Raw genomic sequence first — 72,089 nt, 5'->3', positions numbered from 1 at the left:
GGATGTTATGCCACAGACTTGGGGAATATTTATGAGTTGTAAATGTTACCACTGATCATAGCTTTGGCTTATTGCTCATTGCAGCAAGGGAGTTGTGGGTGTTTCAGTAAGAGAATGTTAGGACTTACTACAGGATTTGGGCTTGGGTTGAGTAATGTTGGGGAGGAAGTTGGGGTCTTCTCTGGATTGGATGTTGTGAGGAAGTGGATGTAAGACTGGGTATCTCAATGAGTATAATCTAGATGGAGGGAAGAGACAAATCTATAATAGGTAAAGAAGTAGCAGTCACAAAATAGCCAGCACGTGGGCTATTTCGTCATTTGTGTGGTTTGGACAATGCTTGTGTTTTTCACCATGTTCAGACAAGATGACCAAGTAGCCTTGATTTTGTCTTGATCCATTATGGTCCAGAGTAGCCTTGCCTGATGTTCTATGAAGCTGTGTATGCTCAACAGTGCTAGGCCAGCTTCCAGCAACGCCAAGACCTCAGGAATAGTGTTTGGCCAGCTCCCAGTTGTATGGGGCTGTTTTTCCCTTCTTGGTGATAAGGTCAAAGATTGTGCTTTAGGAGATATACACAAAACTGATGAACAGAAGACAAACCAGAACTGGATCTTTTTATGCCAGATGGATGAAAATGAGAACATGCACTAGAGAATGCATGGGAGGGTAGCTATCAGGAAGAGTTTACACTGGATTCCTAGGATGTGTGGTTACTTGCACAGGAGTCCTAAGTCCTCTTTAATGCTTACGTTTCCTACCTCTATGCTTTTATTTGACATATTCTATCAAAGAATGGCTTTCTATTGTGATGGTAGTTTTGACTACCTGGAATCATCCAAACTGATGTCAATCTAGTACAAAACTTATCAAGCCTCTTTCACCACAGCACTAGAGTCACACCAAACCTCCTGAGATGCCACCTCCGGCTGGCAGGGAAAGAACAAATGACTGGGCTTTTGCCTCCTACCTGATACGAACCATGAACAATCTCCTTCTATTTCTACCATATACTAAGTGATTGTTCTATTATTATTATTATTATTAGTAGTAGTAGTAGTAGTAGTAGTAGTAGTAGAAGTTTTTGGTAAGGCTTTAATTTAAAAAAAAAAAAAAAAAAAAAGGAGGCACCACTTCCTGACATTTCGTTGCATGTATTATCTAAAAATCGCCATCCTGGGCAGAGATAATTGTAGGCAGTTCTGGATGTGTCTTCCTAGCAGGCTGTTTGAAATGTAAATGTTTGTCCTGACTCAGTCTTTGCCTATGGTTATAGCAAGACCTTGCTGAAAAGTGAACAATTTTTCAATCTCAGCATTCATGGCAACAATCACTTTGATAGCTTTTTGCCTCATTATGCTCTCAGTACGCTCCATTATTAAGCAGAATGGCTTAAATGAAGAAATGATTACAGCAAGGGAAATGGCTTTTCAGTGGTATTTGCTTTATAAGTTTGTTGGTCTAGCTTGACACTAATATTTTATCTATTAAAGACATATTGAGGCAAGCCGACCTCTTGAGCAGTTTTAAAATGGAACTATTATGTTGTTTTTCATGCTTGCACATTACTAACACTGAAAAACACTTAGATACATTTTGTGCAAGAGGAAGACATTCTCGCTACTGCTATTCCAAAGTGTCACTTGTACATAGCTTCATTGCACATTCTAGGCTATTCACCAACATAATCTTATATGTAATTATAAATATTCTGTCGATTTGGGTTATTTACTCCTGATGTTTAGCACCAAGTCCCTATGTTATTATAAAATGCCCACAGAACTTGACAACTTGATTATATTCTCCTTTCATCTAAAATCAGTTTCCTGTGGATAGTATATGCTGGCCCATAGCCATAACATAAATTCGGTGCCTTTTCTGACAGCATATTGTATATATATATATAAAAAAGGGTAGTGTCTTCACATTAAAGTCTTTCAAAGATTTGTCATAGACTCTAGATTAAAAACTGAACTTACTAAAGATACATGTGATATTACCTGTGATCTGGACCCACGATGTGTTGGATCAGCCTCACATCCCTGACAGTCTTGATCACCATCTGAAAGGCAAGCACGGTGTTGGGTCACCAGTGTTCTCCTCTTCTCTTGTTACCATAGTGACCTAGCCCAGGCCTCCCTTGACTTTATGCTTCATTGCATCCTTCTTTATAGTGCTTTTCCTCTAGAATGTGCATTTCTGCACAAATGAGTACCACTGAATTATTAATCTATTCAAAATTTGTATCTCACATCTCCTAGCTTTAATTGACACATGACTGTAGTAAGCGATTTCTCTCATTTACACCCATAAACACCTCGTGACAAAGGTTGGTTCATGTCCACCTGAATCCTAGGATCCCATTCAGATCTTCACTTTTTTTAACTAGAGCACCAGTCAGTATCTGCCAGCCCCCACACTCTGTTTCAGAAAGTCATGATTGCCACATTTTTGCAAAGAAGGAGCAACTTTATTGGAATCTCTGGGTTTCCTTTCCGCATCTCATTAAATTAGGGGATGCAGCCAGCTCCAAGAGCAGAAAATATATTAGTTGACCAAAGACTAAAGATACAGATGAGAACAGCAACAAAAAAAGTGAGATAGGTCAAGAAATTCCCTCTCTGAATAATCTGAATGACTCAGAGAAATTATGGGAAAGCTAAAGGATAAGAAGGTAATTTAATATGCCTGTCTTTGGAAATCCCTGCCTCTAATGATAAGGAAATCGAAGAGAAATTGGTGATGTTTGAAAAGCATGCTTTTGTTTTACTATCAGCACAGGAGCAGTGGGAGAATGAAAGCAAAATAAAGTTAGACAGACTGATTAAGGTGGAGAAAGTACTATGCCTTTGGGGAAAAAAAAGTTTGAGATTTGCAAAACAGACAGGTAGAGAAAAAAAAGAGACCCTGCAAATCTGGACAGAAATAAAAGCAGAACACAGATGCATGCAGATCGAATTACTCTTGAAGAGAGCAGGAAGGGGTGTGTTGATTTAGTGGACATTAAATCAGGAATTGAGACTGGCCCCCAAATAAATGTATCAAGAGAAAGAGACATAAAAATCTCAATTAATAACCTAGAATTATTCCTCAGAGATAATCCAAATACAGGAAACAACTGAGAATCATTCTCTTAAGGCAACTCAAAATAAGAGCTATTAGGAAACCACCCCTTGAAGACTAGACATATTCCAAGTGGTTATACAACATTTGGGATGATTTGAGAGATAATGATGAAATACCAGCATGAGATTATTAATTTGCAAAATTTAAATATTATATACAGAGATATAGTATTTGCTTAGAAGAATATACCTTTAAAATGTATGGAATCAGGGTTATAAAGGCATAGAGAAGATTAGACATATTTTTGAAGGTGATAAATATGGTCAATGTTAGATTGAGTCTCGCCACTTTCGGATGTTAGTCTAATGGCCATTGTACTTGTAGGATGTTGGTTCTACATGTTGGTCCTTGGGTATTGGTAGACATAAAATGTTGATCAAAATTAATGCTATATATGTAGGAACGGAGTCTATATTCCAGAAAGAAAATCAGTGAAAGAGTAGTGGGCAAAGGACAAATAGAGCAGCCTTGTTATGTCTGTTTTCTTTTAAAACCTCTTTAAACACTTACACTATAATACCCACATACATCTCTTTAGCCAGAACTGGGTCTTATGGCCAGTCTTTCTGTGAGAGAGTCTGAGAGGTAAGTAGTTTAGCAAAATTGAGGTTCTGTTAATAAGTAATATGGGAATAAAGGATATTGTGCTAGAGAAAAAAACTGTACAAATTAATGCTTGCTGTAAAATTAGGACACACTTATTTCAAATCTTTCACTGTGTCACACAAGACAAGGTTTAGAACAGTATGTTAGCAAAAGAAATGTCAGGTCCAGAAGACAAAGAAAAAGATAAAGAGATACTCAGATATAGCAAAAAAAATACCAGTTCTACATGAGGTCAAAAAATACGTTTGTCTAAAATCTAGCTAAGCTTTCCTCAAAGTAGTAAGCACTCCATAGGTGAAATAGACCAATGGAAACATCTCACTATAGCATAAAAAGTATGTACAAAAAAAAAAAAAAAAAAAAAAAACAACCCACCAAAAACAAAAAATCCTTCTCAATATCCAAAAACATTAAAGTAAATTAAGTAAAAATTGTGTCTTAAAGGGCAGATACCTCACAAAGTTACAGGTAGTTTATCAGAGTTATAGGGGCACATATTTCATATCCAATTATATCAGCTTCCTTTAATTTAATAAGGATGATTCTCCAGCTGCAAGACTTGTGGAACTCTGCCTTGGAGGTCCAAAGCAATTAAGTTGTAAGAATAAGTGGCTGCAAGAAGCTATGATGGATCTGGAGTAAGAATTTCTTCTAATCAAGAAAGTATGTGTAGGGAGGTAGTGGGGATTTGTTACCACATAGATTCCTCACCCACTATAGCACCAGAACACTGGCTAGTCAATGTTCAAAAAGAAACTGAAAAGAAATTAAGATACTCATATTTTGAATGGCCTAGATGAAAATAAACCCTGGCGAATGGGCCTACTGCCACTGCAAGTTCTGAACTCCCCAAGATAGAATGATTATTCTAAGGCTATACAATAAGAGAGAAGACATTTTATCTAAGACAGAACATTAAAATAGTGCTATAATTAATTCCATGGGGAGATTTTTCCCTTACTGGATGTTAGTTCACAAGTCTTGAAGGCTAGACCACTGGGATAGAATGATTGGCAACATGATGAGCTTAAAGCAAAGATTTTTTTCTGGATTTTCTTTATCCCCCTTTGCTCAGATATCATTAAGTCTTAGGCAAGAGTAATGTGATTTAGTTTCATTGTGTTTTGGAGATCTTTCTTTTGCTTGGGATAAATGCAATCAGGCCTAAGGATTGGCTTATTGTCTTCATTTTGTGAGTGTTTGGATTAATGCTAAGATATTCCTTGTCTCCAATGTGTACTTTAGACTTTTTACAAATGGGGGCATCTGAGAGACTTGGCAGCAGTCACCCAATCTCAGAGGTATCATAGACCTACATTCTTTCCAGGGAGAGACACAGAGGTGGAAGCTGCTGTTGAAATTCTTCCACTCTACTCAGGCAACTGATTTAGAGTTCTGCTTTCCTGCTGAGATTTAGTAAGAACAACAACAATAAAAAATTGGGAATGACAATTTCTGGACTTCAACATGAAGATTTTGGATTTTCTTTGAAATTAATACGTAAAGGCAAGATAATTTTGTTTTGAAATTTAGATATTAACGTATTTTGATCTTTGATTTTTATAGATTTAGACTTGTATGATTGTATCTTGATGGTTTATTTTCTCTTCAGGTATATGATAAGGAGGGATGTTTATATTTAAATTTAGAATATCTCTCTACTGCTGACATCTTGTTATTAGAATGTTTTTATGATGTCATTTGATTTAATACATAACTTGTGTTATCTTATACAATGTGGATGGGTGTATTTTGAGACTAAGTAAAAAGAGAGTAAGAAATACTTTCCTGCCCTAGGTAACTTCAGGGTATTCACTTAATATATGGTACTGACCCATTTCAGATCTCTGTGGGGACAAAAGCTGAACTCCTCCTAGATGTAGAAGGAAGCCCAAATAGCAGTAGTGGGTATCTGGAAGATGGACTCAGGAAAGGTGAGTGAAACAGTCTTCCGAGAATGGTACTTCCCTCCTCTGGGAGGGATAGCCACATAGCCAGGGGAATGCAGACACAAGAGCTAAATACAATCAATTAAGAAAACAACAACCTGAGGTTTAATTGGGAGAGTTTCTAGATTTCTAACCTCCTTTTTCTTCCTTTTTTTCTTTTTTTTTTTTTTTTTGGAGGCGGGTAGGTGAAAGTTTTTTCTTTTTTTATTACTATTAAATTTATTGGGGTGACAATGGTTAGGGAAATTACATAGGTTTCAAGTGTGCATTCTATAATATATCATCTATACATCATATTGTATGCTCACTACCCAGAGTCAGTTCTCCTTCCATCACCATATATTTGATCCCCTTTACCCTCTTCTACCATCCCCCACTTACCCTTTGGTAACCGCTAAACTGCTGCCCATATCTATGAGTTCTTGCCAACAGATATATGAAAAAATAGTCAACTTTACTAGCTATTAGGGAAATGCAAATCGAAATCACAATGAGATACCGCCTCATACCTGTTAGAATGGCTATTATCAACAAGACAACAAGTGTTAGAAAGGCTGTGGCGAAAAGGGAACCCGCACACAATGCTGATGGGAATGTAAATTGGTGCAGCCACTATGGAAAACAGTATGGCGTTTCCTCAAAAAAATTAAGAATAGAATTACCATGACCCAGCAATCCCTCTCTTGGGTATCTGACCTCCTTTTTCTACATAGGAGGGTTTCCACTAGAGGAACACACCTGGTCTCTCTCCCCACCTCTTACTCATTCTTTTTCATTAGGAGAATGAATTACATATTTAACGGGATTAAAATAAATATTTGGGCACGGCTAGCCAGCTTCTACTAAATTAATAGTACCCTCCCTCCCAAATTCATGTCCACTTAGAATCTAAGAATGTGACCATTTGGGGATATAGGGTTGTTGCAGATGGAATCAAGTTAAGATGAGGTCAGGCTGGATTGGGGTGTGGGGCAAATCCAAGGAACAGAATCTTTATAAGAAGAGAGGACACACAGAGACATCAGAAAAGGAGGCCATATGAAGATGGAGGCACAGCTGAGAGCGATGTAGCTCTAAGCCAAGGAACACCAAAGACTGCTGGGGACCACCGGAAGGTGGGAAGAGACAAGAAAGGATGATTTCTTAGGGTCTGCAGAGGGAGCATGGCCCTTCCAACAAACTGATTGATTTCAGACTGTAGCCTCCAGACCTGTAAGGGAAAAAAATAAGTGTTTTAAGCCACGAAGTTTGTGGTAATTTGTTAAAGGAACCCTAGGAAACAGCTCTGTCATCTTTCTGGAGCAAGGTCTGTCTGCAAGAGGCATGCATTCTGGTCTGCTCTCTGCCGTGCGATCAGCCAGCTGTGTCTATGGTTAGTGCTGAATCTAATTCAGGAATATAAGATTAATGAACCCTTTAAATTGGAAATCAAAAGCATGATCTCCAATTATCTTAACAGTGACAAAGTTAGTACTTTCATTTTCATCTATATGATCTGTATTTATCTCAGTTGACTCAATTCAGGAAGGAATTAAACATATAATAAATAAAATCCATTTATTATATACTGTATTATTACAGTATAGATATATAACTCCAAACCTTTTCTAATGTCTTCTTTTCTCATAAATTAATTAAAGCACATGGTTACACCTGAAACTAATATAAAATCATATTGAACCTCAACTGTAATTGAAATAAAATAGTCACAGGGATGTAAAGTACAGCAGAGAAAATATAGTCAGTAATATCGTGATAACTGTACAGTGTCAGATGAGTAATAAATTATTGGGGTGATCACTTTGTGAAGTACATAAACGTCTAATCACTATGTTCTTTTATACACCTGAAACTAATATAATATCGTATGTCAATGGTAATGGAAAGCAAAATTTTTAAAAATTAAAAAAAAAATAATAATAAGCACATGGCTCCTGTCAGATAGTCAGATTGGGCTACTGTAATAAGATACAACAGACTGAGTGGCTTAGACAGCAGACATTTATTTTCTCACCGTACTGGGGTCTAGCAGTCCAAGATCAAGGTGCCCTCAGGGGTGGTTTCTGTTGAAACATCTCTTCCTGGTTTTTAGGTGGCCCCTTTTTCCCTGTGTCCTCACAAGGCTTCTCATCTCCAGAGAGAGGAAGACGTCTCTGGTGTCTCTCCCTCTTCTTATAAGGACATGCGTCCTGTGGCATCACCCCCTCCATGACCTCATTTAACCTTAATCACCTCCTCAAGGGCCCTGTCTCCAAATACAGTCACATTGGCGTTAAGTTTTCAAAACATAAATTTTAGTGAACTCAGTTCAGTCTTTAATATCCCGCTTGATGTTGATTTTCAAAACTCTGTCTCCAAACTCACAGGATTTTCAGGGACAAAAAAATATCTTCCTTATCATTGACATTCTCCCAAACTTCTTAGTGACTTTCTCCTTTTGCCTCCCATGAGGTCTCCCAACTCACGCTTGGTAGACAACCCTCTTTTGTTTTCTTTCCTTTTCCTTATAAATGTTATGAAGTCATTATTTGTGCCTCAACCACCTACCGCATGTTTATAACTTGCCCTTGACCATCTCTGCAGCCGAAACTCTGGACTTTACCTGCCTTACAGTATGTATTAGAAAATATCAAATCTCTTCTCATTTTAAGAATATATTTCATTGTATGTGGGCATTTTCATTGCTGTCTCCTTTTCTATAATATCCTCCTCCTCTTCACTTTTCTACGGACGTGCATTACTCTATTCAGCACAATTTTTGTTAAAGTTCTGTAATTTACTACCCTTATAAGACTTCATTGGTATTCACCGTAATTAATTTAATTTAATTTAATAGAGGTTCAATAATTAATTGATAAAAATACAAATAATTATCATTTCATTTATGAAAACATTTAATAAAAATAACAAGGTTCCTAACACAAATAAACTATTTTCATAACAGAACAGGTATATTTTCCAATAAAATGGAGCAGAAAAGTATTGCCTAAATGAAAGCCTATACTTTGACTACTGTCTCATCAGAATTTGTGTTTCTGTTCTCCCTTTATAACTGTGGGATTAAAGAGCATGCCCTCACCATATATGGTGATGGAAGGACAACTGACTCTGGGTGAACACACAATGTGATATATAGATGATGTATTACAGAATTGTATACTTGAAACCTATGTAACTTTATTAACCATTCTCACCCCAATAAACTTTAATTAAAAAAAATAGGGGGAATAAAAAAGAGTATGCCTCTCTAGTATTGGTGAATTTGTAAGGGAAAATAAGTTAAAAAAAAAAAAAAAAAGAAGTAGCAACAGTTCTTAGGTCTCAGTTCTACCAGCCGAAATGATTTATTTTGCCTCCCTCCACAGGGGGAGTGGCAAAAACAGTGCAAAGGAGCTATCATTATATGATAAACCATGCACCATTAGTATTGTAAACTGACATGTAAAAGTCCTTACTTTGCTGTCACATTTTCCTCTCTCCTCCTCTTTAATTTTGTTAAATAGGAAAGTGCCTATCCTGACACCAAAGAAATTGGAGAGACTGTCTTAAAAAGCATGATTAAATTATATGTGTATCACATGAGAATACTCAAAAAATATAAATTGATGATAATATATTTTATTCGCATATATATTTGTAAATATATTATAAATATATAGATATTGGATGTATATTATATTTGTAAGTAAATACATTATATTATTTGAGTCAAAAGTTGAATTTATCTTGCATTTTGTTTCACAACATCTGTTCAAATTAAAGCTGAAGCATGCCATTATAGTTAATAAAATTCTGAATAAAAAGCTTGTCATTGGTAAATAACTAACCAGAAATAGTTCTGCCTCTTATTATAGCACCATCACACTGTATTAGAATCATTTATTCACTCGATTTCCCCTTCTTTAGAGAAAGAAGGGATAGTGTCTTGTCTCTATAGTTTAGTATTATGCCTTACGGCCTCCCACAAACTAGGTGTTGAATAAATATTTTGTAAATTTCAGCAAACAAAGGAATGAATTAATGATCTCAGAAAGTCTTTTTCCAAATCATGAATGCTACCAGGCATGTCGACATTAAACAGCTTTCAAATTTTGAAATGGAACCCAGTATGTCTGTCCCTCCACTCTCCACTAACTCCAAAATGTAAATACTAGCTACTGATGTAGAAGAAGACAGCCACCATTTCAATGATGTGTAGAAGCAATGTCCATTTACATACCTCAAAACTTCTACCTCCGATTTACTCAGAGTATACTGCAAGGTGAATCAATCCTGACTGAATCTCAGGGAGAAGAATGACAAAAGTTGTTGTCCCAGTGATGCTATTGTTATCCATTTTCTTTGACCTAAAATATTCTCGTTTATGAGGGACAAATGGGGAAGTTTAAAACTAAAATAATACTAAATAGATGTTCCGATTTAAAGCAAAGTCACTGCTTATAAACTTCATAGGACACAATTGAGGAAAATCCCCATAAAGAAAATCCATTTCCAAAACAGATGTACATTTAAATATGTATTGATATTATCTGCTCAAGGGAGGCCCCATCACCAGCCTGTGCCAGGTTTATTCTTACTAATGCTTGTAACAAACCAGGATGGACCGCCAGGTGACCTAACAGGGACTGACTGGTCCATGTATTCTAAGTGAAGGCCCAGAAATGCGCACTAAGAGAATGACAGGAATAATGAGATAAGTAAATTGTTTAGAGATCTGAAAGCAGGATAATTATATTAGAGCTAGAATAGTTACATAGGATATCAAAATGAAGAATATTAGCTGACCAGGGGCAAATCAGCTGGGAAAAACCATAGGAAATGAGAACATCAGAATTGCTAATCCAAAACCACACACAAAATATTTAAGGGGACTTCTGTAAAGACAGGTGAAAATAGTACAAAATGGTGGCTAAGCTATAGGAACTCAGCAGTCAGGCTTTAAAGTCCTGATAGTTAAATTACATGATTTGAGATTTTAAACACGTTAATTATAACTTGGTTTCTTCATCTGTATAATGGATAAAGTTATATATGTATATAATCATAGTTATAGTTATAAAGATTTGATGAGATAATGTACATAAAACACTAAATATTAATGGTCAGTGAACCGCATAGAATCATATATCTATTACTATTATATTAGCATACAGGGAACCACTAGGACACCAGTTTGATATATATATATGTATATATATATATATATATATATATATATATATATACACACATATATATGAACTACAGTTTCTTCATTATAATCTGATATATATGTACATATATATATAATCTGATATGTGTGTGTGTATATATATATATATACATATATATATATATATATATATATATATATCAAAGAAAAGAATTTTGGTTTTTCTGTGACTAGTAAGAGAGGTACACAGTAAGAGTCTATATGGAATTGAGAGAGAAGCCACGTGGCAGAACGAGAATTTTAAAATGGCATTAAATCCTGGCCCAAATGTAAAAATCTGTCAGATTATAATGAAGAGACTGTAGTTCACCAATTGGAATATAACCTGTGCTCCTGTGACCTCTACATGAGTTAAATTGTTTGTGTGCTATAAATCATGAATCATGAGTCATGTAAAACAGTTCAGAAAACTTAAGTGGAATAGACAAAATTCTAATACCATATGCTTTGGTAGTAAAATCCCTAAACTCCTGTAGCTATATAAGTGCAAGATAACCTTATCTCTTAGCCACATATCAATTATATTCCTTTCTATCATACCTATGGTATTTCAAGAATAAATATTACCTAATTCTTTGCAAACGATGCTTGCTCATCCTAGACAATTTTTTATGATAAATATTTATCTACAAAAATATAAATAGGGGCTATTAGGATCAGGTTAAAATAATGCTGAGATTCTTATAGGTTTTCTCCACCACTTCCAGGTTCTCACACACTAGTTTTGTCTCAAGCAGAAGACTAGCCTTCATGTCAACACCATATAAAAAGTGGCCATTGGTTCTTTCCCTTTGTTCCTGCCTTGAGTCCTTACTCTGACCCAATTCCCCTTAGACTTTGTCATCTGTTGCTGGATTCTGAACTTGTGACCCCCTTTGCAGTTATTAATTTGTTCCCAGATTTAACCTCAGCATCACTGCCCATGTCGTCCTTTCTTTAGTTTTGTCCTTCATCAGGAGATGGATTTCTTCTTTGTCTCAGTTGCCATGAGTTACTGTTTGCAAGTAACCCAAATAATCCAGCCAGGATTTGAGACTTTATACCTTACCATCTTTCCTTGAAGGTACATGAGAACATTTCCAGAGGAACCAGATCATAGACAAATCGTCAAATTGTAGATAATTTCTGAGTATAACTTTTAACTTCAAACCCGAGCCCCACATTTGTTATTGTGATAAGGTTATCGTAAAGACTCCTGTTAACACTTTTCCTTTAGTTTGGTAAAAGCCCCAAGTTTCTGCTCTCAAAAAAGGTCCAAAGCCCATTTAAGTCTTTAAATTCATGCATAATTTATAATCATTTTACTCCTTTTATTGAAGTTATAACCTCACATCCCCTTCCCTGGAATATCTGGATGGGAAAGATATTTGGTGGAAAATAAGTGTGTCTCTGGTTGTCTGTCTCTTTCTAGACCGTTGGAAAAGGTGTTCTACTACATCTCAATCTTTGCCTGGTGTTGTTATCAATCATTTTGGGATCCCTCGAATTTATATCCTTGAAACTTCCCAGACAATTTGGGTGAGAAGCAAAAGTTAAGTGTGGGGAAATCAAGTCATATCTCAGACCAAAAGGTAGAGTCAATATTATCATGATGACATTTCTGGATCATCTGATTTTATACCTTCCAATGAAGACACTGTTTCCTTCCAGATTCCTGCCAGCCATTCAATCAGCCTCTGCTCGTACTTAGAACTATCATTTTATTAATTTATAATTAGTCCTCCAATTCACTATGAAGAAAGGGAAGGGAATGACCAAAATACTTCAATTCTAAAACATGATCAATTGTAAGAAAGTGAGAAGCATCATTGATTTACTATGACTATCGTATAATGGACAAAATGTAATCACTGTAGATTATTATGTTTTACTGTTCTAGGCACATAATACATGCATTAACTCACTTAGTCTTTTGCAATTAAGGAAACCGAGTTTCTTATACATAATGAACTTGCTCCAGGATACTGAGCTAGTAAGAAAGGCCTATGTTCTTTAAATTCAGCTACAAAGCTGATGTCTTCTCTCTTGGAGCTATGGTAGATGAAATATCCCACTTACCAGCCTCAAAGAGCACTGGACAGGACAGGAGTCCAGATGGCTTTCTACAATCCAACCACCTTCTCCAAAGGCCTCTGAGCAACTCACGCCTATCACACATTATCATTGCCTGAAATCATTTAATCCCCAAATTTTTAATCTAAAGTCCATTCAAAACACAGTGTTTTGTGCATTTACTTCTCATATTGTCTTAATATTACTACATACTTTACTGATCTCCCAGTCCCGTGAAACCCCTTGTTTTCTTTCTATCTTTGTGCCCCGTGTGTGTCTTCCCTTTCTTTTCTTACTGAAGTTGAATCTTCTGTCACATCTCCACATGTGCTCTTTCACCAGCAAACTTTGTTCACTCATCCCTCTGTCCCTTGCCAATTTAATTCCCAATTTAGAATCTGTCTAATCATTTCTTATTCTGTCAAGCACTGTGTTCAAAAAACCATGTAACCATTCCGAGTGTATCCATTACAAATTCAGTGTCCGCCAACCTAATTTGGGCCTCCAGTACTGCTAAGAATTTGTTTTGTATTTTCCTTGCTTACCTTCCTCTCTCATGTCTCATAGTGGATCTTCCAAACTCTAATTATTCTCATCAGTTCCTTACTCTAAACCTGTCTTGTTCTTAGTAGATGATCTTGCTTCCTACTTTCCAGAGAAGGTAGAAGACAAGTCCCTCCTTTTTAAAACTCATCCTGCCTCATGTACTTATGTTGGTTTCTCCTGATATACATAGGACTTATTCCTTCAACTCTTTCAAGACTTGGCTTACATGTCATTTTTTTTTTTTTTCAATTCAAATCACCCTATTTCATTAAATGCTTTTCTTTTCTCTGGTGACTTGATCCTCCTGATTCTTCTTAAGGCAATCATTTTCTAACATAGTCTCTGATTTAGTCATAATGTTTATTACTATGCTTATCTCCCCCAGGTAGAATGTAAGTTCTACTAGGAACTCTGTTTACATTGTACACTGATGTATCCCAAGCACCCAAAACAGTACTTGGCTCGTGGTAGGTACCAATAAATATTTGTTGAATGAATGGAAAAATACACACAAGTATTTTAATTGCTTGCTTTCTTCCCTATCCTCCCAGAGAAAAAGGTTACTTAATGCATCTCTAAAGGCGATAGATAATAACTGCTACTTCAGCAGAGACAGAAAGATGATATAATTTGCTTGTTTACATCTGAATTATGACTGCAAGATAGTGTTAGGTTTGCATACTTGACGCACAGTATGCGCAAACTTTCCCTGTCACTCTTCTTCTACCTAACTGGTTCAAGGGTAGAGAATGCATTTGCTGAGTCCCTCACCTGTGATTATCTTTCAATATATCTGGACAGAACACATATCACTGCTATACTTGATCTCTGTCATTAAACACACTCCCCAAACAACTTGCTCCCAGGTTGACCCAAAGGGACAGACTTCTACTGTATTTCATTTTCTTTGATAGCTTTGGCCAAGGATTTTTGTCACAGCAACTGACTTTTGTGCAGATTATAGTCTATCAGAGACTTCGTGACAACAAGAAGTATATTTCTCTTTGGAACACAAGTCAAATTTGAGTCATAATTCCTATTGAACAACAATAGTCGTGTAGAGCACTAATATAATCGGCCAAAAACTGTTTGCGTGGAATTCACAACCTACTGGAAAATGCAATTCAGGCACCTGCTCTTTGCCAATTTCCTGGGATAAAATATGATTGCAAGAAACACTTTATCAGATATATAATACTTCCAAATGTTGAATTTCCAGGCTTTATCAAAGAACCCCTTTTTCATAGAAGATCCACTGCATTTACCAAGAGCCGAAATCCCACAGAATGAATACATTTTTTCTTAATGTTTGAAAATGCTATTATTGCCTGTCTTCTCTTTTGCCTTTTGAGGAAGAATAGAAATTCCTTGGAAAAAATCACAATCATTTTGTTACATGTACTCTTCTGGTTGTTTTTAATTCTTGCTGTGATTTTTATCTTTACCTGGGGTCGGCTTCATCACGTCTATGCCAAAACATGTGTTTGGTTTTTAAGTAAAATATTGCATGAAATAGAAGCTTGATTGTGTTTTTTGTAGTAATAGTCTATTTTTTAAATGAGTGATGATTCAATATGTAATCTTTATTGTTTGAAAGGAATGACTGTCATCTATCTATGTGCCATGGGGGTTGGGAACAAAGCAATTTGTGCTTAAATAAATTAGATATGAGCTTGTTCTCTCCATTGTTTCCACTGAAGGAGTCTTTTCTAGCTCCTCCTTTTTCCTCTTTAAATAAACTGGATTAGAGATCCCACTTCACTTAGGCTGTGACAGGCTGAAGAAGTAGTCAGTCTCCAAATTACAAATGGACTCTGTCATTGAAATGTGTTTATCTGCTTTTGGTTTTGTGAATCCCTAATAACTTTTTACATAGAAACTATATTCTTATTCTAGTTAATGTTAGCTTTCTTTCATGATACTTTTTATGTGACTAAAAATTATTTTTAAGGAATAGCAGGGGATGTTGCAGGGTTTTACTTTTTCATATCTCTTATCCTTTCAGTTATGCTTTCCTGTTTTCATAGTATTTTTCTTTTTTTGACCTGAGTTTGTTGTTGATTTTTTGCTTGTTTATTTGTTTTTTGTTTTGTTTTGTTTTGTTTTGTTTGTCTTTTGATTTCTCCAATTTACCCTTAATCTCCTAGCTCTCTAGCATGGCTTCACTTCTTTTCCTAACAAATGTTAATCCACTTGTCTATCAACTACACAAACATCAGTGATTTCAGTTTCTTTGCCTTTTGCTGCGAACTTCTATCAAGTCACCATTCATATATCATCTATTCTGACATATTTATAATTTGGATCTTCATCTTGATATGCAACACAGTTTGATAATCCCCTTTCAAAATTTATTTTAGTTCTTTTGCTTCATTCCCACTCCCATTCTTTCACTCGCTGCATAAAATGTCAACGTGTTCCTTATGAAGAAATTAGAAAACACTAAGTATGCATTCCCTAAACTTGCCACTAACATAAACACTGGTCCTTACCTGATTTCCATCTCTTTCAAAGGGAAAGTCATTCTTCCTCTATCCAAGTTTAATTCTTCCACCTATTCTTTGTATTTCTTCCTCATCCTTCTTAAACATCTTCCTCAATCACTAATGAATAAAACTCATAATTTTCATCCACTTTTTTTCCACTGGGCCCTTTTTGAGCATGTATTTGAAAGTACTCTGTGTAAAAATAAAGAAACAAAAATAATCCCTATACTTTTCCTCATAGTTTCCTCTTTTTTGTCATCTCAATCAAGCTTCTGAAAGATCAGTCCAATGGCAGAACAGTTTCAGAAGAAGCCAAGTTCCAGGATGTGACCATGGGGATAGAAATGTAAAGTAGAGTGGAGGTGAATGGACAGGATGATAAAGGTTTAAAAAAAAAAGGCTATTATGTTAGATAGGTTGCCAAAGTGAAATTCAAAGTCAACTATAATAAAATAAAGGCCCAACTTAACCAGGAGAAAAGGCTATGTCCAGATACTATAATATCAATCAGTGAGCAAGAGTGATCAGAAAGTCTGCGGATAATTTTTAAGGTGGATGAGTAGCAGTTGGTATAAATCTCCAAGGAGCAGGATTTCTACTCCATGGAGAAGGAGAAATAATGTAAATTGCAGAATGAAGGTCAGAAGGATGACAACTCTAATTCCCAGAAGTGAGGTCCATGAGATGTCAAGAGAAGAGTGGAATCCAAATGAAAGGGCTGCAGGGGAAACATGGCTTTTCATGGCAGAGTCACCTTCTAGTTAAGGTAGAGAAGAGTGGGGATGTTCAATGAAGAACCGACAAATGAGGGAGAGATTGGTAACTGTGGATCAGGGTTTCCCAAAGGCAGAGAGCGGATAAGTACTGAGCAGTGAAGTGAGACCAAATGCAAAGGAGCCTGGGGCAGTTATGTGTATAAGAATCAAGTTTACATTTGAGTAGAAAGGCTCAGATCTTGGGCAATGAGAAAAGGTAACGGACTTGAGTAATGAAAGAATAAACTGGCCACACACTTCCATGATCTGCCATAACAGTTTCCTATTCAATTGGGAGAGATCAGCCATGGCGTGGGTAACTAATTCTGAAGGGAGGGTTACTCAGGGAGGAAATTCTGACTTGAGTTGACGGCACTGTCTCCGATGACAGGCTCTTGGTGTAAGGTTCCTACACAGAGGCCCCCTCCATTGTAGTGTGTGTGCTGAAAAGTGAGGGTGGAGATCCTACGGTCAGAGACCTTGTCACAGAAGCTGAAAGAAGCTCATCATTAATCCAAGCTTCATAAATCCACAGGAGCCCCAGACCATGAGTATCTCCAGTACTAGTTCCCAGTCTGGTACTAATTGACATGTCACACAGTGGGTTGCATTAACCAGTATTCCATTGAGAAAATCCAGGACTTATGATTGCCACACATGCAATTAACCCTCATTTTTTTGCCCAATAAATACATACTTTGGTTTAAAATACAACTGCTCCATAAACTTATTTAAATGTGTTCCTGATACATTTACTGATGGAGAACAAAATTAGGCCAGGTTTATTTCTAGACTTGATGTTCTTTCCAGACTTGTCAGGTTTAGCTGGAAGTAATTTTACTCTCCATAGTGTGAGGTGTCTAAAAGTGCTTTCCTGCATCTATGGAGCAAAGCTTTTCAATGTGGCTAATCGGAAATAAGCAAAGGAACAGATTTGAAGTTGGGAAGACAGGGAATATAAACAAAAGAACTCTACTTAGCTAACCTAAATATAGAAATAAAGTAAAACCAGGGTGCATACCAGGGGTAGCCATGTTAAAATTTCCAATTTCCATCCAGATTTTGTACATCAGGTAGATCCAGCAAATTACAACGTCTCTCATCTTCAAATTATATTCATGAAGATGTTATGTGACTTATAATGGAAAGACTTCTAAAGGGGGAAAATGGTTTTCCTCATGTCAGATATAATAAACCCAAACCAGGTAAGTCAGCTTTGCAGGCTGGAATCCTATTTGTTTGCATTAGGCTGACTTTTCTCATATATCTTTCACTAGTAATATCAGACTGTATATCCATTCTGATGATGTATAAATGGAAAATTTTCAGTGTAAAATCACATGGGAACCTCCATAAGATCACTCTGACATGCTTTTTCTCTTATTTTTTCTTGCTGTGATTTTGGAAGGCTGTACTTTTCTCCTGTTAAAATGATTAGTGCTCTAAGTGAATGAGATCACTTACTGAAATAAAAGCCCAGCCAAGCCATATTGTCATATTGTGATCTCATACAGGCTCAGCCTCAAGGGAGGCCCCCTGAGAGTTTTTGCAAAACTGTTCATCCAATAGTTGTATTCGGCCTCTGTTCAGAAAGGAAACGTGGTTGACAAAATCTAGTAAAAAGGGCCCCTGGATGCCAAAAACAATATAAACACATGTGTGCCTTAATATAGGCTGCTATCTTGCAAAAATAATCTCCCTCTGTTGTACATATAAAGCTCATGGTATATGAAACACCTGAATACTTATGTAACCTTCACTCTCTGCATAGTGAGAGACCCAAGATGCTGAGTTCTGTATGTAGCCTCGTGCCCACAAACGGTCCATGGGTCATCTGGGGATGCTGAGACTTAGCTTCCAAGCTTCACTTGGCTTCAGAGCTTTTGAATTGCTGTTCCTCTGACACATATATCTTTTCATTTTCCAATTACAGAACGTAACCAAGGGTAGTGGTCATTGGACATGTCTTAGATTCTGAGTAGTTTCAAAATGATCATGAAAACGTGACACAAAGTAATAATTGTTGAGTTACCTGCAGGATTAATCTAGAGAGCACTACCAAGTATTGTCCACTACTTCACTGAGCTCTCTCTCTCTTGCCCTCCTCTTCCTTTCTTGTCAGAGTCTTTTACTTCCCTCTCTAAAGCCTCTCTCCACCCACTTGTCCTTTCTCCTCATTTACTCCCTCTAATCCTTTCCTCAAAAACAACAACAAAAAAAAACCTTAATTTTTCCTACAAATCTATTTTTTTATTGAGGTAAATTTTACATAAAGTGAAAAGCACCAATCTTAAGTGTACAAATTGATAAGTTTTAATAAATCAAAACACCCTTGTTCCATCTTCATTAAGGCATAGAACACTTACAACAACCAAGAAAGTTTTCCAGTTTTCCAATCATCAATTCTACCCCTGTAAGCAATCATCACTTTGAATTCTATTGTCACAGATTAGTTTTGCTTGCTTTGGAACTTCTAGCAGAATGAAATCAGATAGTATATACTCAGGTTTTCTGATTTCTTTTAATTAATATAATTTTGAGATTCATCTGTGTTATGTGTACATCAGTAGTTGATTCTTTATTATGGCTGTTTAGTATCCCATGGTATGAATATCTCATGATTTATTAGTCTCCTGTTGATGAATATTTGATTGTTTTGAAATCATGAATAAAGCTGCTATAAAAAAAAAGTCTCAAACAAGTCTTTTGGGGGGCATGTTTCCATTTCTCTCAGGAAAATACTAAGGAATGAAATTGATGGATATGTTTAACTTTATATGAAACTGTCAAGTAGTTTTCCAAACTGGTTGTACCACTTTACACATCCACAAGAAAACTGTGAGATTTCCAACTGTTCCAGACCCTGATCAATAGTTGGTCTTTAAAATCTAGCTGTTCTAGTCGATGTGAAATGGTACCATATTCTGTTTTTAATCCACTGGATATTCAGTGATATTGAGAAACTTTTCATACGCTTTATTGGTTGTTCATATACCTTCCTTTGTGAAATAACTGCCTTTTCCACATATTTGTTGGGGAAGTGTGGCTGTTTGTCTTTTTTTATTGATTTCTCAGTGTTCTTGTATATTCTGGATATAAGCTCTTTAAGTTCTTTGCTAAATATGTTTGTTTCAAATATGTTGTCTCATTTTACGGCATGGGGTCTTTGATAAACAGAAGTTGTTTTTTGTGTGTTTTTCATTAAGTCCAACTTTTCAATGTTTTATTTTACGCTCAGTGATTTTTATGTCCTCTCTAAGAAATCTTTGGCTGCTGCAAGGTCATTAAGATACTCTTCAATGTTTTCTTCTAGACATTTCATAGTTTCCTAGCTTTTACATTTCTATATACAGCCTGAATCAATTTTTTGTGTGTTGTATGCCAGATTCACTTTTTTAGTGAATCATGTTAATCATCTAGCAATTTAATCATACATCAATTTTTAAAAAAACTGTATGTTTTTCTCATTAACTTAGTCCCTTTCTGAAAAAGTCAATTGGCATGTATGACAGGACTTAATATTGAACTCCCTATTCCGTTCCATTGGTCATTTTGTCTATTCCTACATCAATACCATACTCTCTTGATAACTAGCTTCAAAACAAATCTTGAAATCAGACAGCATAATTCCCTCAATAATGTTCTTCAAGATTGCTTTTGTTATTTCAAATACTTTTCTTTTCCATAGAAATGTTATAATTAATCCATCATTTCTTATGAAAAAGGCATTTGGGATTTGATTTGGATTGCATTTATAGATCAATTTGGGGAGAATTCACACATTAAAAGGGGTTGTCAGCACATGATTTTTGTAAAGGGCTAGATAGTAAATATTTTAGGCTTTGTGGGTGGGCCATACATTAGCAACATCTATTGCAACAAATCAATGCTGTCATTGTAGTATGAAGACAATCAGAGAAAATAAATGAATGGCCATGGATGTGTTCTAATGAAACTACCAAAACAGGCAATGACCTGGGGAGCCTGTAGGCTATAGTTTGCCTTGCATTAAAAAACTGAGTCTTCCATCTATGAATACAGTGTCTCTCTCCATTTATTTAGGAATTCTTTACTAATTCACTAAAATGTCTTATTGTTTTCATTTAGAGGAAGGTCTTGAAAGTCTTTTTTTATTTATTCCTCAGCTTTTTTATTCTGATATTATTGCAAATGGAATATTAACTTTTATTTTCCAATTATTGTCTGCTGAACTATAGAAATGCAATTGATTTTAGTATATTGATCTTGTATCCTGAGTACTTGCTAAATCAAATAAGTTTAGCAATTATTTGGAAGATTCCTTATGATATTCTATGCAACCATGTTGTTTGTAAACAAAAACAATTTTATGGCTTCCTTTCAATCATTGCCTTATTTATCATCCCATTCTGACCCCACTGCATTGGCTATGACTTCTAGTACAATGCTGAATAAAATGGGTGAAGGAGTACATCCTAGCATTGTCCATGATATTATGGGGGAAACACCGTATATTTTATCATTAATTTAAATTTTAGCTGTGGGTTTATATAGATGCCTCTTATCATAAAGATGTTTCCTTCTATTCTTTGCTGAGAAATTTTAGCATAAATGGATGTTGCATAACGTCCTACATCTTCTAAGAGGTTTGAATGGAATTGCTTCTATATCTTCTAAGATGTCTGAATAGTATTAAAATTTTATTCTATCAATATGGTGAACTGCAGTGATATTTTAGTAGTTTAACTGAGGTAAAATTGACATATAGTAAACCACACATATTTAAGTATGCCATTTTGGTAAGTTTTGATATATAAATATACCTGCAAAACTATCACCACAATCAAGATAATGAACATATCCAACACTCCCATTTATTTAAATTTTCTTTCTTAGCAATGCTTGTAGTTTAGTGTGCTACAGGTCTTAAACATCTGTCAGATTTATTGCTAAGTATTTCATATTTTTCTTGCTATTTTAAGTGATTTTTAATTTAAATTACCAATTGCTTATTATATCTAAGATATGAAAATACATTTGATATTTTTATATTTATCTTGTATCCTGTAAGTTTGCTAAACTCACAAATTAATTCTAGCAGCATTTTTGTAGATTCCGTAAGTTTTTATATATATTATTATGTCATCTATGTGTTAATAAGAACAGTTTCACTCTGTTCTTTCCAATCTTATTTCTTTTTCTGGCTTCAATGGACTGGCTAGAGCCTTCAGTATAATATTAAATAGAAGTGGTGAGAGAGGACATCCTTGCCTTGTTTCTGATCCAAGGGGGGGAGGTTTTTAGTCTTTCACCCTTGAGTGTAATGTCAGCTGCAGGGTTTTGGTAGACACAGAAGTAACCTGTTTTTCTTAATTTAGTAAGTTAACTTTTTAATTGGGAGTAATACTGGATTTCTCAAATGATTTTCAGCATGTGTTTAGATGATCATGTAGTTATTCTTATTCAGTTTATTAATATGATTGATTTCAAATGTAGAACCAAGTTTGCTTTCCTGTGACTGATGCCAATGTGGTCATCACATAGTAATCTTTTATATATTGTTGAATTTGATTGACTAAAATTATGTTTGTTTTCATGTTTATAAGGATTATTGCTCTATAGATTTACTTTCTTATAATGTCTTTGATTTTGGTATCAAACTAATCTTGGCTTCATAGAATGAACTGGTAAGAATTCTCTTCTCCAATACATCCCCACTTAATGACGGGAATGCATTCTGAGAAATGCATTTCTAGGCAATTTTGTCTTTGTGCAAACATCACAGAGTGTACTTACACAAATCTAGATAGTATAGCTTACTATACACCTATGCTATATGGTGTATAGACCATTGCTCCTAGGGTACAAGCCTATACAGTATGTTACTGTACAAAACAACACAAGACTAAATCAAGCACAAGAGAAAATGAGGCAATCAAGAGTTGCAGTGAACACAAAATATATGAGGCTGCTGCCAGCATAACATGGCATACTGTTTTATAGCAACCTTTTTTTTAATAAGTAGAAAGAGTACACTCTAAATTAACAATTAAGAAGTATAGTATAGTAAATACATAAACCAGTAACACAGTCATTTATTATCATTATCAAGTATTATATACTGTGTATAACTATATGTGCTACACTTTTATACGACTGGCAGTGCAGTACGTCTGTTTACACCAGCATCACCACAAACATGCGAGTAATGTAATATGTTGGTACAGCAACATTACAATGGCTACAAAGTCACTCGGTGATAGGAATTTTTCAGCTTCATTACAATCTTATGGTACCACCATCATATATGTGGTCCATCATTGACAGAAGAATTGTTATGCAGCACATGACTTTATTCTAGAAGAGTTAGGAAGAATTGTTATATTTTCCTGAAAATAGCAAAAATAATTTTTTAAAATTTTATTAATGAAACCATCTGTGCCTGTAGATTTCTTGGTGGAAAGGTTTATAACTACTAAGTTGGTTTTATTTATAAACATAAGGCTATACAGATTATTTAGCCTAGTGTGAGCTTTGGTAATTTCAAGGAATTTGACCATTTCATCTAAGTTCTCTAATTTATTGTCATAAAATTTTAATATTTCCTTATCACCCTTTTAAATCTGGGTTGTCTGTAGTGATGTCACCTTTATTGTGGATGATACTGTTAATTTTTGTCATGTTAATCAATTTTATTGATCTTCTCAACCAGCTTTAATTTTGTCATTATCTCTATTATGTATTTTTCTCTCTATTTTAGCTATTTTTGCTCTTGTAATTATTACTTCCTTACTTCTACTTACTTTTGGAATCATTTACTTCCCCTCCGCCGCCACACACACACACACACACAAGATTCTAAACTTAGGAGCTGGGGTCATTGATATGAAACTTTTCTTCTTTTCTTACATGGGCATTGAAAACTATACACCCCTCCTGGTATTGCCTCCCTCTTTCCACACAATTTTATATAGCGTGCTTTCATTTTTGGTTATAAGAAAACTTTGATTTTTTTCTTTGATCAATGGGTTATCTAGAAGTGTGTGATTTAGTTTTCAAATGTTTGGGAATGAGTTCTAATCGAATTCCTTCATGGGCAGAGAAAATATTTTTACTAACTCAATTTTGAAATGTATTAAAACTGGTTCTGTGACACATAATATGGTCTATCTTGGTGAATGTTTTGTGTGCACATGAGAACAGTATATATTCAGCTTTTGTTGTGTGCATTATTCTGTAACTGTCAATTAGGTCAAGTGGTTTAGTTGTATTTTCCAATCCTTTATATCACTTCTGGCTTCCTGTTTTTTTGTCCTAGCAATCACTGGGTGAGGGAGGGCTGAAATTTCTAACTGAATTGTGTATTTGTCTATTTCTCCTTGCATTTTTCTCAGTTGTTGCTTCATGTATCTGTAGTAATATTGTTAAATGTATACATGTTTAGGATTGTTATGTTCTCTTGATTTGTCTCCTTTGTAATTATGAAATTACTCCCATTATTACTCATAATACATTTTTCTCTGAAATGCACTTTTAATGATTTTTTAAAATACAGCTTAATCAAATTTAATATTCCAGTTTTACTTGGATCAAAATTAGCATGGTACATATTATTTTGGTATTTTATCTTTAACCAACAATATCATTATATTTGAAGTAGTTTTGTCTATGGCCATACAACCGTGAACACACCCGATCTCCTCTGAAGTAGTTTTTTGTAGAGGATTAGAGTCAGGTCTTATTTTCTGTGTCAGGTTTTATAATCTTTACCATTAATTATGGTGTTTAGACCAAATAATTGATGTGGTTGCATTTAAATCTTGCATTATGCTATTCATTTTTTACTTGGTCAATTGTTCTTTTCTTTTGTGTTTACTTTTTTCTATTTTTCTGCTTTTTGGAATAAATATTAATCATGATTTTTTTCCTTTGCAGGCTTATTAGCTATAACTACTATTTGTTTTATTTTAGTGTTTGCTGTAGGGCTTATAGTTCACTAATTTATCAGAGTCTACCTTAAGGTGATCATTTGTCATTTCTTGCATAATATAAGAAACAACAGTATACTTCAAATTATCCCCTTCCAGATTTTGTGCTATTGTTGTCATACATACTACTTCTCTACATATTGTCAACTGGATAATTTATTGTTTTTACTTTTCAGACCTGTTGGAGAAAAATTGATAAAGGAATGTTGAAGAAAATTCTCCACGTTGAAGAAAAATTACACCAGATGGAAATTTGAATATACAAAAATATGAAGAGTCACAAATGGCAAATAGAATGGCAAGTAAAAAGAAATTTTCCTCATTCTTAGGTATCTTTAAAACACAAGGGACAGTTTGAAATAAAACAATAACCACATTGAATACAATGTCACAGTGAATGGTGAGCAAATGAAAATATCCCAATTTAAGGCAATCATACCTTAAAGCAGTATTATATTATTTGAACATTGACCATAAAAAATAAAATATTTATATTGTAAAATCTAAAACAACCAGAGGAATAAAAACATGGGAGTATAAATAAAAAGAAAAATATGATGTGATGATGCAATATGTCAATGTAAAAGTGGGCTAAACAATACAAAGATAGAATAAAATAAATAATATGCAGGAAAGACAAATAGAAAACATATAGCAAGAAGAAATATGTAAAACAAGAATAGTGATAATTACCTTAAGGTAAATTATATAAACAATAAATACAGAAATCAGATTATATATAAAAAAAAAAGAGCAAGCTCCTGATATAAGCACATAGGAAATATAATCATGATATTTTCTAGAAAAATAAATATGGAGAAAACCCTGTCCATTTCTGAAACTTAATAACACCTGCATTTTGATGATTCAAAGACAAGAAAGACATAACAAGAAACAAAAAGCACAAGCCATTATCACTAATTAAAATACCAGGAGTGCCAAAAACATGTATACATATGACTTATATTCATTTTTGTTATCGGTATCTATTGAGTATTACAATTTTAATACTGTTTTTTCCTTTTTTAAAATGTGCATACATTATTTTGGCACCCTCTGTAGATGTAAACATCCTTTAAAGTATTAAACAAATTGAGTTATGCAATATAGAAACAGAAAAATATATCACAAGCAAGTATAGCTTATTCCAGAGGTGTAGAATTAGTGATGTATTACAGAAATGTACACTTGAAACCTATGTAATTTTACTAACCATCATCACCACAATAAATTAAATTTAAAAAATCAATCAATATAACTCACCAAATTAACAAACTCAAAAATAAAAAGATGCAAGTAAAAACATTTAACATAATTGACTCCTATTCCTGATAAAAAACTCTCATTAAACTAGGAATAAAACAACTCGTCAACATTAAAGCTAACATTATACTTAACGGTGAAAGAGGGAATGCTTTTCCCTTCACATCAAGGAACAAGGTATAGATAACCCTCACCACTTCATTATGCTTTAACATTATGCACTTAGCATTATGCTGTAGGTTCTAGACAATACAATAAGGGGGAAAAAGGCATATAGAATTAAAGGGAAGAAAAAATTATTCCCAAATGATATGATTGCCTATGTAAACAATCCTAAGGAATCTATTTTAAAAAATGCTACAAGAAATAACACGTGAATTTAGTGAAGTCTCAGGATACAAGATGAATGCACAAAAATATATATTTGTATATATTACAAATGAAACATTGGAAATTGAAACAAAATAAACCAAATTATTTGTAATCACATAAAAATCTGACCTACTTGGGTGTACTTTTAAAATATGTGCAACATCTGTAACTAAACCTAAATAAATGGAGGTATATGCCTTGTTTATGGATCAAAAGGCTAAATATTGATACAATACACGTTTCAAATTGATCGATTGGTTCAATTACAATCAAAATGCTAGCTCTCTTTTTTATTTCTTTTTGGTAGAAGTTGATAAGCTGATTTTAAAATGTATAGGAAAAATCACTAACCATAAAAAAAGAAACTGATAAACTGGACTTAGGAAAAATCACTAACCATAAAAGAAAGAAACTGATAAACTATCAAGAATAAAAGACAAGCCACACACTGGAAGGAAATATTGGCAAAACATATATGTGATAAAGGACTCATATCTAGAATATATAAAGAATACTTACAAATCAATAAGAAAAAATTATTATAAAATGAGCCAAAGATCTGAATAGACATTTTCCCAGTAAAGATACAGAATGGCCGATGAGCACATGAAAAGATGCAAAACATCATTAGCCATTAGGAAAATGCAAATTAAGACCACAATGAGATACTACTATATAACTAAAATTTTAAATGCAAGTAGCTATTAAATAGCTAAAATTTAAAAGTCTAACTACATCAAGAATTGTACAGCAATCAGAACCACTGTATATTGCTGGAAGGAATGCAAAACGTATTAATCACTTTGGAAAACTTTAATTGTTTCTCATAATAAAGCTATACACACATTACCATAGGACTCAACAATCCCATTCTTAGGTAGTTACTCAAGATAAATGAAATATGTTTACATAAAGACTTGCAGTCTGATTTTCATAGCAGCTTTATTCATAATAGCCAAAAAGCAGTAACAACCCAAATGGCCATCAACTAGTGAATGGCTAAACAAACTATGGTATGTACAGCTAGTGGAATACTATTCAGCCACAAAAAGACAAAAGCTACCCATGCTATGCAACCAAGCCCATGTATCTTGAGAGCATTATGCTGAGAAACAAAAGCCAGACACAAGAGATACATTGTCAATGATTCTATTGTATGAAATTCTATAAAATGTAAAACTATAGTGACAGAAAGTAGCTATGTTTGCAAGTGGCTGAAGGTGGGAGTAGCAGACTGATTCCAAAGGGACACGGGGTACCTTTGGTGTGCTGGATATATTCAATATCATTATTTTTGTGTTGGTTACTTGATTATATGCATTTGTACAAACTATTTTAATTGTACCCTTAAGATTGATGAACTTTATTATATATATATATATATGTATATATATGTTATGTTACAATAATGCTGTTAAAAATAATAGTTTCAAAACTTTAGAAGACATATGCTAAGGTATTAATTGGCAAGACAGCAATACGAAGAATAAAGAAACGAGGATTTCTGTGGAGTAGATCCAAAACCTGAATCATCTCTCCAGAGATCAAAGACTTAAAACGGCTTCAAGAACTACCTATTTTAAAGGTATGTCAATTTTAATAGACCTGTATTTGAAATTCGCGCAAGGTGTGTGAGTGTGCACGCGCACGCATGCACATGTTCGGGGCTGAACTGGTGATGGGAAGACTGCAATATCAAGGGAGCCAATAGAGAGAGGACAAACTGTGCCCCTTCCCTAGAAGAGTAGCACCAAGGAACGGCCCAGGTAGGCTGCTGTGAAGACCTGACATACCTACAGCATTGCTTTGAAAGCTCTCTGCTTACAAGTGCTTCTTGTTTAGAGGCAGTGATGCATTTTCCTTGGAAACATACCTGTGTGTAAGCACCTTTCCTCAGGAATAGAGGGGCTGCAGATTGGCTGCTAATATGTAAAGTATTCATTTAGTAATAGCTTTCAGGAGGCTCATTTGAAGCTCTCCTACTGCTAGAGTAATAGATCAGATCTATAAATTGTTTCTAACAGTCGATGTTTGCACTAAATACAATCAAATGGCAACAAACCTCTAAAATAAACAAATGAGCTTTTCTGTTCCGTTTTGTCCAAACAAAATTAATCTTAGGACCATTTCTTGCTGCAAATTATCTGGAAATGCCATTTTCTCCCAATAAAACTTGGAGGCTTTCTGAGAATACCAGAGGTCCTTTGTATGCCCTCTCTGGTCCTTGCCTCCTTAGCAGTCAGGAAATTATCTTAATAGGGACAATTACACACACACAAAGGCTTTGTCTCCACACTTTACCTTACAGCAGTCCACTCTTGCATGGAGCATCCGCTCCGATTTGGGCCATCCGCTCTTTGTTACTGAAAATAAGAGGTGGTCGTTATTTTACTTCAAAACTCTGGACCCAGAATGTAAACAAGTGGGGGAGGCATGATAATGAACTAGTACAGGTGGTTTTGGGGAATGTTTATTGATTTCCCAGTGAACTGTGACCAACTCAGTTGCATTCATTTGCAAAATCAATCATAGAGGCAAGTGGTGGGATAGATGGTCTAAGACTTGTTGAAAGTAGTGGAGAAACAAAATAACTGCTGTTAGTCTTATTTCATCCCATCCCACTGGCAGAAAGCAGGCTACAGATCTGGCTTTATGTGGCAACCTAGGATGTGTATACACATTTGCATTTCATTCCATTACTGTTTCTCACAAATGCATCCTCCTTTCTCCAGACTAGACTATGCCCTACCTCAACATCTGTTCTTTCCCACCAAAAAACTGACCAAATGAACAACAAAAATAAAAACATTTCTTCCTAGTAAACCAAATGAAATATACTTTTTCAATGTATCAATCAATGTATTTCACATGTAGTTGAACCTAGTTACCTATATCACAGAGGATTAGAGTGGAGCATTTTAAGACTTATATTAGTGTGATAGAGCATTTATCTAAACACAACTAATTGCTTTTAAGTAACTATTGTTTTCTGCCACTTGTGTGTCCCCATTGAGGTATATGCAAAAAATACAAACAAAATATAAAAAACAAATTAAAAACATTTGCAGTGATCTAAACATGATTAATCCAAATATTTATTTCTCTTCAAAAACCTAGAAGGTCGTACATGGGTAATGGGGGTTCTTGTTCTGTTTTAGGTCGGAATGAGATCCGAAATCTTTTAAAAGCTTCCAAGCTAAACCATCAATATTTGGGAAGAAAAAAAAAATTTTCTGTTGATGAAATCATAGACTCATTAAATTTTACAGTATTTAAGGATCATTAAGAACACGTCTAACCCCCCAAAACAGCTATTTAGAGAATCTGAACGGGTTTGGCTTTGAGCATGTAGCTTGTGTCAGAGTTGGGATACAATTCTACAATTTTTATTCTCAGTACAATGCTAGTCCCACTGTACTAACAGTAGAAAGTGTGGCAATAAAAACACCGACGACATGTATTGATTATATGTATATATTAGACATATTAGGTTGGTGCAAAAGTAATTGAAATTTAAAAGGTTAAAAATGATTGCAAAAACCGCAATTACTTTTGCACCAACCTAACAGAAGTATTCCATACAATTGCTAGTCAGAGTTTGTGAAAACCAACCTGTTTCCAACATGGGGATTGAAAAAAAAAACCCTCAAACATAGCTACTTCATATATTCCCAACTCACATCAATAAGAGAAGAGCCTAACTCAAAATAACAGTCACAAAATGATTTGCCTTTGATAATTCACTGGATTTTCATTCCACTCTATATCCTCTTTTGTGGTTCAAAAGGGTCCCCGTTGTCTTTACCTTCACAGGTTCCTTTCACCTTGCTGTCATACCCTGTAGAATTTAAATGGAATGTTTGTTCCAGATTCAACAAATGCTTATGAGGCATGTAGCATGTAACCTGCTTCTTGCTAGGTGGTGGCTGCTCAACACTGAACAAACCAGAATTTGCCCATGCCCTCATGGTGCTGACATCAAGCTTTCCAGGAATATCGGTAGACAATGAACTGTACATTCTGGGGCTCCATGTCCAGTGATTCTAATTGAGTAAGTGTAGTTAAGGTCCAGGAATCTGCATTTTAACAGGTATCTCAGGTGACTTTTAAATAAGTTTTCCAAAAGCCTTGCTTGAAGTAGCTCATGTGTTTAGACAACTTGAGATACCCGTCTTGAGAGCCATTTTGTTAGGCACACCCAAGCAGAATATCACAGACAGGGTGGCATAGATGACAGAAATTTATTTCTTATCATTCTGGAAGCTGGAAGTCTGAGATCAAGGTGCCAACATGGTTGCTGTGATTTGTGTGTGTGTGTGTGTGTGTGTTTTTAGTGTGTGTGTTTTTTAAGTAATTTTTCTAGTAAATTTTAAGTGTACAATACTGAATTAACTAACTATAGGCTCTATATTATACAGAAGATTTCTAGAACTTGTTTATCCTGCCTAACTGAAACTTGCCTAGGATGTTGTAAAAAAATTCTTGCTTATAGATGAAAAACAAACAAAAGTTTTGCATTCTTTATATTGAGACATTATGTATCATGATGCAAAAAGTGACTGTCTTACTGGTCGCTATGCTTCTCTCGGTTCCAGACCTCTATTCACGATGACACCTGACTTTTCACTCTCACTTTTTACTCTGTCCGCTTATCCTGATCATATGTAGGTTTTCAGTCAGTGCTACGTCTTTCTTCTCTATTATCACACTCAGATAGCAGTTTTTACAATTTAGTGTTTACTTTTTGGTTGATTACTAACATAAGGTCTGCATTCCCCTTTGCACTGTAAGCTTATACTTCTGGCACACAGCAGGTGTTCAAAATATATTTGTTGAATGCATAAATTCATTGCATTGATAGGCAAATATGGCAGATGCATGGGGCATGGTTAAGAGATTCATACACATTTTTGCTTAGTTGTGTGTGTTTTTCTCCCTTGGAAAAGGAAAACATGAAAGTATATTAATCCTTCCCATTAAGAACACCTGACAGCATGTCACACTTCAGTATAGTTGATACGTCATGTTTAGTAAAATTAATTTGTTTTTAATCAGATTTTCAATCTTGCACACTTGTCAGTGGTTATGAGAGAGAGAAGCCGATGGACTTGATCTTCCTGGGGTTGCTTTTTATTTCTGACATGTCTCTCTAAATGAAGCTAAATGAAAGAAGCTATTGCAATACTTTTCAGGTAGCCACCACATAAGAGTCATAGACATTTTTCATCCCTTTTGATGCCCACATAAAGCTGCTAAAGTTATTGCAAGCCAAACCCTTCAATACAAATAGAAAATATTTAAAAACATATTGGTTCAAAATTTAGCTCAATTTGTTCCTCATCCCCTCAAGGATGATCACATCCTATTGTTTTCAGGCATGTAGGAATTATACAATTTTACTGCCAAGAACAAAAATGAAATGGAGAAAGTATAACAGAACTGACCCCTAATAATATCAGGGGTCTTTACTGATAAGCACATAATGAGTTGAATATGGACAATTATAGAAATGTTGCCAATGCCCCTTGCAATTATGGTGAACATATCCCAGTTTGCCTGTCCTCGCAAAGTTATTAATACGTCCTCTTTTCACTTTCAGATATGTTCTGGTTTGGACAACACATTATATGACTTAAGATCTCAAGATTGGAAACTCTGGAAAATTTCAAAATGTATGTAACTAAACAGCAAAATATATTCCCTCGTATTGATTTTGTTTGTCATTTTTTTATATATTATGAATAATAATTGTCCTGAAATTCAGAATGACAACTTAAATTCTTTTTCTCCATATATGATGGGAGGCGGCACATTCTTTATAATTATGCACCCTACAGTAACGGTGCTTTGAAAATGTGTGCAGTCAAATGCAGGGCATTGAAACAGTGATCACTCATAGGATAACTATGAAAAACATTTAGACACTGTAATTTATGTTCAGGGGAACTGGATTCTGGTCTAGACGCTACCATAAAGTAACTCGTAGCCATGGACCATTCACTTAACATTTCTAAACATAAATATCCTGATCTGTAAAAAGAGACTAAAAATATTATTCCTGCCCATTTCTTAGACTTAGCACGATCAAACAAGAAAATATGTTCGTGCTATTATTATCATTCTATTCCAGTTAAGGCAGGCCTGACTGGTACCATACATGAGAAAATAGACAACTGTGAAGTGTACGAGATGCAGAATGTGAATGAGCTGTAGACATCCTGGCTTACCAAGTTTCTTACCTTGGGCAACTTATTTAACCTTAATTTGTATTTTGTTCATTTGCAAAATGGGGTAATAACTATATTAATTTATATTATCGTGCTTGTGAGATCATGCAAAATATTTTATATGTAAAGATTAGCTTCTGAAGCTCAAAGCGTGGGTGCTATGATGATGGCTTCCTGAAACATAAAACAGGTAGTAGAACCCCCAGTGCTTCTACAAGTCTAAAATGTGTCTACACTCATATGGAAAATTCAACAAAATGGTGGGAGGGAGGCGAATCCGATTTAATTTGGAAATAAAAAGAGTGACAAACTACATAGATTCTACTTGTTAGTAGGTTGGGCTATGATTTAATTCCTTCGATTCTCTTATATCTTATTATTACCTATATCCTATTATACCAAAAATTAGTTTATGATATACAATTATTCACTATGTTAGTTTGTAATATATAGTGGTTCACTACGAAGAAAACTTAATATAAAAATGTCACCATCAAAATGGTAGTGTGAGGTGAGCCTCTGGAAATCTCCCTTGGAATTTACAACAAATTGAACAACTATAACTCCACAAAGGGCTCCCTGCACAGCAGACAGGCAAGATGAAGAGGCTCACTACTGAATTCACCTAAAGATGGGCAAATTGCGTGAGCAGGGGAGGATGGAAGGGAAAAGTACGGAGACGGAGCCACCCGGGGGCACAACGCAGACCTAGCTCAGTGCTCCGAACTCGCTGCATCTCGGAACTACCGCAGCTGCGGGAGAGGGAAGAACTCGGACTGCTAGGGCTCCGCTTATAGCCCACAGGGCTGAGGGGGAGCATATAACACGGCTGAACCCAACACTCACAGCAGAGATCTCGGAGAAAAGACTGAGGAAAGAAGGCTGAAAACAGTGGTTTAAGCCCTCACTGCCTCAGAGAATGGAAGCCTTAGGCACTAAGAGAATGGAAGACTAGCCACCCCCTCCTTACCCTCCCAGAGCTCGCCCTGCCCCCAACTGCCCGGTGCTAGAAACGGAACAATAGGAGTGTCAGATCAAAAGAACAGAATATTTGCTGTTCTGAGAACTGTGGACCGCAGACACAGATTCGCAGCCCAACTAATCCCGGCAAAGGGGAGGGAGCTGTGGAAGCAGGATGGTTGTGGTGGTGGTTACCACCATTGCTCTGAGACACCTCTCACAACCCACCCCACCCCTGTCCCCACCTATCTGGGTAGATCCTTGCAGGAGTAAACAAAACTGCTGAAACACACGGGCTCTGAATCGTGCATGGAAGAGAATTGGAACTTCAGAAACTCTCCGCATCTCCACACAGACACGGTGCCTTATGACCCAGGCGAACTGTTAACAGAGGAGAAGCCCGCCTTCCAGGGAATCACTCAATTGTGTGAGAAGCTGAAATAGTCCGGAGAAAACATAACACTACAGTGTGAGAGAGAAAATAAAGGCTGCAGTCAGAGAGAAAATAAAACATTCTACCAACACGTACTGGAAAACAAAAGAAAGACCTCTCCCTATCAGCCTGTTGCAGAACCCACTCCTATACATATCTAGGAAGAGAAATAATAGATCAGTAATTGCCATGAATAACCAAGGCAGCAAGACAGCTCAGAAAGAAAGTGAAAAGTCTCCAGAAAATGAACTTAAAGATATGGAAATATGTGACTTAAATGACAGACAATTCAAGATCGCAGTTCTTAAAAATCTCACTGAGATGCAAGAAAACACAGACAGGCAGTTTAATGAACTTAGAAACACAATCAAAGAACAACATGAACATTTTACCAAAGAGATTGAAATTTTAAAAAAGAACCAAATAGAATTTCTGAAGATTAAGAACTACATAGAAGAAATGAAGAATGAAATAGCCAGTTTAGGTAGTAGAGTTGACCAGATGGAGGAAAGAATCAGTGACATCAAAGACAGAAACCTGGAAATGACACAGATGGAAGAAGAGACTTGAGACTTAAAAGAAATGAAAGAACTCTACAATAATTTTCGAACTCCATCAGAAAGAGCAATATAAGAATAATGGGCATATCAGAAGGAAAAGAAAGAGAGAAGGGAACAGAGAGTATATTCAAACAAATAGTCGATGAGAATTTCCCAAACTTGTGGAAAGAACTGGATCCTCGAACCCAAGAAGCAAATAGAACACCTAATTACCTCAACCCCAACAGGTCTTCTCCAAGGCACATTGTATTGAAGCTGTCAAAAATCAATGACAAAGAAAGAATCCTCAAGACAGCCAGGGAAAAGAAGACGGTAACCTAAAACGGAAAGCCCATTAGAATATTATCAGATTTTTCAGCAGAAACTCTACAAGCCAGGAGGGAGTGGAACCAAATATTTAAACCATTCAAAGAGAGAAACTATGAGCCAAGAATAATATATCCAGCAAAGATATCCTTTAGACATGAAGGAGGAATAAAGATCTTTCCAGACATACAGAAGCTGAGGGAATTTTCTAATACACGACCTGCACTACAAGAAATACTAAAGGAGGCTATTCGACCACCATCAACAGGGACAATTTATGGCAACCAAAACATAAAAAGGGGGAGAGTAAAGGCCTGAACCGGAATATGGGAATGGAGAAAGTAAGCATGCTGAAGAAAATGGAATACTCTAAATATCAAACTTTCTTTTACATAAACTTAATGGTAACAACTCAAAAAAAATCCTGAACTGAAATACATAATGTAACAAAAGAAGAACAGAGGGAACAATCACAGAATACCACAACACAGAAATAATAGACAACAACAAAAAGGCAAAGAAACAATGGAAACACAGTCTTACCAGAAAACTACAGATAGAATGATAGAAAATCCTCACATATCAAGAATCGCCCTAAATGTAAATGGACTGAACTCACCAATTAAAAAGCACAGAGTAGCAGATTGGATCAAAAAACTAAACCCAACAATATGCTGTGTCCAAGACACACATCTCAGCTACAAGGACAAGCATAGACTCAAAGTGAAAGGGTGGAAATTGACACTCCAAGCAAATGGTATCCAGAGAAAATCAGGTGTAGCCATACTGATATCAGATGAAACAGACTTCAGGGTAAAAAAGGTAAAAAGAGACAAAGATGGACATTTCATAATGGTAAAGGGGACTATAAAACAAGAAGACATAATAGTCATCAATATTTATGCCCCCAATCAGGGAGCACCAAAATATACCAAGCAACTAGTAATAGAACTAAAGGGAGAAATTGACCAAAACACAGTTATACTAGGGGATCTAAATACATCTTTGAAAGCTACGGATAGATCGTCCAAACAGAAAATAAATAAAGAAATATCAGCCCTAAATGACACATTAGATGAAATGGATATAATTGACATTTATAGAGCACTTCACCCTAAAACATCAGACTATACATTTTTTTCTAGTGTACATGGAACATTCTCAAGGATAGACGATATATTGGGACATAAAATCAGCCTCAGCAAATTTAAGAAGATCAAAATCATACCAAGAATATTCTCTGATCACAAGGCTTTGAAATTGGATATCAACTGCAAAAAGAAAGCAGGAAAAAACACAAATACATGGAGATCAAACAACATACTTTTACAGAACGACTGGGTCAAAGAAGAAATTAGAGGAGAGATCAAAAGATACATAGAAACAAATGACAATGAAAATATATCCTACCAAAATTTTTGGGATGCAGCAAAAGCAGTTTTAAGAGGGAAATTTATATCATTTCAGGCCAATCTCAAGAAACAAGAAAAATCCCAAATAAACAACCTCACATTACACCTTAAAGAACTAGAAAAAGAAGAACAAATGAAACCCAAGGTCAACAGAAGAAAGGAAATAATAAAAATCAGAGCAGAACTAAATGAAATAGAGAACAAAAAGACAATAGAAAAAATTAATGTGAGAAAGAGCTGGTTCTTTGAAAAGATTAACAAAATTGAAACTGTTGGCTAGACTCACTAAGATACAAAGAGAGAAGACACTAATAAGCAAAATCAGAAATGAAAAAGGGGAAGTTATCACGGATGCCACAGAAATACAAAGGATCATCCAAGAATACTATGAAGGACTATATGTCACCAAGTTCAATAACCTAGAAGAAATGGAGAAGTTCTTAGAAACATATAGCCTTCCTAGGCTAAACCATGAAGAACTGGAAAATCTAAACAGATCAATCACCAGCAACGAAATTGAATCAGTCACCCAAAACCTTCCCAAAAGCAAAAGTCCGGGACCAGATGGCTTCACTAGTGTATTCTACCAAACCTTCAAAGAGGATCTAATACCAATCTTACTCAAACTCTTCCAAAAAATTGAAGAAGAGACAATACTCCCTAACTCATTTTATGAGGCCAACATTACCCTGATACCAAAACCTGGTAAAGACAACCAAAAAAAAGAAAACTACAGACCAATATCTCTGATGAATACAGATGCAAAAATCCTAAAAGAATTCTAGCAAATTGAATTCAACAATGGTTTAAAAAGATTACTCATCACGACCAAGTGGGGTTCATCCCTGGGGCACAAGGATGGTTTAGCATCTGCAAATCCATCAATGTGATACATCACATAAACAAAAGTCAAAAATCATATGATTACATCAATTGATGCAGAAAAAGCACTTGACAGGTACAACATCCATTTATGATTAAAAGACTTAATAAAATAGGTATAGAAGGAAAATACCTTAACATAATAAAGGCCATATATGACAAACCCTCAGCTAATCGCATAATTAATGGTGAAAAACTGAAGGCTTTTGCTCTACATTCAAGAACACAAGAGGTCTGTCCCCTGTCACCTCTGCTTTTCAACATAGTATTGGAAGTCCTCGCCAGAGCAATCAGGCAAGAGAAAGAAATAAAAGGCATCCAAATTGGGAATGAAGAAGTTAAATCGTCACTCTTTGCAGATGACATAATGCTATATATAAAAAACCCTAAAGACTCCACCAAAAAGCTATTAGAAACAATCAACGAATACAGTAAAGTTGCTGACCACAAAATCAACGTACAAAAGTCCATTGCATTCCTATATACTAACAATGAAATCTCAGAAAAAGAAATAAAAAAACAACTCCTTTTCCATTGCAGCAAAAAGAATAAAATACCTAGGAATAAACTTAACCAAGGATGTGAAAGTCCTATATGCTGAAAATTATAAGACATTTTTAAAAGAAATTGAAGAAGACACAAAGAAATGGAAAGACATTCTGTGCTCATGGATTGGAAGAATCGACATAGTTAAAATGGCCATATTACCCAAAGCAATATACAGATTTAATGTAATCCCCATCAAAATCCCAATGGCATTTTTTAAAGAAATAGAACAAAAAATCATCAGATTTGTTTGGAACCACAAAAGACCCCGAATAGCTAAAGCAATCTTAAGAAAAAAGAACAATACTGGAGGTATCACACTCCCTGACTTTAGCTTGTACTACAGGGCTACAATAATCAAAACAGCATGGTATTGGCAGAAAAACAGACACGTAGACCAATGGAATAGAATTGAGAACCCAGAAATAAAACCACATAAATATGGACAGATAATTTTTGACAAAGAAGCAAAAAACATACAATGGAGAAAAGACAGCCTCTTCAATAAATGGTGCTGGCAGAATTGGAAAGCCACGTGCAAAAGAATGAAACTGGACTGCTATCTGTCACCATGTACCAAATTACCAATGTACCAAATTAATTCAAAATGGATCAAAGACTTACTTAAGCATAAACTGCATGGAAGAAAACTAAACTTATGGACCTCGGGTTCAAAGAGCATTTTATGAATTTGACTCCAAAGGCAAAGGAAGTAAAAGCTAAAATAAATGAATGGGACTATATCAAACTTAAAAGCTTCTGCACAGCAAAAGAAACCATCGACAAAATAAAGAGGCAACCAACTGAATGGGAGAAGATTTTTGCAAACAATGCCTCAGATAGGGCCTAATATCCAAAATATACAAGGAAATCATGCAACTCAACAACAAAAACAAACAACCCAATTGAAAAATGGGTAGAGGACCTGAAGAGACATTTCTCCAAAGAGGACATACAAATGGCAAATAAACATATGAAAAAATGCTCAACATCACTAATCAGCAGAGAAAAGCAAATAAAAACCACAATGAGATATCACCTCACCCCAGTTAGAATGGCTGTCACCAACAAGACATAGTAACAAGTGTTGGAGAGGCTGTGGAGAAAAAGGAACACTCATACATTGTTGGTGGGAATGCAGTTTGGTGGAGCAGCTATGGAAGGCAGTGTGGAGGTTCCTCAAAAAATTATGAATAGAATCACCTATGACCCAGCAATCCCTCTCCTGGGTATCTACCCAAAAAATCTGAAAACATTTATCCTTAAAGACACGTGTGCTCCAATGTTCATTGCAGCTTTATTTACGGTGGCCAAGACATGGAAACAATGAAAATGTCCTTCGATAGATGAATGGATAAATTGTGTTATATATACACAATGGAAAACTATTTGGCGGTAAGAAAAGGACCATTTGTGACATCATGGATGCATCTTGAGATTATAATGCTAAGCGAAATAAGTCAGACAGAAAAAGCAGAGAACCATATGATTTCACTGATATGTGGTATATAAACCAAAAACAACAAAAGAACAAGACGAACAAATGAGAAACAAAAACTCATAGACACAGACAATAGTTTAGTGGTTACCAGAGTGTAAGGGGGGAGAGGGTGGGAGCTGAGGGTAAGGGGGATCAAATATATGGTGATGGAAGGAGAACTGACTCTGGGTGGTGAACACACAATGGGATTTATAGATGATGTAATACAGAATTGTACACCTGAAATCTATGTAATTTTACTAACAATGGTCACCCCAATAAACTTTAAAAAAAAATTATTCCTATGTATTTTATTCTTTTTGTTGCAACTGCAAAAGGAATTGTTTTGTTTTTTCATTTCTTTTTCTGTGAATTTATTGTTAGTATATAGGAATGGAATGGATTTTTGCATGTTGATTTCATTGCCAGCAACTTTCCTGTATTAATTTTTTGTTTCTAATGGCTTTTTGGTGGAATCTTTAGGGTTTTCTATATATAGCTTCATGTCATCTGCAAAGAGTGACACTTTAACTTCTTCATTCCCACTTTGGATGCCTTTTATTTCTTTCTCTTGCCTGATTGCTCTGGTGATGATTTCCAACACTATGTTGAAAAGCAGAGGTGATAGGGGACAGCCCTGTCGTGTTCCTGAATGTAGAGCAAAGGGCTTCAGTTTTTCACCCTTAAATATGAGATTAGCTGAGAGTTTGTCATATATGGCCTTTATTATGTTAAGGTGTTTTCCTTCGATATCCATTTTATTAAGTGTTTTAATGATAAATGGATGTTGTATCTTGTCAAATACTTTTTCTGCATCAATTGATATAATCATATGCTTTTTATCTTTTGTTTATGTGGTGTATCACATTGATGGACTTGCATATGTTGAACCATCCTTATGCCTGAAATGTACGGAATCACAAAGGACCCTGAATAGCCAAAGCAATCATAAGAAAAAAGGACAAGGCTGGAGATATCACATTCCCTGACCTCAGCCTGTACTATAGAGCAACAATAATCAAAACAGCATATACTAGCAGAAAAACAGACACAGACCAATGGAATAGAATTGAAACACGGAAATTAACCCACATAAATATGGACAGAAAATTTTCGACAAAGGAGCCAAAAACACGCAATGGAGAAAAGAAAGCCTCTTCAATAAATGGTGCTGGGAAAATTGGAAAGCCACATGCAAAAGAATGAAACTAGACTGCCATCCGTCACCATATACCAAAATTAACTCAAAATGGATCAAAGATCTGCAACAATAATCTGCATAGAGGAAACCATAGGTACTAAATTTATGGACCTTGGGTTCAAAGAGGTTTTTATGAATTTGACTTCAAAGGCAAGGGAATTAAAAGCTAAAATAAATAAATGTGACTATATCAAACTAAAAAAGCTTCTGCACAGCAAAAGAAACCATCAACAAAACAAAGAGGCAACCAACCAAATTGGAGAAGATATTTGCAAACAATGCCTCTCACAAGGGGCTAATATCCAAAATATATAAGGAACTCCTATAACTCAAAAACAAAAAGACAAACAATCCAATTTAAAAACAGGCAGAGGTCATAAACAGGAACTTCTCCCAAGAAGACATACAAATGACCAACAAATATATGAAAAAAATGCTCAACTTCACCAGCTATTAGGGAAATGCAAATCAAACCCACAATGAGGTTATCACCTCACCCCAGTCAGAATGGCTATCATCAACAAGACAAATAGTAACAAGTGTTGGAGAGGCTGTGGAGAAAAAGGAACCCTCATACACTGTTGGTGGGAATGCAGACTGGTGCAGCCGTTATGGAAGGCAGTGTGGAGGTTCCTCAAAAAATTACGAATAGAATTACCATATGAACCAACAATCCCTCTCCTGGGTATATACCCCAAAAGTCTGAAAACATTTTTCCATAAAGAAATATATACTCCGATGTTCACTCCAGCTTTATATACGGTGGCCAAGTCATGGAAACAACCAAAGTATCCTTTGATAGATGATTGGATAAAGAAGATGAGGTATATATACACAATGGAATACTATTCTTCCATAAGAAAAGATGAAATAGTGCCGTTTGCGACAACATGGATGGATCCTGAGATTATTATGCCAAGCGAAGTAAGTCAGACAGAAAAAGTCAATACCGTGTGACTTCACTCATGTGGGATATAAAACTGAAAGCAACAAACAAACAAGACAAACAAACAAAGAAACAGGAACTCATAGACACAGACGATAGTTTAGTGCTTACCAGAGGTAAGGGGGTAAGAAGGGTGGCAAAAGAGGGTAAAGGGGGTCAAATATATGATGATGGAAGGAGAAGTGACTCTGCGTGGTGAACACACAATGTGATATATAGATGATCTAGTATAGAATTGTATACTTGAAACCTATGTAATTTTACTAACCACTGTCACCCTAATAAATTTTATTTTTTTAGAAAGTTGTCAGTGTTGTAGAGATTAATAATTACAATTGAAAATTCTAATAAAACTCAATCACAGTTATCTGGTTTATCCTGTTTCTTGCCTTAGAACACAAGTTTCATAATGTTTTTTCATACACAGGAAGTGACTGCAGGTTTTAACACATTTCGCAATAAGGTTAATTGTGAGAGAATTAAAGAGAGGAGAGACAAAGTACAAAGTCTTGTTGCTCCATCATTTTTTTCCATAAAAATGTAATGTTTTGTAACTTCCTTTGTTTAAAATTTTGTCTCTTTCTTAAACATGATTTTTTAAAACTGTGTATTAATATATTAAACACTGGATCTGTGAAAATTTACTTTTTATGATCTGGGAATGGACAGAAGAAAGATACAATAGTTAAAGGAGTAAATAATTAAGATTTTTAGCTCTCCAAATTGAGAATTGCTCTGAGTGTATTCGCAAATAGACAGTTTATTAATCAACATTGGCAATTTTTTATCGAGTTTCTCTATTTTGCTTTCTTGAATAATTGCTACTATTGGTACATCCTCTAAGATGGGCATAAATGAGTGGAAACCCAACCTGAGAAGAAAAAAAATAATAATTAAGGGGGAAAAAATCATCCCCAAGTGTAAAACCTTATAAATCGTGAAAAGATTACTAGTAATCAAAGTGTCTGACTTTCTCTTTATGCAAATATTACTGAAAATTATGCATATGCAAATAAAGATGCTTCTTTATAACAAAGATTAAATACATACAGTACAGTGATTAGTATTCTTTGTATACATCCAAATACAGCAACATTGATATGCAAGCAAAATTAATTACAATCAGGAATAACACTCTATTATCATCATATCACTCAAAACCAGTACGATGTATGCAATATAGCGTTCAAGGAAACGTGGGAATCCACATTTAGCAAGACATTAGCAAGAGATAGGAAGATGTGTCTTTTAGGAATATGATTTTATATCACTCATGATTTGAAAATCTATAGGCAAAAAACAAAATAAAACACAATGAAAACTATACAGCAACATAATTATGTGAAACAAAAAAAAGTCTTGCATACATTTGCAGACCTTGGGTAAGACTGATCTTTTTAGGTCTTAAATCATAAAGATCAATGCTAAACTCTTCATAAAAATTTTCATTGCAGAAGAAAACTGTAACTGATTCTATTATTTTAAGGGATAAAAGCTACCAAATCCAAATCAGATATTCAATTTAGAAGGTGTTTAGGGGGGACCTACTCTTTCATTAGGGCAATGATGTTTTAAAAAACGGTTATGCATCTCTGTTAAGAAGGAGCATATTTACCCAGAAATTTCAGTCACAAACTGTCACACATGCCAGAGTTAACACAAAATATAGTCATGCACAACTTCCTTTTGAAGATTACATCACAATAGTAAGTAAAGTAATAATAATCTATAACTATGGATTAATAAAGTACCTGATTCTTCTATGGTTAATTTAGAATTTTGCTGAGAAAGAGTAAATATGGTATCTTCGAAATCCACTTCCTTTAAAAATGCATACCGTGGAAAGCAAATTGGTTTAGTTCAAATCCATTGCCAAATAATTTAAAACCTCCAAGCCTCCCTATAACTTAACCTAAAAAGCACTTGAGTTATTGCACCTACTTTTAAGAAACTGACAGATCTATGTTATCTGAACTAATCTCCAGTTTACGTCTGACCTGGGATTTGGAAATGTTGGAAGTGTCAGATGAAAAGGTAGGAGTGCAACAAGAATTATGTTCTTCATACTCCACCATGTTCGAGAATTGCCAAAAAAAAAAAAAAAATGTAGCATTCCAAATAACTAATACGTGAGCTTAGAAGTCAGGTAATAAAGACAGAAAGAAGGGAGACTGTAGAAGTTTAAGAGTAAAATAAATATCTTAAATCAAAACTGTATTGCTGAGCACCTAGTTTTTTCAATTCCGCGTTGTCTCTGCAAAAATTTCATATTAAGAACTGCCCAATCTGGTCAACAGGGTTAATTGTTGCCACTTTTATATTGATATTTATTCAAAAAGTCACTATATGTCCTTTCCAAATACTAGAAATAATCAGTACTTAATCTCTTACATGTATGATGATGTTGATGATGCTAGTAAATACACCAACAATATAGTTGTATAGAGCTATATAATCTTCCTGAATTATCTATTTGATCTTCATAACAACACTGAAAGGGACAAGGACAGATTTTACCATTAACCTTAGTTATTTAAGTGAGAAAGCTGAGATACTGAAGCACCAAGCTACATGTCAAGGCCGCATGGCCGAGGAAAGTGATTGGAACCTGGGTGTTAAAAGTCTCTCGCTTCCTACCTCATGCTACAACAAACACTTCCCCAGTCCTAAACATTGTGCACTAATAGGGAAATTACTAATTAGAATAAAGACTATTGCTAATATTTCCTGTACTATATTTCAGTTTTAATCTATATTACACAAAAACTGAAGTTTGTGTGTAAAAGGAAGGATTCTATTTTTATGAGGGCCGTTATCCGCAAATGATTGTTCTTCACCACATTAATATTGTTTCCATTTCACACTAGTGGCAAAAAATACCAGTCACCCCTCTTAGTGTGAGAGCTCAAATTAAGCTTTAAATCTTTACTAAAATATGAGCTTCATTTTTTTTCTTGTCAACACTGGCATTGCCCAGTTAATTTATTTATTTTTTATTTTTCTCAGATTTATTGAGATATGTTCATAACTTTAAATGTATATATTTAAAGTATACAATGTGATGGTTTGATATATGTATACATTGTAAATTGATTACCAAATCAAGTAAATTAAAATATATTTTAATAAATAGTCACCATTTTTCGGTGATTAAGAACACTTATTTACTCTCTTGGCAAATTGCAAGTATATAATACAGTATTATTAATTATAGTCGCAACCCTGTTTATCAGATAATCAGAATTTATACCATCAGTGGATGGAAGGTTCATCTACAGTCCAAGAGTTCCAGCCTGCCCTTCCTGATGAGCTATCCTAAGGATTCGGGACTTGCCTAGCCAGCCCCACTACTGCGTGGTTATATCCTCCTCAGCTCCATTGAGTGTTAGCTTCTAAGGCTCAGAGCTGCACCTTCTGAGAATCACCCTCCATTGGCAGGGCAACCTAGCACACCAGGAGGCTGACTTGGCAGGGGTGACCTTCTCGTCTACCATACTATCCACTTAGATCCGTGTGATTACATTGAGACCATCCAGATAATACAGAATAATCTTTCTATTTTCAGTTGAATCGTCTAAATAAAGGGTACACACTTTCAGCTGTAGAATGAATAAGGCTTGGGGATATAATGTAAAAATGGTGACTACAGTTGATAACACTGTATTCTATAAGTGAAATTTGCTAAGAAAGGGTAGGACTTAAATGTTCTCTCACACACACAAGCTATGTATGTGAGGTGATGTATTTGTTAATTAACTAGATGAGGGTGTCCTTTCACAATGTATATGTATATCAAATTACCATAATGTATACTTTAACATTCTTAAATTTTACATGACATTTATACTATAACAAAGCTGAAACAGACAAAAAACCTCGCCACAATACTGTATATTAGATTCCCAGAACTTACTCGTTCTATAAATGAAAGTTCGTATCCTTTGACCAACATCCACCCATTTCCCCGACTCCCCCATACCCAGCAACCACCAATCTATTCCTTGTTTCTATGAATTTTCCCTTCTTTATTTTAGGTTCCATTAAGTGACAACATACATTGTCTTTTTCTCTTCATTATTTAACTTAGCACAATGTCCTCCAGTTTCATTCATGTTGTCGCAAATGGAAGGATTTCCTTCTTTTTAAAGGCTGAATAATATTTCATTGTGTTTGTGTGTGTGTATATATCATGTATTTTTTTATTCGTCCATCAATGGACACTTGGGTTATTTCCATGTCTTGGCTTTTGAAATAATGCTGCAATGAACATGGGAGTGCAAATATCTCTTTGAAATAATGATTTCATTTCCTTCAGTTACATACCATCAGTGGGATTGCTGGATCATAGGATAGTTATGCTTTTAATTTTTTGAGAAACTTCCATACCATATTCTATAATGGCTGCACTAATTTACCTTCCCACCAACAGTGAACAAAGGTTCCTTTTTCTTCACATCCTCACCAACACTATGCCTTGTATTTTGACAAAAGAGTACAACAAAAGGCAGTGACTGTGGATTCAGAGCTTATTTGTTTTACTCACCTTATTTTCTTAAGTTTTTCATCATGCACGTGTATGGGAGGCAAAACTTCACTTATACCCTTTTACTGTCTTCAGCTTGACCTGAAAATTAAGTTGACATAAGCTATATTAACCAGAGAAAAGCATACAGATTTATTTCATGTAAGTTTTAGGTGACACGAAGCCCTCAATAAGGAAATGCAGACCCAAGGAATTGCCAAACCTAAATTTTTTATGCCAAGTTGAGCAAAAAAGAGGAAAAGTAACTTAAACATACGGGGAAACTAATAGAAGATAAAAGTTATTTTTACAATGTCTGTTTGTACAGATTTTCCTTGGTTTTGGATCCCCATCTCTGGGGATGAAAATGTTTCTTTCCTCCTGCTACAGAAAGGGCACCTTTTCAATGGGAGTTTTATCTCCTGCTTTCATGAAGAAAAGGGGGAGCTCAGAGCACTCCTTTGCACTTTCTAATTTTTATCGGAAAATCCTTATGTGGAAGTGGCATACATTGGCGTGACGTATTCTTCCAGCTTTCTCACACCCCATGGTTGGAAGAAGTCATGACCACCAGTTGACCTAAGCAGGACCCAGGTAAAGAGAGGCTCCTTGCCTTCCCCTACCCTTGGAATGTACGTCTGTCCACTCTTCCCACAGCTGAAACCCTTTTCAAGAATGCAGCCTGAGAGAGCAATGTGTTGTTGAGACCATGAGAACGGTATACCTGACTGAACCCAGTTAAGGCCCCTCTATAAACTCTAAAGATTCTGGGGGGCGGATGCAAAGATCTACTCATCTGGAGGTGCCCACAACAAGCCTTGTAGACAAGTTCCCTTGCTTATTAAACCTGCCACCTACCTGTCTGGAGTGGTCTGCCTCTTTCTTTCCACCTCATCTTGCCCTCCGTGAACAGAACTGTGTTTTCGAACCCACACTTAGCTTTGTCAGGTAGGAGACCGACCAAAAAATGGGTCTTTGGAAAGAGGAATCCGCAGTGGAAAACCAGAGTTGGCCATCAACCTCTGACCTCTACATGAGAAGGTGGCCCATTTCTAGATGCTTGTGGAGCATTGCATGAACACGTAACACCGGGAAAACGCCCGCGAGACTGACGTGCTTGTTTGAGGAACTGTGTAGAGCGCATGTGTCAACTCAGTATGGCTCGCAGGTGGGCTGACCTCTACCTACCTGGGGAGAACGGCTGCCACAGATGCCCAACTAAAGGCTGAACACTCGAGTTAGAAAGTTGGAAGAAGAGCTGAGGTTAGAAAAGGACGTGCGGTTGCCCACTCCTCTGCTGGCTTGGGGGCTGGTAGGCAAGGTGGGAGAGCAGGGTAAGTGGGAGAACTTAGGTGTGCTGTTTTGCAAAGCTAGTTTTTTTTTTTCTTTCTCTCTTTTGAAGTTGTAAATCCTACTATGTCTTTGAAACAGAAACATCCCAGGATATAACTAAAACACTGTCCACTATTGCCTGAGATTGAAGAAAACAAAATTGGGGAAGAGGCTTTTTAAAATACAGACTGCTTATAGATGATCCCTTACCCAAAATCTAGTCCACAGCATCTATAAGATTAGTGGTTGGGCAAATATAAATCTTAAAATCTCCCCACAAATATTAGTAAAAAGCTTTAGCTATTTGAGTGGTAATTGTAACTTCTTCCATGTGCCAGGGTTATAATTTGGATTCCACTGTTTTATATTGTTGTGAGTTTTATATTGCCGTGCCTGATTTATGGCTAAAGTTTGGAGAGAAAGCTGTGGGGTCTCTATTTATGTCTGTCTGTGTGTTTGTGTATGCCTATGAGTATGTTATATATATGTGATGTTTTTCTACCTCTAGATGGAATATTGTAGTCGCAGATTAGGTTCCTAACAGGAAAAACCACCGTGGCTAGGTAGACTAAAGTATGGTCCCAGGCTTTAATACATCCTAATAGTCACCCAGGAGGGCCTGTTGCCCCATATGCCATACTGGGGACTGACTCCTGCAGAGATACCCAATATTGTAAAGGTATGGGAGTCACGGGAGACAGCTATTGCCCTGGCTGTCACTGTGGATCAATGTTCTATGCCTCTGAGTACACCAAGCCCCATCATGCCTGGAAAGGCATTATCTACTGAAATTTGCAATGGGATGTCCACTGGAATGGTGAGTTACTTCGCATCCCTGGGGTGAGGAGAAACTACTCAATCTTCACTGGGATCCTGTTGTTTTGCTACAAGACAAAACTATGGAAATGTACTATAGCTGGAATGGAACATACACCACTGAAAGGGGAGGGAAAGTGGGGGTTCTGGTCTGGCATATCCGGTCCCCAGTCCATCTCCTCATGCCTTACAGTGCTGCCTCCTCTGGCCAACATGGATGTTGTACAAAACCAGGTCAAGTTTTTAAAGCTGCAGCCACATTAACATCTAAGGATCAGGCCACAAGTATAATTCTTATAGACGGGGAAGAACTTCTTAGACCCTACTAAATAGCTGCCCTCTGACCTTAGATATCTGCTGCTCCTGTGGTGTCTGGTTGTAGGATGAGCACTTGATGGAAATTCCTTTCTATACTGGGCCCATTCGTATACCCAACAAATAAGTCAACCCAACCGTTGGGTGTGTGGCAGGTGGCCCTGTCTAGCTCCTCAGGATTGCTACGGGGGTGTGACCACTCCAGGGAGGGGACTGGAAGACCCTCAGGGAGTTAATTAAGGATGAACAAGCTTCTATTAGTACTCTTAATTCATCTAATATTACTGATGCAGAGACCCTGCTTGTGGCACATGCGATTAATAACACTGGGCATGGTATTCTTTTTCTATCAATCAAATTACACAGGCAGCTCATCAAATTGATGACTGAAAGATCCTAAAAATACCACCATCAGAGCCACGGGTGGCTACACTCAGGTTTGAGGTGGGTGTGTGTGTGGCTCACCCTGCGTTATGGACATTTGAGCACCCAGACACCCCTATGTTGAGAAAGAAAAATCACTCCACACAGAACCCATCCAACTGTACAAGAAATAGGGGATGAACATGTGTGGTCATTCCATCACATTAAAGGACAGTAGTTTGGCACCATCTGTTTGCACTGCCCAGGTATTCATTGGGTAGTCCTGAATGAGACACAAGGGTTGTGTGGCACAAATTTTTGGCCATGGCTTCCACCTGTGTGGTTCGGCTACTGCACCTTGGCTTTTACCTTGGCACATGAGAGAATCCTCCCCACAGTAACAAAAAATGCCAACCTCCCTTTCCTGAAGGCCAGGTGAACACACTCTGTTTTCCACTGGTATGATCATTTGGCTACTGCCCTTGTCCCTTCCACTGGCCTGGACGATGTTATAGCACACATAGAAGGTCTTAGTACATTCACCCAGCACTCCTTAAAAAACAGTCACCAAAGACTGTCTTTACTGAACACTGAAATGTCTCTCATGAGAAAGACATTGTCCTCTAAAATCGGATGGCCTTGGACATTATTACTGCCTTGCAAGGAGGCACCTGTGCCATTAATAAAACAGAATGTCATGTGTTTATGAGTCTGCTGATGTGACATCTTTATTAAATCACATGAGGACATGAGTGGACACCCTGAGTGATCCAACCTCCAGCAGGGGAAACTTAATAAATCAGTGGTTTGGATCATGAGGCTCTTGGTGGAAAACGTTGTTACTTATTTTATAAATCATTCCCTTAACCTCTGTCTTCTCTTACGTGCGGCTACATTGTTCCTGTGGTATCAGCCTCCAGTCCAGCCAGAGAACCGCCAAACAAGCCCCCTCCATTCTAGTGAAACCCCTCGCTGACCTCTCAGGGCACTTGGCGGAAGAGTGGGGCCGTCATAATGCATGGAATGTTGAAGGTCATGAAGAAGACGTGATCACTGGTTGACCCACAAGCTGCTGGATCTGGGCAATCAAAGAGGCTCCTCACCCCATCCCCCATCCCTGGAATGTTTGTTCTGCAGCTGGTTCTCCCAGTAGGAATTGTTTTCAAGAACACAACCTAGAGAGAGCAACGTGGTGCTAGATGGTAGAGGTGACTAAACACAAATAAGGCATCTCTATAAACTTTCAGGATCCTGGTGGGCAAGTGCAGAGATCTACTCTCATCCTGTGACCACTCAAGACAAGCCTCCTAAGTAACTTCCCTTGCTTATTAAACCTGCCACCTACCTGTCTAGTGTGGTCTGCCTCTTTCTTCCATCTCACCTTGTAATTGTTCTGGGGGCCACTTTGCAAACCAGCACACACAATGAAAATTTCCATTTACCAACTTATGGATAAATTGAATATCAGTAAAAAATGTAAAGGGGGTATTTGTAGTTAATTTATAAAATACATATTTAATAATTTAACTGTACATAACCTATACTTTTATAGTGTGATGTTTCTATCACAGTGAATCATTTACTCAGAAGAAAAGGGAAGAAAGTAACTGTAAAAGTCTGATGTAGAGATCATAACCACAGTCAGGAGGGTTCTACAAAATCAGGTGAGTACAATTGTTCTGAGAGAAAAGAAATTAAAGTGAGCTATAAGTAAAAGTAAATTGAGTCTTTGTGGATCCATGGACGCTGTTTCGTGGTACCTGAGTACTTGAACTTGTGATTTCAGAATCAGTTACATGAATGAGCTGTAGATAAAAAGGAAGAAGGTGAGAAATTTATAGTTAGGTTGCATCTTTAGCTTTGTCTTAAAATGACAAATGGATTTCTTGATAAAATGGTTTTTATTGTTTATTTAATGGTATTTCTTTTTTGTTTTTGTTTACTTGTTTCACTTCTTAACTAATTTTGGTGTTGGGTTTCTATATACTTACTAGAAAAGTATTGATTTGCTTTTTGTACTTTGCTAAAATGTGCAATTTTGATGAAACATCAAATGAGCAACTTGTTTTTTTATTTTTTGGTATTGTTCTAACTCCAAAGTTTTTCAACTGTTAGGAAAACATAAGATATTTGAACAAAGTACATCACATGAGTACAGAAATGCACAATTGATCATATAGTAGCAACAGCTAGGAAGCAAGGGAAAAGTAATAGAAAAAAATAAACATGCTCCTTATGATATGTCTGAACACCTTTATTGGTAAATGAAAACATCCCAAGGGAGAAAGATCATAAAGTAGATGAAGGGCAAAGCCAAATATTACATGTTTGATTTTAGACCCTAATTGGATGTATTATAACACATTATAAAATATCTAAAAAAAAAAAAGCTAATTCATAAAACAATTAACCATTTATGTTGCTATTCAAAGGATTGGTATGTTGAAAGATCTATCAAAATTTAAGGGAGTTTTATGAATCCTATATTAATAAATAGAACTGAATTAAGACCTAGGACTGATATTTCAGCAACAGAGAAATTACTCTTATGATTACCAGGTATATTACTTTCACAACTGTACTTTTATTTTGTTGTATTTCTTGGCCTTATCTTTAAAATTTATTGGAGTAGATTATTATTTTCAACAACTCTGCAAAGAGGAAAATCAAGTAGAGTTTTATGATTTGAAAATTATTTTGCTCAAGCAGCTTTATATCTGTAAGAAAGTAAAACTTCTGAAATCCAATGATAAAAATGGACTTTCTGACTCTCTTGAATTAATGTAAGGAAAATCTATATACACTCAAATAATTTAAATAACCATTATCTGTACTTTTTCTCAGACTTTAAAATGAGAATGATGACACATGCGCTACACCCACTTCTTAAGACGCGATGAAGATTAATTCAATCTTTTACATAAAAATATATCAAATATTTAAGGAGTTGGGGTATGAGAGAAATGTGTACAATGTTATTAGGTAAAAATATATTATTCACTGGGATGTGGTAGGTTTTTGACTTGGCACTAATTACTTCAATGTTGTAGGTTGCAATAATCTGCTAAGAAACATTAGCTTGAGGGCTCTTTGATAAAAATTGTAACCATTTATCAAATTCCCTCTCCCTAAATCAATTTTCTTCAATGTCAAAAACATTCACCTTTCATTTAATTGGTTAATTAATAGAACCTTAGAATATCCTCATTTCTGTTCTTAAATTTATGGTTTGATTGCAGTATTGGTCTTTCATCTTTGTTTATGGAGAATTATTTCTGAGATGGGCTGATTCAAAGTAACTTTGTGTACTCAGCTAAGAGAATTAATAAAATGCCTTAATTAGATTTTTTCCCCCATTATGTAACCTTGTCAAGTAGCAAGCCAATATCCCTGAATCATTTAAAATCACAATTAGTTTCTATTAAATTCTGGTAATTCACATCTTACTTATTGGGGTTACTATTGATTGTGTCTTCTCAAAGAAGTTCTTTAAATAAACTCACGATGTATTGTTGATGAAGAGGAAGCAATGACCACACGTGTAATATTTAGAGGTATTTGATTTCAAAGTGTGGTAATAGAGCTACCTGTAAAACTAGCCTATATGTTTCATATAGACTCATATTTTTAGACTTAAGGTCATGAAATAAATCATTTAAGTCAATGTTTTGCTACGTTACAGAAAAAATGAGGCACTTAAAGAATGGTAAGAAATAAAGGTAAAAATATTTTAAAACATAAAAATAAGAATCTGAATGTTGAAGATATTATTCAGGAATAAAAATAGAAAGTTTAAAATTCTCAAAAGACCAAGCATCAAAGAAAATAGAAGATAATAGGGCACAAAGAACTATCCACAGGTAACAGTTAAAAAAAAAAAGTACAGGCATTAGTTTTAAAAATAAAATAAATAAGGTAAGGTATAGAATGGTGCAAATGAGAAGGTGATAAGGAGAAAGGAATTTAATAATGAACAATAGAACTAATTGAGACAAAAAAAAATTCTACTTTAAAAAAAGACATACTATTAGCAATAATTATGTTTAGCTTGACATAAAATAACAAAAAGATAGGTAATACATTTTTTGACATTTTACAGTTTTGTCTGCTGAGTTGGGCATGAAACTTGATTCATTTAAAGGATCTATCTGAAATGAACACTTTGATGCTTAAATTATTATATTTTAATGAAGACTAGATCACAGATCTATAATTAGTCAATAACCCAGTCAATCCTAAATCTTATTTTAAGTTACCCATTGTCAATGCAACTGAATTGATTTACTCATTAGCCATAGCTCCTGTATAGTTATCAGAAAGAAAACATGCAAATAAATTTCTCTCATAATTTTTTGAGGCCAGAGAAAATAACAAAGATGCTACTGAAGATTCTTAGAAGTGAATCAAGCATTGATTATTCATTAAATTTTTAGTGTCTGTTATTTCTTTAAAAATTGAGGGGTATCTTATCATGAAAGCTACAAATACAGAACAAACAATGATTTAAGAAATAATAATAACACAAATCATAATAGAGAAGAATATGTTTTCTAAAACCTGAGGCTAAATATAGTTTTAACAAAACTTATATTTGACTATGCTGGAAATCAAGAACAAAGGGTAATATGAGTTATTTCATCGATTTCATCTAAGAACTAGATATTAAGTCAAAAGGAGACAAAAGAAAAAAGTCTTTTCAGCATTCAACTGTAGGAGGAATTAACCCTATGTGTTTTCTAAATTACGGAAAATGAATAAAATGATGAACGGTTTATAATAACATTTTACAAATAATTTTTAAAAGTCTTCCCTTTCCATAGCATTGTTCTCATTGAAGACAGAGTTATTCTAAAATCTACATCAGATTGTGTCATTTCACTAATAAAATCGTTCAGTGGCTTCACATTACCGGTATAGTCCTCACTGGAGCAAATTACTAAAATTGTAGATTCACAGGCCCTAATTAAGACATTTTGAATGCAAATATCTGAAGACAACACCAAGAATTTGAATTTTAACAGCTCTGTGGGTGAATTTAGGACACTAAAGCTTGAAAACCACTAGCCTTCAAGTTAAAGCCTTTCCCAGTAGGCAAGGCTGTCCCAGAGATATCTTCACTGATAACTCCACATCTTTGGGGCTATCTTCCTTTGTAACTGCTTCTGTATCAAGACCCTACGTATCAGACCCTCTGACTGCTTATCTTGCACTTCTATGGCCATCCTGCCTTTGACCAGACTGAATCCTCTACCTGAAGGGAGTACCCTTTTTCTTTTTGATTGCTGCAGAGTTTCTGCCTTACAGAATTCTGAGCAAAAGATTTTTCCTCTCTGATGCTTTTCCTAATCATTCCAGATAGAATCAATGGTTTTCGTATCTTTACCTCCCTGACCCATTATATATTTATACATCTTTTTGAGACCTTATACCTTATATCAAATTACTATGCTCTTGATTGTTAATCTGCTCCACTAATTTTTTAGTATCTCAATGATAGATATTTGAATTGTTAACAGATATTTGAAATCAATTGGTAAGATTGTATAAAAAGTGTCAGAGTTGATAACCAAAGTCCAAGTTTCTTGGTAATTATTTATTGCAATTTTGCATATGCTTCCTTAAAGTTATTTGTTAAACAAATACCCCACATATATTTCTAGTCAAGATAGTGGAGTAGAAAGACACTCTGCATGCCTCTTGTCATGACCACCTCAGAATTACAGCTAAACTACAGAACAACCATCATTGAGAATTGCCTGAAGTCTAGCGAAACAGAAGTCCTACAACTAAGGACATATAGAGGAAGCGATGTTGAGATTGGTAGGAGGGGCAGACACACAGAATGGACTGTTCCCACACCCACCTTTTGTCCGTTAAAAAGGGATATCTCAGCGTCAGTGGTGAACCACTGAGGAGTAAGGCGTCCCAGCTCCACACCACGCACTCCAGCCCAGGGTCTAGTGCCAAGAAGAGAGTTCCCCACCACTTCTGGCTGTGAAAACCAGCAAAGATTGTGGCTGAGTGAGATGGAAGGTGGCTAGAGTCCCAGACATTCCTTTTAAAGGCCCTGCATATAGATTTATTCGCTGCCGGACTCACTCTCTCTGAGCTCCAGCCTGGGGCAGCAACTCAAAAGGTGCCAGGGACATGCAAGAAGGAAATGAATTATCTGGCTGTGGGGCAAGGGATGGAGGGGCAGCTTTCTCCTAGACTTTCTCCTAGACAGCCTAGACGGGCTGTCAGAAGCCATTGTTTCTTTCTTGAGCCCTCTCCTCTCCCAGTGTGAAGACTTAAGTGGCCTCCATGTCTGAGTCTCCATCAATCAAGCTAACACCCCTACCGCTGCCTTGGTGATTCCCTGAGACCCCACCCCACTCAACATGCAGGCCACCCAAAATGGTTCCAGTGGGTTTTCCATACAAACAGCCTCTCTTGGCTCATGCTGTGGACTTTCCTAAAATCTCTCAAAGGTTCACAAATCCCAAACAAGCACCATTAGCCTCAGCATGCACTGTACATCTTGCTAAGCAGCTGCAAGTCCAATACTAGCAGTAATTGGCCTCAGTTTGCAGCTTCACATCTCCCAGGCACCTCTAAGCTCAATGTGGATGAAAGATCTGTGGATCACTTTGTTGCTCATGCCAGGTGTCTGCAAGCAGGGCATAAGCAGAGGCTGAACTTGGCCTTCAGCAGGGCCCCTCCCAGGAGGTGTTAGGACCTGCACACCCAATGTCTGCCTTTGAAATGCCTCCACAGACTACACATCCAAAAGGCAGACTAGGCAGGCACCAGAGCCCCACTGAAGTGAATCGTGTTCTGTAAGGTCAGCCCCTGCACAACAGCTCTCCACTGTAGTCATGGCCAGTCCTCACAACCAATCAGCCTGAGGGTCAATCCCTCCCAATGATGTGTAAACATCAACCAAAGCTCAACTACAACAGGAGGGCACATACTACCCACTGAAAGATACACCTGCAACACCTGGTTCACCTGACAAGGGAGACTGTGCCACTGGTCCCCACAGGACACCTATGTAAGACCACTCAACCAAGACTGCGAGACATAATGCTCTACCTAATGCAAAGAAACAAACACAGGGAGGCAGCCAAAATGGGGAGACAAAGAAACATGTCCCAAATAAAAGAACAGAACAAAGCTCCAGAAAAAGAAATAAATAAAATGGAGAAATCAATCTGCCAGATGCAGAGTTCAAAACACTGGTTACAAGGATCCTCAGTCATCTCAGTAAGAACTTGAACAGCGAGATAAGATGTAGAAAATATAAAATGAACCAGTCAGAAATGAAGTATAACAATGGAAATAATATATTAGAGGGAATCAGTAGTAGATTAGAAGAAGCAGATGACCAAATCAGCAAATTAGAAGTTAAGGTAGCAGAAAACATCTAATTAGAACAGTGAAAAGAAAAAAGAACCCCCCAAAATGAGGATAGTTTAAAGGACCTCTGGGAAAACATTAAATGTACAAATATTTGCATTATAGGGGTACCAGAAGGAAAAGAGAGAGAGCAAGGAATTGAAAACGTGTTTGAAGAAATAATGAAGGAAACCTTTCCTAAACTGGTGAAGGAAATAGATATACAAGCCCAGGAAGCACAGAGAGTCCCAAACCAAGATGAACCTGAAGAGGCCCACACCAAGACACATCATAATTAAAATGCCAAAGGTAAAGAACAAAGAGACTCTTAAAAGCAACAAGAGAAAAGCAGTTAGTTATCTACAAGGGAGCTCCTGTAATACTGTCAGCAGATTTCTCAGCAGAAATTTGCCGGCTAGTAGGGATTGGCATGAAATATTCAAAGTGATGAAAAGCAAGGACCTACAACCCAGATTACTCTACCCAGTAAAGTTATCATTTAGAATCAAAAGACAGATAAAGAGCTTCCCAGGACAAGAAAAAGCTGAAGGAGTTCATCACCTACAAACCAGTATTACAAGGAAGCTTAGAGGGATTTCTTTTAGATGAAAAAAAAAAAAGAAAAGAAAAGAAATAAAAAATATGAATAATAAAATGTCAATAACTGCATGCCTAACAATAATTAATTTCAATGTAAATAGTTTAAATGTGCCAATCAAAAGATAGGGGGGCTAAATAGATACAAAAACAAGACCCTTATATATATGCTGCCTATAAGAGACTCACATCAGATCAAAAGACACACAGATTGAAAGTAAAGAGATGGAAAAAGATATTTCATTAAAATGGAAACACACAAAAAAGTTGAAGCAGCAATGCTTATACCAGGCAAAATAGACTTTAAACCAAAGATAATATAACAAGAGACAAAAAAGGACCCAGTAATTCCACTTCCAGGTATTTATCTGAAGAAACCCAAAACGCTAGGGACATGTGCATCCATATTTTCATTGCAGCATTATTTACAGTAGCCAAGATATGAAGCCAATTTTGGTGTCCCTGAATGGATGAATGAATAAAGAAGGGGTGGTACATACATACATTGGAATATTACTGAGCCATAAAAAGGAAGGAAATATTGCCATCTACAACAACATGGATGGACCTAGAAGGTATTGTACTGAGTATAGTAAGTCAGACAGCAAAAGACAGATGTCATATGATTTCACTTACAATTGGACTCTAAAGGACAAAATAAAACAAATGAAATAGAAACAAACCCATAAATACAGAGAACATTTTGATATTTGCCAGATTGGAGGGGAATTGGGGGGATGGGTGAAAAAGAGGAAGGGATTAAGGAATACAAAGTGGTCATAGGGATGTAAAATATAGCATAAGGAATATATTCAATAATATTGTAATAACTATGCTGTCAGATGAATACTAATTTAACAGGGTGATCATTTCGTAAGTTATGTAACTGTCTAATCACTTTGTTTACACCTGAAACTAATATAATATTGTATATCAACTAATTGAAAAGAAAATTTTTTAATTAAAAAATATATACCTTACAAAATTTACATTTTGACAAGTAATTTTCATTGACATTTAATAAATTATTAAATAAAAATCTAAATAACTTTCAGTGCTATTTTCACCATTATTTATTTGCTGAATGGAAGATCATACATGGAAATGTATTCCAAATCAGAAATATCTAAGAGAAGACATTAAATAAGTAAATAAAATAAGTAGAAGTAAATACAATACAGTACAATACAATACAGCAGATACTGTAAAAAATTAAAAGAGGATTATATTCTGTATGACATTTTATATATTGTAGAACACCAAATGGGTTAACTTAATCAAAAAACACAAGAAGAAAAGAACATATGAGTCATTTTTTGCTTAAAATAATTGTAAATACCTCCCTCTCAATATAGAGCAGGGTGCTTGTACTCTATATTTATTGTACAATATATATTGTACAAAAGTCTGGACTTTTGTTCTGATGATGAGAGTTATATTTAATTAACCTGTACCCCAGGAGACTGATTAGCAATAGAGACATTTTAATGCACCATGTGGAACATTTGACCATTTTTTATTTTAGATCAATATACATACCAATCAAATGTGCCAATCAGAAGATAGGGGGGCTGAATAGATTCAAAATCTGAGGATCAGTTTTAAGGTTCCTATGACCTACTAGTTTTTGTATAAAATCTGAACTTCTGACTTGCATAAAATCTAAACAAATAACTAGTGGTATAAAATCTGAACATCTCACTTTCCAGTCTACAATAAGATTGTATGATTTACACCCCTTGATTGTCTTTCTCCCCCTTTTCCCCATTTCAGATTTCTGACTGGGGCCCTGTATTTGAATCTTATTAATTCCCTTCTTCTTTGTTATCCCTAATTATAGAGCTGTCAATCTCAAAACCCACAAAAGAGGGAAATTTGAAAACATTTCTGGATTTGTATTATACTATTAAATGCATTGTGGGGTTTTTCATATAGCTAGAAGGAGACAGCTTTAAATGAACTTTTCACAGGGAGAAAAATAGGTGAGTGTTTAACAGGGAGAAAAGGGATCTGACAGATATGTAATTATTTTAGTGTCTCTACTTTGTTTCTTTCTTCCTCTTTGTCAGCTGCCTTCTCTCTTGACTAACCAAATGCATATATACATGCATTTCGTTCAGGGAAAAGAAGATTGAACAGGCATCTGCTCGGATTTTCTCCTCCAGGTGAAGCAAGCAGAGTTGAACTCCAGGAGTTTAGGGATTGAAATCTCAGAATCCTGGGAGATTTGACCCACAGCAACAGCAATACATTACAAAGTCGTAATGGGCAGTTTTCAACACAAAAACTCTTCATGTGGGAGTAATCTGGGAGGATCCATTAAAAAAAAATCCACTGAATGCTAAAATATTACATATATTTTTAAATTGAATGCCAGAAATGAGTTTCACTATATGTGCATGTCAATATCCTTGTAATCCTACTGGCATCAATAATAATCATGATTCAGGTGAAGGAAACAAAAAAGGTTAGAGGTGATATGCAAAAACTGTTTTACAAAATGCCATGGAAAAGACGGGACAAAAATTTGCTAGGGAATTACTCTAATTTTATGAATTGTAACCTATCATCTCTATATAGCGTAGCTATTTCCATTAACTTGAATCTACATGGAGATGTCATTAAAATCCAACAGATCTTATAAAAATATTCATGTTTCAAACATTTAGAAGGCTACATTTTGTTTCAGTGTGATGCCCCAATATATGTTTTGATACCTCATTGTCAAAAAGCTATTCACTATTCACCTACAATTTCTAAAACAGAAAGACCAAATCAAAACATGAACTTGTTATATATCAACATTTTATTTTTGAAATTATTTATAAATGTCATATAAAATCAATTCTATATAATGCTAAATTATGCCTTATTTGTAACTGAATTTATTATCACAGCTATTAGAAACTATATTTCGGATACATTGTTAAAGTGAAGGACTAAGGCATTGCTTTAGAAATAATACCATCTTTATTTAAATAATTCTTACCTGACATTATCCTTTGAACTTTCACATTCATCCTACGAATATGTATTGATAGAAGCACAGAGAGCATTACTTTCGTAAGGTCTTGTCTGGTGGATTGCTGAATGAGTTTTCGTTACCTATTAGCTGAAATTGGCCAAATGTTGTTTTATTAGTAAAATGTCTAAAATAATATATCATGACACATTTTTAATTCATTATAAATTTCTGCAACTGTGAAATTTTAATTTAACATCAGAAGGAGATGAATTGATTATTTTCCATAAGAATTGTAATAGTGTCAGTTATTCTGCGTACAGATAGACTTCAAGCTTCTGGAAGCGAGAATTTAGCTTAATGAAGAAAAGCATTCCCGTTTTCTTCATAGGAGTTGTGATCATTTATTTTATCCCATCCCACTTTTAAAGGTTGCTGAATTCCCTTCTCTTACCATACTCTAATTATTTTTAAAGTATTCAAAGTGGGGTTTAAAATTAAGGATTGCTTAATTTTTGGAATTCTAATATCACACTTTTCTTTTATGACATGGAACATTACACATCATGATATGTGAGAGGTGTTTTTGTTTTCCCCCAAAAAAGTAACTGGAATTAATGTCAGACTTATCTAAAGGAAACAATATTATTGGTACTTCAATATAAATTTCTTCTCTCCCCAAAATGCAAATTAGTTTAATATTTGGTAGCAACTAACAATGATAATAAATGACTCATGACTGCTGGTCTAGTGATAATGTTGAAGCCCATTCTTTCTTCTATGATAAATAGCTCCATCAATCAAACTATCAACAAATATATGTGATTAATAAAACTGTATTTATCTCTTCCAGCTTTAAAATTCCAAACCTTATTTTTCTGTGAGCAAGACTCAACACTAGGTGCTTATTCTGATGGTTTCAAAGTATTTAATGTTAAACACAGTGAGAATAAAAACACAAGAATTCACTTTAAAAATACATATGCCAATTATAGTTGGGGTAGTTTTTTACTTATTTAAGTACAGTTGTATACAATCTTAGTTTCAGTTGTTCAATGTAGTGATTTGGCATTTATATACCTTATGATGTGATCACTACAGTAAGTCCAGTAGTCGTCTGTCACCATACAAACATTACAATATCATTGACTATTTAGTCCTTCACTTTTTTCACCCATCCCCTCACCATCCTCTCCTGTAGCAAACATCAGTTTGATATGTTCCTATGAGTCTGTATTTGTTTTTTGTTGTTCATTTCTCTTTCTGTTTTTTTTTTTAATTTCACTTATAAGGGAAACCGTATAGTATTTGTCTTTCTTTGTCTGACTTATTTCATTTAACATAAGACTCTCTAGGTCCATCCATGTTATTGCAAATGGCAAGATTTCATTCTTTTTTATTATTGACAATATTCATATATATGTGTTTAATATATATGTGATATATACATAAAATGTGATACATATATATAAAACATATATATATAATATATATGTGTGTATATATGTGATATATATATATATATATATAATGTTGCAATGAGCATAGAGGTACATATATCTTTTGAATAAGTGTTTTCATTGGCTTCCAGTAAATGCCCAGACACAGAATTACTGGGTCAGACGAGTATGGTAGATCTATTTTTAGTATTTTGAGACATCTCCATATTGTTTTCCAAAGTGACTGCACCACTTTGCATTCCCACCATTGCACACCAACAGTGTGCAAGGGTTTCCTTTTCTTCCCATCCTCACCAACACGTTATTTGTTGACATTTTGATCATAGCCATTCTGACTGTATGGGGTGGTATCTCATTGTGGTTTTGATTCCCTGTCAATAGGTGGGGTTTTAGTTTAAACTATTGTTCAAACTGATTCAGACCCCTTGTCCCCTTCACTTTCATGGAAGAATGTATTTCCCTGCTCCTGGCATTTGGGTTTAGCCATATAAATTGCTTTGGCTCATGGAATATTAGCAGTCATAATACAAGCAGGAACTTGATATGTTTATTGTTTGGTTGTACATGCCCTCTTTTGTCTCTTCCAATCCTTATCTGAAAAACATACACTAGCTAGATGCTTGCCCAAGGAAGATGAGTAACAAAGGAGCAGAGTCACCTTGCCAACTTATACACCTGCAGCTTGAAGCAGGGTTGCCCAGAGCCACCAACCTAGACCAGGCTGTTACTGGTCATTGCACAGCCAAGTTAGTGAACCTGGCTGAGAATCACAAATCTCCTTTACATAATCCACAGATGCGTGAGTAATAAAAATTTATTGCATGCATATTTTATTATTTGTTACACAGAAGTAATGACTGGCGTAAAAGCTAACAATTTATTGATCTTTTCCTACTATGTTGCAGATATTATTCAACAACTTTACATTGATCACCTTATTTAACATCCACTACAAATGATATATGATATGATTGTTGCAATCAGCATTTCATTTTACGCAAAGGAGATCGAGGCACAGAGAGGTTAAGAATTTGTCAAATGACACAGCTAGGGAGTGGGGAGTTGGAATTCACATTCTTGCCGCATGCTTCCAGGACAACTCAAGTTACTGATTCTCAGTAAACATGTTACATTCAGCTTAAGCCATTGTGCAACAATATAATATGTACATTAAGAAAATAGAGAAATTATTTTTACCTGGCATAGACACAGACCTAGAGCAGGTGAGAATTAAATAAAGATGCTTCCTTAGCAAATAGCTCCAAGGGAGGCAGCCATTCACCTGAGCAGCCACAATCATAGTTGATAGGCTTATTGTTTAAAAATACTCAAAAAGGAGGGAACCAAAAGCAAAGGAATGTAAGCAGAGGAACAATTCTAGCCTTTCTACTCAACCACTTACTAGATCTCCCCCAAGGCAGAAGCTGCCAAACTGATTTGTCAGAATAGAGGGCAATTGCTTGGGCCACTGTTATTGACAAGCTGCTGTACCTTTTTTAAAAAAGAATTACCTCAGACCCACCATCTTCCTTTTCTCTCTCTTCTATTCCATAATGGTCAAGGGTAAGTGAACTCAAGAACATTTTAGGCGTTTTCTTTCTACAATATTTGTTCTCTATCTGTGTGGTAACTCCTTTGTTTCAGCTATGATCCTTTTCTTTTAGTGTCTACAGCTATGATTTCCTAACAGATCCTTACATTCAGCTTCCTAGTATATATCTACTGGGTATACCACTAACTGTTCAAATCACACATCCCACAATTGATCTCACCATATATTTTGGAAATCTACTCCTTCCTCATTATTACTTTTACCGAACTATAGTCACTTAGGAATTTGAGAGTCTTTTCAGAACCTTCCATTTCTTTTATCCTCCACACCCAAATGGACACCAAAAACTGTAAGAGTGGTTCCTGTGAAATATTTCCCAAATTTACTCTTTCCTCTTGACCACTTTCATTGACTTTATTTTGTTCCACTATCTTTCACCCACATGAGTACAATAACTACTTAAATGATCTTCCCACAACTAGTGTCTTTTTATTTTTAAGTATGTGTGTTGTTTTTTTTTATTTGTTTTGTTTTGTATTGTTTTTTATTAAATTTATTGGGGTAACATTGGTTAGTAAAATTACATAAGTTTCAAGTGTATCTTTCTATAATACATCATCTATGCATTGCATTGTGTGTTCACCACTCAGAGTCAGTTCTCCTTGCATCACCATATATATGACCCCCTTTTCCCTCTTCTACCATCCTCCTTCCCCCCTTACCCTCTGGTAACCAGCAGACTGTTGTCTGTGTCTATGAGTTTTGGTTTCTTTATTTGTTATCTTGTTTGTTTTATTGGTTTCAGTTTTATATCCCACATATGAATGAAACTATATGATGCTCGATTTTTTCTGTCTGACTTATTTTGCTTAGCATGATAATCTCAAGATTCATCTATGTTGTCACAAGTGGCACTATTTCATCTTTTCTTATGGCAGAATAGTATTCCATTGTGTATATAAACCACATCTTCTTTATCCAATCATCTATAAAGGACACTTTTGTTGTTTCCACATCATGGCCACCATGAATAATGTTGCAATGAACATAGGGGTACATATATCTTTATGGATGAATGTTTTCAGAGTTTGGGGGTAGATACCCAGGAAAGGGATTGCTGGGTCATATGGTAATTCCATTTTTAATTTTTTACTGTTTTCTATAGTGGCTGTACTTTTTAAATTATTTTTTGAATCATGAACTCCTCAAGTGAATCTAAACCTCTAGAAAAACATGTGCAAATGCATATACTCACAAAATCTTAATTGAAGGGGTCTATGGACTTCTGAAGACTGTACAGTGACTTCTAAGGGTTATGGATTAAAAACCTTTGCTCTAACCCCTCCGACACAATGTGGCAGATTGTTTTTTTTTTTTAATGCAGATCTAGTCATTTCCCTTCTCTAATTAAATTTCTTCGATGACTACCAATCCTCAAGATAAAACCCTAATATTTCAAAATTGAAATATCAATCCCACTCTACTTCTTCATTTTGCCTTTTTTTAAAGTTCCCAAATTGCACCATAAGCTTCAGTCATATTTAAATCTTCTCAAAAGTTCTAAACTGCTTATTTCACCTTGTTTATCAATTCTTCCTGCTTCAGCACACTCCTCCCCATGAGTATTCCTTCCTGTGAACTCCTAACCCAGTTCTACTGCCACTTTTTCAATCAGAGCACCCATCCCTCCTTGGCATAATTAATTTATCATGTATCAGAGCCAGGGTCCCTGAATTCTTTGAAAACCGGAATTGTGCCACTCATATCAGTGATATCCATTAGGTAGCACAGTATCTAGTTGTTTGTAACTTCTCAATGCAAGTTCTTGTAAAGGGGAGAGAGAGGGAGAGAGGAGGTGGGGAGAGAGAGAGGAAATGGGAGGGGATAAGAGAGGAGAAAGAAGAGAAAGAAGGAAGGAAGGAAGGAAGGAAGGAAGGAAGGAAGGAAGGAAGGAAGGAAGGAAGGAAGGAAGGAAGGAAGGAAGGAAGGAAAGAAGAGAAAGAAGGAAGGAAGGAAGGAAGGAAGGAAGGAAGGAAAGAAGGAAGGAAGGAAGGAAGGAAGGAAGGAAGGAAGGAAGGAAGGAAGGAAGGAAGATGACTATAACATAATTTTGTTGAACTAAAGACGTGACAAGGGGATAGTGTAAAGGAAATTCTATTTATGAAAAGGATGATAACTGATATCTATTGAGCATGTTTTAAGTCAATATCACACAGGAAATAGTCTCTCTCCAACTGTCACTTAGTGCATACAGCAACTCTATTTGATCAAGTTTATAATTGAATTCAGCAATGCCTAGAGAGGTAATATAACTCACACCACCTCTGGGCTGGGAAGCGATGGTGCTGGGCCCCTGTCTGAATCAGCCTGCTCTTGCCATCACATCCATTAATCTTCTTAGCACGACTAAACTAAGAATTTTGCCTTTCACTCATTCACATATGAACTTCATGTGGAGCTTATGGAACTGTGGATATGAAAATCTAGAAATGCATAGGGATTATACACCTACTTTCCAAAAATGCTGATTTTTCATTTTCTGAGCAAAGTTAGCTCATTTAAAATGAAGTGGGTTTTGAGCAGATACCTATGCAAGTGTCAAACTTTACTTATGGATATACAGGTGTAGGTCCAGCTGTGGTAAATTATTTTTAATTTACCTTCCAGTTAATATGTTTTTGCCTGACACACAAAATCAAGTTCAAATTGGTGCTAAAATAAATGTAAGAAAAGATAAGCCTGTCACTTTCCATTAGTTTTGTTTTGTTTTCTTGTGTTTTAAATATCAACATAAACCAAGTTTACTTAGCTCTACTTATTAGTAGTTCATGGAAAATAGACACCCCAGTGAAACTCTACTACTGCCAAAATTCAGGGTCAGAAGCACCCAGAATAAGCTTCTACATCCATAAGTGGCTTAAAAGACAGAGTGAATAGTTGCATTTGTAATTTTACAGGAATATATATGAGAAATGACTATGGGAATCTTTTTTCAGTGTAAACCAGATTATTCTTCTGCATGAGGTTACCACATGTGCTATGTGTTTTCCCTTCTATTCTCCAGCTGCCTGGCACCTCTTTCCCTCATCCAGCACCCTCTAACCCCGCCCTCTGTAGGCTGAGCCCTGGGCTGAGCTGGCCTGACTATAGGGTGAAAGTGCAAAGATAACAGACACTGACATCTTTTCTGAGTTCTGGCTTAGAAAGATGGTGACTATTTTTTATCTGCTTTTGCTTTTTACTGCAAAAGTGTTTATTTCTCAGATGCCCACTTTTAAATCATGTGGTGGTCTCCATCTCAGGCAATCCATGTGTTTCTCTTCAGTCATTTCTCTGTTCATATTTTTCGTGATCTTCTGGCTATAGTCGAAAAATTTTAATACAACTCTTTGCTAACATCTTAAACGAATTAAGTACTTAATGTTCTTAACCAGTAGCTACCAAATACAGTCCTGAGCTGTGAGCTTCTCCAGATCATTAAAATCAAGCCGTTCAATTGTCCCATTTTTTTTCCTGATAAAACAATAAAATAACTATTATAAACAGCATACATAATCCTGAATGTTATTGAAGGGATGTATATATATATATATATATATATATATATATATATATATATACACATATATATATAGTAGTGCTGAGTCTATTATAATGTTAATAAATTCTTGAATAGCATTCAATAATTCTTTATGTTTTACTTGTGATCTTATAGGTGTGTTATTGATCAACTCAGCACTTTCTTAACTCCTTTCAAGATCCCTACTTCCCCAAGAAGTAAAGCTACTTCAGCCTAATCTCTTTTGGCCAGTAGTAGACAGAGCCTTAGTAAAGTTTAGAATCTTAAATTGTTAAGCGTTAAATGGTAATCCAGTTTAATCCTCTTTATTTTACTTAAATGCACACTTAGACACAGACTGCAGGAAACGTTCCCACATTTTAGTGTATTTCAGAATCACCTGGAGATCTTGCTAACGCACAGGATGCTGGATCCTACCCCCAGACTCAGTAGGTCTGGATGGTGTCAGAGAATATTTACTTCTAAAAAGCTCCTGTGTCATGCTGAGGCTATTGGTCTCGGGGCCACTCTGAGGACTACTGGCCTAAAAGATTGGCCCAAGGGACCAACAAGATGGAGACGTGTAACTCTTCACTCCTAAAGAAGTGTCTGGCCACTCTACCAGATGTGCTTTGCAGAGGAGATTTTAATTCCAAGAATGATAAATAACAGCCCCAAATGTCTTCTCAGCTGCATCCACTCCATCTTAGAAACTAAAATCCATGAGGAAGTTGCACTGAAACGGTAATAGTAATAGATTTAGCAAAACGTAAAATATCTCCAAAAAGGAAGAAAAGAAGGAAAAAAGTGAAGGAGATCTTTACCCAAATTGAGTACTGTCCACTATTTTTTTTCTTTGTGAAGAAGAGATATTTGAAATTTGGGTTGGAGCTTCTTTTTGTTTTATTAGGAGTTATAAGTCGAATAATCACACATTATTATTATTAATATAAATAGTATACTCCAGATTTTTTATAGGACAATTTTTTTTTTTTCTGGACAGATAGAGGATTTAAATACCAGATAAACATCCATGTCTAGTCTTTTCCAATTAGATTGCTGTTTGAAACCCATCCTAGGTCTATCTTATCTCCAAGTTGCAGGTATAACTATACCACAAGCCTCCAGTCTTCTATCTACTGAGCTAAGTAGGTCATCAGTACCACTCAATAGGCAGTCTCACTTCCCACAGCCACCAGTCCTGTGCGAAGCTAGAATAGCTAATGAAGATGGGTTTGCTTTCACTTGAGAAGGATCCACAAACAGCGGTCTGCTCATCAACTTGAAGCTTATGCTACTTTCATCATCTCTCTGTCCCTCTATCCCACAGCACAACTCCACCAAAAATAAAAGAATCCGTTGCAGAAGTCCGGTATGGAAGGTGTCAGCCAATGAAGGAGAAGAAAAAGCTTAAAGGGAAAAAAAAAGAAAAAGAAAAAGGAAAAGCCCATCTATTCCACAATCTGAAAGGGTTCCTAAGTTGTTCCTCTTGACTCAACTCATGAAGGATCATGAGCAATGGTAGATACATTCTGGTTAAGCTCCAAATACGTTATAATTACCCAGTTTTACAAACAAAAGCTTTGCACTTTTACACTAAGTGATTGCAAGTCTGCTGCCTCACCATGTACCTTTCTGGTTGGAATGTACATATTCGTCTTTATTTCCCCTCCTATTTAGCTCCAGAGTTTTGGGAATCCTTACTACTCAGGTGTATCATTGTCACCCCCACTTTGTTCATCAGTTTCATCTTTTTGGAATACTCTTTCTCTTTCTCCTTGTCTATTTTAAATCCTTTCAATATTTCAATGCCGGATCAAACAGCTGTCCTTGTTTTTGTTCATATGGCATTCCCTGCCTCTCGGTATGGTCACAGCAATAATTTATTTTTTATACCAGAGTTCAGCACTGGAGTACTGGTCTCCTTGCTTTGTTCTCAAATTTCAGGGAGCATCTCTGCTGTTGGTAAAGTAGGGAGACATGAGGGCAGCTCAATAAGAACTTGATTATGAGTTCTATTTATTTAAAAATAAATTTTGTTTTATTTTTAAACTTTAATATCACTTGTAGCTGATAGTCTCCAACCCTGGATCATGGCCTTGTTGTTAAGAACACAGGCTTGGGAGTCAGACTACCTGGGTTTGAGTTCCAATTCTACCACTGACAAGCTGGTGAAGTAGTGTTCCTGTACCTCAGATTCTTCCTGTACAAAACAGGGATGATATCAATACGCACATTGTAGGGTTGTCGTGAATGTTAAATGAAATAATAAAGCAATTAGAACAGAGCCAGAACCATGCAGGTACTCAAAAAATATTAATTATTATCATGACTACTATCCATGAAAATATTTGTTGTTGCCCCCAAATAGTTCTTAACATGCAGATAGCCAAATCACAGCAACAATAGTGTAATACATCACAGTGTTGGACTCAGACTTAGCTGCTGAGTTAAGACATAATAATAAACTTGAACTCAACCCTCTCATTGAGCTAGGCATTTTAAAACGAGATAAGCATGATCTCTATTGGCTTGGGTAAACTAAACACACTATAAAACAATGTGAACCTTTTAAGAGACATTTTTGCACAGCCAACATCAGTTGTCATAAAATCCACTGAAATCACCCAATTCCTTTAGGAACAAAGAGGGAAAGCATTGCTGGTTAATTTAAGGGCCTTGCAAAGTCTGAGGTATGTGATGGTCTATTGCTTCTGGTGTTCACTAAGACTAGTAAATATTATGGGAAAGTGTATCACAGAAAAAGAAAATGGAGCCTTTGGATAGGAGGATATATGATCATTATAGCTATTTGAGGGTTGTGGGTGTCTTATATTTCCTGTGAAGATGAAGGCAGAAATACAGTCCTTACTTGGTTCATTATTTTATCACTTATGGTAATTTCTCATGTTGTAGCTTCCTAATCCATATTTGTTGATTTTTGAAACCAGAGATGTGGCTATGACTTCTGGTTTCATCTCCATCGTATAAAGTCATCACTCCCATCCTTACAATAAGAAAAAGCTGGACAAAGTGAAAATCAATGACACTTCTTAGATGCATCCAAGAACCATTATCTTGATATGTAGAAAGAGAGGGAAATGCATACCGAGGACAGCTGAGACTTGCTTATCTGTAGCAGAAGCTGCTGGAGCCATAAAATGGTAAGAACACTTACATGGAAATTGTGATGAATTGCAAAAGGTATACCATATATACAACATTGCAATAACTTAAGCTGAGTTACTCATAATTTCCTAGGGAATACAGTCTTCGGGGGTGGTCCATATTTGTGGGATTAACTTCCAAGAAGATCCCTGGAAGATCCCCTGTGGCTCTGGCAGGAAAAGGGGAAGAATAAACATTGTCAAATATACTCAGTGTCTTCTCCATAACAAAAGGCTATTTCCAGGGTAAAGGATTTTACCAGAACTTTTTTTTTTCAACTACAGTTGACATTCAATATTATTTTATATTAGCTTCAAACGTACAGCATAGTGATTAGACATTTATATAATTTACAAAGTGATCCCCCAATTAGTCTAGTACCCACCTGGAACAATATTATTGACTATATTCCCTAAGCTGTACTTTACATCCTTGTGACTATTTTGTAACAACTAGCTGGGGGGAGGAAACTTCTCCCACTCCAGCCCTCTCCAGCCTTTCTGTGTCAGCTAAAGGGGGAAAAACAAAACAAAACAAAACAACAAAATAAAAAAACCAACAACAAACAAACAGAAAAAAACCCCAGAGTCAACAGGTCAGGACTTTAAGGAAATCAACAGAAAATGCTGCAGCCAGGAAACGGAGTAGGAGGCAGAGGAATACAAACATGGGAATGAGATGGCTCTGAGACACAGGCACACAAAAAGACAGAGATGCAATCATGAGATTGTAGATTACACCCTTGCTCCACACCTTCCCTCACTCCAACGGGTCACCAGTACAATAAAATGAATTTCAGCTGAAAGAATTGCAAGATATAGACTCTCCCTGAGAAGGAGCACTTAGGGAAGCCCAAAGTAAAGAGGGGAGACAAAAAACAAGGTCATTAGAGGAATTTGATGCCTCTGACACCTACAGAAAACATTAAACACAGCATAGCTCATAGCCAGATTAATATAAATCTTCAAACTGAAGGTTTACTTACCTCAGTTCCTATTACCTGAAACAACATGACAAGCTTTTGACATGAAATTACAAGACAACATGCCAAAAGGTAAGGAAAACATAGGCTGAAGAGATAAAGAGTCAAATATGACAGATTTTAGAATTATCAGACTGGAAATTTAAAATAACTGTGATAAATATGCTAATGGTTTTAATGGAACAAATAGCCAATATGCAAGAACAGATAGGTAATATAAAGAGACAGAAGTTCTAAGAAAGAATAAAAGAAAACACTAAAAATAAAAAAACAACATTGTGACTGAAATGAAGTGTGCATTTCATAAGCTCATCAGTAGACTTGACATAGCTGAAGAAAGAATCACTGAGCTTGGTCAATACAAACATCATAATCAAAAGTGCAGGGAAAATATAATGAAAACAAGCAAAAAATCAGAATGTCTGACAATCATGAGACAATTTTAAAAGTATAACATATGCAAAATTGCAATAACATAAGAAGAAAGGAAGACTGGAACAGAAGGAGTGTTTGAAATAACAATGGACAAAGAATTTCCAAATATTGTTGAGCATCAAGAAACCACATATCCAGAAAACTAGAAAATAATAAGCAGAGTACCAAACAACACCAATAAAAGCCCACACACCTAATCCTATCATACTCAAACTGCAGAGGAAAAAAAAGCAAAAAAACAACAACAAAAACAAAGAAGGTAGAGGAGAGAAAAAAACCCCTACCTATAGAGGAAGAGGTATAAGAGTTATAGTTGACTTTTTGTCTGAAACCATACAAGCAAGAAAAGGAAGAAGTGAAATCATTAAAGAGTTGAAAGATATGGGCAGTGGAGCTGAAAATTCAATGTGAACAATGATAACCTGGAAAACTAGTTATAAATACAGAAATTTTTTCCCAACCTCAGAATATTCTGACTGAGGGCCTCTTGTGTGGGATCTGAGAGCTGTATTTCAACTAGTAACTCAAGGTGATTCTGGCCTAGCTGCTATATATGTATCATATTTTAAGAAACACAAACTATGTTAGAACAAAAATGCCAAGATAGCTTTGGACATGAAAGGACTTGATTAGAGAAAAGGCTGTGAGAAAAAATGAATAGTGAGGCAGGAAGTGTGGGAGAAACATCAGGCCACCATGAAAGTTTAATTTCAAGTGTAGGAGAGAGAAAAAGAAGATTGGGTGGAAGTGTCCTAGACTGCCAACTAGTCTAAGGAAAATTTAATCAAGATGTTGGCAAGTCCTTGAGACCAAGTAGACTGTCACAGGAGTCCTCTGTCTCCCAGGAACAGGCCAACCTTAGTGTTGTAATCAGTCTTTAGTTTGGAGCAACCCATGTTGAAGTGTGATTTCAGTGCAAATGCTGTGATGGATTTCAGAGCACAGTGTCTGCATTTATGTCTCTACACCTGTAGTTGTGTTGTACAGGTGTAGTCTCATAACTGTCATAGTACCCAAAGAAATAATCATCTTATGTTATACTTTTACAATTGAATAACATCCTCATGAGGTAATTAAATCTCAGATAAATTATATATGTTTTCCAGTGATTACATAAATAGTCAAGTGGAGGATTAGAACCCAGGTTTTCTTATTCTTAGACTAGGATTTATTATTTCTAATGCTAATACTATTTCCACTGCATGAGGAAAATTGAATTAAAGTATGAAATTTAGAAAAAATATTAACATGGCGAGTCTATAGGTAAGGAAGGAAAAATAATTGTCAGAATCACTTAATTTTTTTTTTTAATTACTAAAAGACAATTATTTCCAAAGTAAATCAGGAAATAAACTCTAAGGA

This window comes from Rhinolophus ferrumequinum, chromosome 9 (assembly GCF_004115265.2).
Source record: "Rhinolophus ferrumequinum isolate MPI-CBG mRhiFer1 chromosome 9, mRhiFer1_v1.p, whole genome shotgun sequence".
Classification (NCBI taxonomy): domain Eukaryota; kingdom Metazoa; phylum Chordata; class Mammalia; order Chiroptera; family Rhinolophidae; genus Rhinolophus; species Rhinolophus ferrumequinum.
This window is presented reverse-complemented; position numbering follows the sequence as displayed.